This window comes from Bos indicus, chromosome 20 (assembly GCF_029378745.1).
Source record: "Bos indicus isolate NIAB-ARS_2022 breed Sahiwal x Tharparkar chromosome 20, NIAB-ARS_B.indTharparkar_mat_pri_1.0, whole genome shotgun sequence".
Taxonomy (NCBI): domain Eukaryota; kingdom Metazoa; phylum Chordata; class Mammalia; order Artiodactyla; family Bovidae; genus Bos; species Bos indicus.
The window spans coordinates 40,998,257-41,070,345 of record NC_091779.1 but is presented as its reverse complement, the minus strand read 5'-3'; the positions used below and the strand labels follow the sequence as shown (position 1 = coordinate 41,070,345).

Genomic DNA, 72,089 nt, shown 5'->3' with positions numbered 1-72,089 from the left:
GTTCCTCTTTTGGAGTTGGAATTGTTTCATGTCCTACTTCTCACTTTACTATGCCAGTAACTGCAATCTAAATACAGCATGGCCTGGAGTGGAGCAGGGTGGGGCAGACAGGATGTGAAATGAGCCAGGAAATGATAATAGAAAATGATGAGATTTAGACAGATGAGGTTGCTCAGAGCGGGAGTTGATGAGTCCACAGGCTCCACTCACCCAGCCCCAACCCGACCAGGGCAGGGAACACTAGCTCTACATGCTGGGTAACCCATTGCTTATTTACATTTTAAAAAGTCCCAGTGATGCTTCAGAGAGTGGATTGGAGGGTGATTAAACAAGGGTGATGGAATATAGTGTTAGTGTGGGCCAATATGAAGCTATGAAGTAAAGTATTTGATGCAAGTGGGAGAAAAATGGTTTAAAAGAGACAGATTTAGCAGCAGTTAGACATGGGAAGTAACAAAGGAGGAAAGGTCAAAGACAACTAGTTTTCTAGTTCAGGGGACTAGGTAGATGATGGTCCTAGTAACTTTAGGAAGGACCACAACATTTCCTTCTTTTTTCCTTTCTTGGCTTTGAGGTGTGGCTTGCAGGATCTCAGTTCCCTAACCAGGGAATGAATCCGAGTCAGGACGGTGAAAGCTCAGAATCCTAACCATTAGGCTACCAGTGAGCTTTCTAATGGTTTTGTTTCTTTTCTTCTTCTTTTTAATGAAGGGTTTTGCTTTCTTTCTTTTTTAATGTATTCATTTACTATTATTTTTTTGGCTGCACCAGGTCTCAGTTGTGGCCTGTGGGATCTAGTTCTCTGATCAGGGATCAAACCTGGGTCATCTGCATTGGGACCTCAGAGTCTTAGCCACTGGACCACCTGGGAAGTCCCCCTAAGAGTTTTGCTTCTAACCAACCAAGTTTTGGGTGCATGTGTCATGGAAAGATTAGAGGCCAAGAGACAGTGGAAAAACAGTCTGGATATCTGGTGGCAATTCAGATGGCACATAATCACTGCTTTCAATAGTGAAAACAAATTAAATATTGGTAATGGCTGGCCTAGTAGGAATAACATGCTACTCTTTGTAACACATTAGCTAAGACTCTTGACCCAGTGATAAGGAGCATCATGGTGCAAATGATGAATTTGCAGCATTTCACCTACTTATTTGCCTGACGATTCCTTGAAATCAGTGACTTCAACTTGCAAGATAATTGGATAGGTTGGGTTTGGGACCAACATCCAGAATGATGTCACATGTTGATTTCTGGATCCTTCTCCCTAGCTTCAGTTGCAGGAACCTTCCCCTTCTTTGCCTAAATGTCACAAAAATCCCTCTTCCCCAAGTGTGTGCTTGTGTGCTAAGTCGCTTCAGTTGTGTCCGACTCTTTGTAGCCCATAGCCTGCCAGACTCCTCTCTCCAGGGGATTCTCTAGGCAAGAATACTGGAGTGGGTTGCTGTGGCCTCCTCCAGTGGATCTTCCTGACCCAGGGATTGAACCCTAGTCTCTTAGGTCTCCTGCACTGGCAGGCGGGTTCTTTACCACGAGCCACTTGCCCTGAGTTTCACAGGACAATTTGCAACCACGTTCTTTTTCAAAAGTGTTTGTTTATTTTTGGTGGCGCTGTGCTCCTGCTTTTTCTTGTCGTGGCAAGTGGGAGCTCCTCTCTAGTTGTGGAACATGGGCTTAGATGCCCAGTGGCATGTGGGATCTTCCTGGACCAGGGATCAAACCCTTGTCTCCTGCATTGGCAGGCAGATTCTTAACTACTGAGCTATAAGAGAAGTCCTACAACCAGGTCTTAAGTTGTATCTATGTTAAAAGAAGACATGTCATATCCTCCCTGTTGTTTTCTTCTTCCAAACCCATAGCCTCAGTCTAATTCTGAGAAGACATCAGACACATCCAAACTGAGAAGCATTTTATCAAATACCGGGTACTCTTGAACACTGTTGAAGTCAAGAGAAACAAAAAAAGAAAGAAACAAGCAAAAAAGACTGAGGAACTGTTACAGGCTGGAGGAGACTAAGGGGACATGACAAATGATGCAAAGTGGGATCCTGAAATGGATCCTGGAACAGAAGAAATGATTCTGTGGGAAACTGAAACAAATGGTTGTTTAGTTAATAATACTGTTCAGTTCAGTCTCTCAGTGGTGTCTGACTCTTTGTGACCCCATGGACTGCAGCAGATGGATTGTAGTCATGTATGGATGTGAGAGCTGGACCATAAAGAAGGCTGAGTGCTGAAGAACTGATGCTTTCGAATTGTGGTGCTGGAGAAGACTCTTGAGAATCCCTTGGACAGCAAGGAGATCCAACCAGTCAATCCTAAGGGTAATCAACTTTGAATATTCATTGGAAGGACTGATGCTGAAGCTGAAGCTCCAATACTTTGGCCACCTGATTCGAAAAGCCAATTCATTGGAAAAGGCCCTGATACTGGGAAAGATTGAGGACAGGTGGAGAAGGGGACTACGGAGGATGAGATGGTTGGAGGGCATCACTGACTCCATGGACATGAGTTTGAGCAAGCTCGGGGAGATGGTGAAGGACAGGGAAGCCTGGTGTGCCAAGTCCAGGGGGTCGCAAAGAGTTGGACATGACTTAGCAACTGAATACCAACAACAATCATGGTATGTAAGATGTTAACACTGAGAAAGCTAAAAGAAAGCCCAACATTTGATGTAATAAAATAAGTAAGATGCAAGGGTCGCCTAGCTTCTGGCTGGTGAACACTTCCTACCTTATGAATAATGAATACAGCTCAGTCGTGTCTGACTCTTTGCTACCCCATGGACCGTTGCCTACCAGGCTCCTCTGTCTATGGGATTTTCCAGGCAATAGTACTGGATTGGATTGCCATTTCCTTCTCCAGCGGATCTTCCTGACCCAGGGATTGAACCCGGGTCTCCCGCTTTGTAGCCAGACGCTTTACCGTCTGAGCCACCAGGGAAGTCCACTTCCTACCTTAGTTCTTAGTAAATGACAAATCCTGACTTTAGATCCTAAGTTCCACACTACTTCTTTGATCTTATCTTGGGCCATCTTTCCTTGGATCAACTCTTCTCCAGCCACCATGGCCTTCTTCTAGTTCTTGGGACATTTTGAACCTGGTTCCACAGCAGGGTCCTTGTGCTTGCCATTTCCTTTGTCTTTTCCTCCCCTTTTTTGCAGGACTGGGTCCTCTCCTTCAAGTCCCAGCTAATGTCTCCTTCAGCTTAATGTCCTTCAAGGAAGGAGGGGGTCGCTCTTGACTGCCCCTCCCATTAATCTCTGTCTTGGCTTCTTATGTATTTTCTTCATTGCCCTAATCACAGTCTATAAGGGATTGGTTTATTACTGGTTTTCTCTCTTCCAGAATGTTGCCTTCGTGAGGACAGAGACCTTGTCTACCTTGTTCTCTGTTACATGCCTTGCCCCCTTGTGTGGTGCCTTGCCTATAATAATTGTTCAGCAAATACTTGTTAAATGAATGCTGAAGGATGTCCAAGAGTTAAAAGCATGACTGTCATCAAACATATAGTGAACATGTGTGATATATATTTAACTCATTCAGTGAAGGAAACGGCAAAATAGTAAAGCTAGTCCAAGGAAAATTCTAATAACAGTGGGTTATAGAGATCAGGAGCTATGATGAGATAGCTTTTGTGTGTGCTAAGTCACTTCAGTCACGTCCAAAGATTTGTGACCCTATGAACTGTAGCCCTCCAGGCTCCTCTGTCCATGGGATTCTCCAGGCAAAAGTACTGGAGTGGGTTGCCATGCCCTCCTCCAGGGTATCTTCCCAACCCAGGGTCTCCTCCATTGTAGGCAGATTATTTACCATCTCCAGGGGATGCTATCCCTTCTCCAGGGGATCTTCTCCACCCAGGAATTTAACCGGGATCTCCTGCATTGCAGGTGGATTCTTTACCATCTCAGTTACCAGGGAAGCTGGTTTAATGTTAGGACACCCTGTTCCTATTGTAACCCTTGCTTCCCAGCTTATATTTTTGTTTTGTGGATGTACACGAGACATTATCTGGGGATTCCCAGAAATAACTGAAGCGGGGTAAGGATGAGACTTTGAAGTTGAGAGTCTGTCCCTGCAAACAACAGATGAGGGCCGGGCAGAGGTCAGGGCAATGTAAGCAGAAACATAAAGACGTTTGTATCCCACCAGGGAGACCAGCGGCACGCTGGTTGGACAGTATTAGAACTGCTTCCTCTCAGCTCTCTTGGTCCCGTGAGATGCTACTCTGTGAAATGGGTCCAGAGGTTAGCCTCACATGTGTATGTTTCTCTAGTTTTACCGTTAATTTTTTTCTTTTTTCAGCCACACCATTTGATATGCGGATCTTAGTTTCCTGACGAGGGATTGAACCCATGCCCCTTGCAGTGGAAGCACGGAGTCTTAACCATTGGACAGCCAGGGAAGTCCCCCTTCTCTAGTTTTAAAATTGACTTTACTTGGTGTCGGGAGGGGGGTTGGTCTAACAGTTTTAGGAACCAAAGTCCTGAGCATTGAACCAGGGACTATCCTAAGAAGAAATCAGTTCCAAGGCAAATAATGATTCAACCCTAAGCTGAAAACAGACCCCTTAGTACCTCAGAAGGGATCTTTTGACAAGTGGCATCTTGCCAGGGAATTGACTCAAAACAAATCTCTAGCAGCCCGGAGGTGCTGGAGAACAGTTTCAGAAACAGCACAGAGAGGGCTGTGCAACAGCTTACTGGAATTGCCTCACTCACGCTTTGATGTTCATCCTCTGCAGAGCTCTGCTCATCTCTGCAGCTTCGAAACCACACACAGGACGCAGAGCTGCTGACGTCAGGAGACCTCAGAGACCCGCTATCGCATCTGTTTCATTGTACAGGTAAGGAAGCTAAGTTACAGATTAAAGGATTTGCCCAAAGCTACAGAGCAGAGGACTATGAGCAGAACCCAGATCTCTTGTTTCCTAGTTCAAATATCTCCAATCCGTTTATCTTATATATTATTTAGGTAGAAGGTGTGGCAACCACATGGATTTGGTTTGTTGCTCATATATATCTCTATTCTTGGTGCAAAGCTCAAGCATCAAGCAACAGTGGGAAGAGACAGATGTGGCCCCCATGTATGGGAACAGCATGTGACAGTGTCAGCACAGACATGATTTAAAGCAGTGCCATGGCAACCAGCATTCACTCTGGCCCCAGACAGTTCTGCAAGCTATGGAATGTAACTGAAAATGGCTTCTCGCTTGCTGAGCCCAGAGCGCAAGCTTCTGCTTCTCTGGCCGTGAGTGACTCTAAAATAGAGCAAACTCTGAGTGCAGAAGCAGGGCTCGTCCAGTTCCTTTACCAAAGTTTGGGGGTTTCTCACAGGAGAAATAAACTCAGCAGCCTTGGGAATCCCCAAGAATCACTGTTTCTGGTAGTATGGTTTTGCTTCCTTTTAGAGCAAATGCATCATTTCAAAGTGGGTTCTTAGAACACCAACGTTCCAAAGAGATGCCCTAGATGATGAGGGAAAGGTAAGGGGGAGGGGCACCACTGCTGGTATCTTTCTTACACACTGAAAGTTCTGCTGCTACCAAAAAAAAAAAAAAATTCATAAATCAGGGCAGCAGACCAGGAGAGGTCTGGACTGCATTTAACTCTTGATTTTAATTTGAATGTGCCTGTAATCTGTCCACAGAACTCCTGAAACAGACAATTTGGTATCCCATGATATGTGATCCCTTTTCTTTTTCTGAGTTTGTAACTGGGCACCTTGGAATTAAGACGTCCAGCTTCTCCGACACGTAGTAGGTATAGCCCCGTGACCAGTTTTGACTGTTGCTCTGTGAGTGGAAGTTCGACTTTCCAGACGGTGCCCTGATCTTGGGACCTGTCCCTCTTCTCTTTGGCTGGGTACTTATTTACTCATATTTTGGCTGAGCCAGGTCTTTGTTGCTGTGCGCCAGCTTCTCCTTGCGGCCGCTTCTCTTGTTGTGGAGCGTGGGCTCTAGGGCACGTGGGCTTCAGTAGTGATGTCTCATGGGCTTAGTTGCTCCGTGACATATGGGATCTTCCTGGACCAGGAAGCAAACCTGTGTCCTCTGCATTGGCAGGTGGTTTCTTAACCACTGAACCACCAGGGAAGTCCCCACTTTGGCTGATTTTCCACTGCAGTGATGATAAGTCATGTGCGCCATGAGCATGAGAGCAATACCACAAAAATGGCAGATCAATAAGACATGCTTGAATGATAGTCAAAAAACATTGCTACTTATTTGATCAACACTAAAAGTAAACTAAATGTGAGGTACTCAATATGCTAGATACGTGAAGGTGAGTTCTGGGCAAAGCTCTTGAGCATGAACTGTCCTACCAGCTCCCTCTGTATATGTATTTAAATTCTTTCTATGTTACAGTGGAACCAATATCCTATAATATCCCTACCTAAACTGCCATTGCTAATGCTACAAATATTATTTCGGATGCTTTCGGCCATAAGCAACAACCAGCCTTGTTGAAAAATAGCTTAAAAACATCAGAATTTAAAAAACGAGGTCATTTCACAAGAAATCCAGAGGTAGGGAGTTCCCAGGGTGGGCTCAGTGTTAGGTTGTTGCTGACAAGTTGCTGCTCTGACAAATTGTCACAAACCTGATGGCTTAAAACAACCAAATTTATTCTCTTACAGTTCTGGAAACCAGAAGTCTGGAATCAGTTTTACTGGATTCCAGTCAGTTGGCATGGCTGGATTGTTTTCTGAAGGTTTTAGGGGAGAAGCTGTTTCCTTGCTTTCTTTAGCTTCTGGAGGCCTGCTGCTTTCCTTGGCTCATGGTCCCTTCCTTGAATCACTCCAACCTCTTGCTTTCTATTTCTGTACTCAAATCACCCTCTGCCTCCCTCTTTTAAGGACCTTCATGACTGCCTTTAGGCCCTGCCCAGATAATTCAGGATAATCTCTTCATCTTAAAACCTGTAACTTATTCACATCTGCAAAGTTCTTCTCCTTACCTAAGGTAAGATTTGGCTTCCCAGGGGTCTCAGTGGTAAAGAATCTGCCTGCTAATGCAGGAAATGCAGGACTCGTGGGTTCCATCCCTGTGTCGGGAAGACCCCGTGGGAAAGGAAATGGCCACCTACTCCAGTATTCTTGCCTGGAGAATCCCATGGACAGAGGAGCCTGGCTGGGTGCAGTCCCTGGGGTCACAAAGAGTCAGACACAGCTGAGTAACTGAGCACGCATGGATGCACAAGGTAAGATTTTCAGGTTCTAGGTATTAGATTATGGGCATCTTAAGGTCATTTCTCAGTCTATGACAGTTTGTTAAGCAGTCAGGCTCTTTTATTTTCTTGCTCTGCAATTCTCAGGATTTTGGTGATATTTGCCTTCATGGTTTTAAAATCACTTCGGGCTCTGAGCATCATATCCTTACTAGTCCTTTTCTCCAGCAGCAAGGCAGGGGGCTTCCCATCCTCTCTTCCATCATTAAGATGGACCTGCTTTCTCAGAGCATCTCAGCAGGAGCCACAGCAGGTCCCAGGAGCCAAGACAGGGTCACCTGCCTGTGATCTTGCTGCAATCAATCCTGATAATTTGTTGGTCTGGCATTTTTAACATCTACTGCAGGACACAGATGCTGCTGCCAGAGGGAGAATGCCAGCTAGGGAGGCAATGACTCACTCTTGAAGGCCCTGTGTGAGATTCCACCAAAGCACGAGCACCAGCATAGAGCCCTCGTCTCTATTTTTCAAATTAAGTAATTAAATTAAAAAAATTGGCCACACCCTATGGCATATTAGATCTTATTTCCAGACCAGGGATCAAACATATATCCCCTGGATTGGAAGGCAGAGTCTTAACCACTGAGTCACAGGGAAGTCCCATGAGCCCTTGTTTCTAGGCAGCCATAAAAAAACACCTGTGCTAAGAAGATAGCTATGTTTACTGCATTTATAAAAGAGTTTTCTATTTAACTCTAAACTGTGAATGGAAGAAAAGATGTTTAATATTTGTGTGTGCGTGCAAAGCACAAACATAATATCTAACAATTTTGGTCATGAAACACAAGGATAATGTGGGACAATTGAGTTGTCCTTTTATTTATTCAGTTGACATTTGAATCACCTTCTCTGTGCCACACTTCTTCATCCAGGGCTGAAGTTACAAATATGAATAAAAAAAGATCCCTGGTGTCAAGGAGATCCTGGATCCTTGTGAGAGAGACAGATACTTTCACTGAAGGAGTCATGTAGCTCCGATGGAGACAGAAGATGCTGGGATGATGCACAATGATACTTTATTGAACCCAAGGGCTGTCAGACTTCAGGAAGTGTGGAAGCAGGACATGAAGTATCCAGGGCCAGGACTGGGTGGTCATCTCTTATTTTCCCATTTCACAGTTTCTTCCCTCTGTGCCTTATTTCCTTTTCTCTTTCTCTATCCAGCGACCTTTCAACTAATGGGCCCCCTACAGTGGGCTGTCCCACTATAGTGCGTGAGGTCATACTATAATAGAGATGCTGCAGCCGAAACAGGAGGCTTGAAAGGCACCCACAGGTACCTCTGAGAGATGATAAAAGGGAAGAGCAAGTGGGGGGCAGGCAGAGGACAGTGGTTGTAATCTGGGTCACTTAAGTTAGCTGTCTGTACCCAGTTTCAGAGAGCTTGCTTCACTTCTTTGAGACTGGGAAAGAGGGAACAAAGATCTTGCCGGGTTTGGAGGCAGGAGGAGCCACCCACTGCTTTCTCCAGGGAGACACTGGTGCAGGGGCTTCCCAGGTGGCACAGTTAGTAAAGAATCCGCCTGCCAATGCAGGAGGCACAAGAACCACGTATTGGATCCCTGGGTCAGGAAGATCCCCTGGAGTAGGAAATGGCAACTCACTCCAGTATTCCTGGCTGGAAAATTCCATAGACAGAGGAACCTGGAGGGCTACAGTCCATAAGGTTGCAACAAATCAGACACGACTGAGCACACACACACACACACACACACACACACACTGGTGTACGCTGCCAAGTTGAGGCTCAGGGCAAGTGTGGAGGTGCAGGGCTGGCATAAAGGCAGAGCCTGTTGTTTTTTTAGGACTGAGTAGGAGAAGTTCCTGCCCAGAAACCATAGAGACTGGAGAATGTGGAAGGGGGGATTTTCTCTTACCTTCAGGATGTTTCTATCTTCATCCTGGCCTCGCTCAGGAAGGAGGAGGTTGGGTCGCCGTTGCCACTAGCAGTCACTGTTATTCCTGGAACGTGAGCACAAGTTTCACTTCCAGGACTGATTACAGGGCAAGTGCTTTCAGTAGGCATTAGTCTTTTGGGGGGTAGATATTTCAGGTCGCAAAGGCCCAGAATGGTTAGGAATGCTGACCTTTGTCACTGAAGAAGGTGAGAGGGGTAGAAATGGGGACGCATCATCTTTGCTGTGATTAGCTGGCGTTTTTCCCAAAAGATAACACGGATTTCACCTTGACTTCATTAAAAGCAACCTTGGTGAGAATACTTGGGAAGTAGATGGGAAAGCTCAGTTTATTATTTTTTTAATTGGAGGGTAACTGCTTTACAATGTTGTGTTAGTTTCTGCTGTACAACGAAGTGAACCAGCTGGAAGTATACATATGTCCCCTCCTTGAACCTCCCTCGTACCCCCTCCATCTCACCCCTGTAGGTCATCACAGAGCACTGAGCTGAGTTCCCTGTGCTACATAGCAGCTCACCACTGACTATCAGTTTGTTTTAATGAGGAAACATTGCATCCTTTCTCTGCAGGGCCAGGAGCATCTCAGGTCCGCTTCACCAGGGAAGGTGTTCACTCAGACTTCTCTTCTCTCCAGGGAGGGAAGGTCAAGCTGTGTGTTTTGAAAAACTGGCTTCTCCCTTCCCTGGGAGGAAGTGGGTCAAGGGAGAAGTGCTGTTTCTCCCCTGTTGTTTATGATCTTTATTCAAAAGGGTTATGGAGGTTGTTCCTACTGGGCCATTAAAGGCAATTTTGAGGAAACTAAAAGAAAGAAAGAGAGAGGGAGGGAGAAAGAAGGGAAGGAAGAAAAAAAGAAGAAGAAAGAAAGAGAGACTTTCCTGGTGGTCCAATGGTTGAGACTCTGTGCTTTCCCTGCGGAGGGCATGGGTTCGATCCCTGGTCAGGGAACTAAGATCCCGTGCACTACTCAGAATGACCAAAAAAAAAAATGGGGAAAAAAGAAAGAAAATAAGACATTTGGGGAGCAAAACTGGGGATTCTGAAGTGAAAATTTGGAGGTAGTGGGAAGAGGGGTGGCTGCCTCAGAGGTGCCATGTGAGGGGCCCTAGGAAAGGGTCATTTGGAGGCTGTTTTTGAGCTAAAATCCTATCAGCCTTCCATGTGGCTTGCACAGTGTTTGGTGCGCATTCTGGCTTTCTTTATTTTCTATAACAACTTGATTCCAAGTGCCTAATCCCCTGGGGCTTCACCCTTCACACGCCCCTTCTACTGGCATCTGCCATTTGTTTGAGTTGAATCTGCATCTGCAGGACTTGTGAGACCCAAGGCGTGGTGGTGGTGGCAGTGAAGGCCGGGGTGACCCTCCAGGCCTGGGTCTGGTAGGTGTCCACCCGAACTGTGCCTCCTACACACGGGTTCAGGCAGGCTGCCCCGGGACACCCCTTGCTCCTGTCGGCTGGGTTCCTTCACGTCCTGGGGCCATGCTCTTCTAGGAGGGCACAGGAATCGCCCGAGATTGGTGCTTCCTCTCTGCCCTGGTCAGGGCTCACAACCTCAGTCTCTGGGCCTCAGGGACATCTGTCCAGTGGCATCTATCTGTCTCTCCTTTCCCCTGGAATGAAGCAATGTTCTTTTGGTGTGGAGCAGTCTCCTTTTCCCCCAAACCCACTTCTAAGCATTCAGTGCCACCCTGGGCTTTAGGTTTTCAGAAGCTGCTGTCTGGGATCAGTCTGTCTCTCTCATTTTCTTTTTCTTTTTTTTCCACTTTATACTCATGGATCAGCTTTATTGTCTATACAGAGTAAGGCACAGCAACAGACTTGGTGGCTTGGCTGGTAAAGAATCCATCTGCAATGTGGGAGACCTGGGTTTGATCCCTGGGTTGGGAAGATCCCCTGGAGGAGGACATGGCAACCCACTTCAGTATTCTTGCCTGGAGAATCCCCATGGACAGAGAAGCCTGGCAGACTGCAGTCCATGCGGTCACAGTCAGACATGACTGAGAGACTAAACACATTGCACACAGCAACAGATGAAGAACACAGGTTGATAGAAGTCCAGGATCTTAGGCACGGACTCAACTCTTCCACTGCTGTGTTGCCCTCTGCTCTCACACTGCTGCTGGCATGCGTGTGAAATACTTCAGTAACAGAAAGCCCCTAAGACTGCTCCTGATCACATAGGTGCATTCTAACCATGATGTTTGTGGTTGTTTAGTCGCTGAGTCATGTTGGACTTGCTAAGTTGTGTCTAACTCTTATGAACCCATGGACTGCAGCCCACCAAGCTCCTTTGTTTATGGGATTTTCACGCTGGAGTGGGATGCCATTTCCTTCTTTTCCAGGGTGTCTCTCTCATTTTTCTATAGCTGTCCGTTATCTCTCCTATCCCTGCCAAAAGACTACAGGCACAAAATTGATTACTTGCTGGAAATGGGGAATGGGCAAAGAGAAAAACAGGTGGACAAATCAGTTAAGGCTTCAAAATATTATTCTGTACACAAGTAGCGGGGAAGCTCATGTCAACTGCCCAAGACTAAACCAGTTGAACATCTGGAAGCAGCGTCATCTACTCCTGAGTTGTGCTTATTCTCAAGCTGGTTCTGAGCACCATTTAATGTGTGTTCAAATCACACAGGTATCTTGTTCAGTCGGGTGGTGGGACTTAAGATTCTACATTTTTCACGAGATCTGCTGGTGGTTGGAGGACTGCACTTTGAGTGGCCAAGGTCCTCTGCAGACCTGTGAGGCCGCCCTGAGACTGCTGCTCCGGTTTCTGGTGATTGTGGTTCACCGGCGCTGAAACTGGACATTGCTGTACCCTCATAGGGTCTTCCCAGGTGGTGCTAGTGGTAAAGAACCTGCCTGCCAGTGCGGGAGACAGAAGAGATGGTGATTCATTCCCTGGGTCGAGAAGATCCCCTGAAGAAGGAGGTGGCAACCCACCCCAGTATTCTTGCCTGGGAAATCCCATGGACAGAGGAGCCTGGCGGGCTATGGGTCATGGGGTCACAGAGAGTCAGACGCTACTGAAGCGACTTAGCACACACATATGGACACTGTCATGGACACTGTGCTTTGTGACCCAGTGGTCATCTAAACCCACTCTGCCTCCCGGATCCCCCTTCTTCTTCCCTCCCCAGCCGCCTACTCCCACCCTCACTGCTACCTCTTCTCTGCCTTACGGGACAGTTCCACCTGTGCCCTCGTCTTCCTCAGCTGTGGGGCTTCTCTGACAGTAGATCAATAACTGGACAGCTCTAGAGAATCTTTAAATGTGCTAATACGAAAAAAGTCCTTCTTCCTTCAGAGAGAAAAGAGGAAGTGAAACTTGAGCAAACAAGTAAGGGTGAGTCAGGAGTTCTTTTTACTCTCTGGGTACCTTGTCAGTGGAAAAAAACACTGCAACTTTCTATACTAGCCTTGACTTTGAAAGAAGAACCGAGCCTGTGGGAACTCCTGCCCTTTTCTGATAGGCGGAGGGAGGAGGGCGACTGACCCTATACTTGCTTGCATGGCCAGTGTTTGTCCCTCAAGTTGTTGGGAAGTGGTGAGCAGAGAGTTACAGAGTAGAAGTGGTGAGTTTCTTTTCTGCAGCCCTGGGAAGTTTCTGGTGTTCAAACTAGCCTGGCTTTAATCACTGTTACTTAGTAATAAGAAAGCAGGTCTAAAGTAGAGGAATATGGTAAGACTGACCTGGACTGTAATGCCAGTGGATCCAGAAAGCGACCCTTGACCACGTGGTTGCTGACCCGTGACTCTGGACCAGAGTGAGAACCCATAAGGCCTGAGGAGCAGGGGAGCCATAAGAGTCACTAGCTCTGTGGCCAGACAAAGACACCATTTCTCACACCAATGGCACCCAGACTAAGGTCTTCTTTTTTTTTTTTCCAGTAAGTTTATCTTTGCTCTTAGCTTTCCATGTCCCTGGTTTATGCAGTGAATTTTTTTTGGCCTTGTGGCATGTGGCATGTTAGTTCCCCAAACAGAGGTTGAACCTGTGCTCCTTGCATTGGAAACATGGAGTCTTAACTACTGGACCTCCAGGGAAGTCCTCCAGACTAGGATCTTCAGAAAGCTCCATCACCATCATCTGGGGAGATTTGCTAATAATGACCTCAATGCCTATCCTAGAGAGGCTGATTCAGCAGGGCCCAGTGAAGTGTATTTTAAAAAGTACTGTTGGGCAATTTTTGACATATAGTCAGTCAGTGCCTTAGCATATGATTTGCCAAATTTTTGCAGAAAAATTAATTTACTAGACAAATACTTATTGAACAACTACTGTAAGCCACATATTGTTCTAAGTCCTGGGCAAGCTGTGAATAAGACAGATTACTAGAGCTTCAAAATATGAGACAGATAAAAGTGAGGAATGGCTTTTTTGGGAATTGTTTGGCAGAAAAAGCCTTTTTTTTTTTTTTTTGCTGAGCCTCTGGAGCACCATCAGATTCTGTGGCATGGTTCTGAGAACCATTGCCATGGAGACTTGGGAAGCAGATTGGACCAGTAAGACTAGCCTAGGCTTCAGTTTCCAGGCAGTTAGGTGGGGACACCTATGGTCTTACTTTGTGCACATAAAGCATGGGGTACATTAGGCTTCCAGAGGGCCCTCGTGGTGTTTATGTTCTCTTTCCCTTCTCTTTGCTTTGGGGCAGGTTACCTGATCTAGCCGGAAAACAGGAGGAGGAAACAAGAGCCTAGAACCTGGAGGTGTGTTGTAAGAGGGATCTGCAGATCAGGTGGGGTAATGAGGAGCACAAAATGCAGAGGCCAAGAAAGGGCCCAAGCGCTACCATGGCAAGGAGTACCCACAGTGCCGAATGGTGCAGCTGCTGTGGGAGACAGGGAGTTCCTCAGAAAAGTGAAACACGGCATCGCTGTGTGACACATCAGATCCAGTCCTAGTCACAGAGGCAAGAGAAAGGAGGACACATGTCCACCCGAAACCCAGCAGTATTCAATGTAGCCCCAAAGTAGACACAAACTAAATGTCCCTCAAGTGATGGATAGATGATAAATATGACACTTCATATAGTGCAATAGTATTGAGCCATAGAAGGAACAAAGCACTCATTTATGCAACAGCATGGATGAACCTTGAAAACACTGTGGGAAGTGAAAGAAGCCAGTCACTAAAGACTAGATGTTGTATGATTCCATTTAGATGAAATGTTCAGAATAATAAAATTGAGGGAAACAGAAAATGGATGCCTGGTGTTCAGAGGCTGGGGAAGGAAGGGAGGGGGAATGACTACTACTGGGTATAGGCTGCCCTGGGGCTTAGCTGTGCCATGAAGGATCTTCAGTTGTGGCTCCTGGGCTCTTTAGTTGAGGCATGTGGAATCTAGTTCTGCGATCAGGGATTGAACCTGGGCCTCTTGCATTGGGAGCATGGAATCTTAGCCACTGGATCATTAGGGAAGTCCCTGGTCATGGGGTTTTTGGTGGGGGGGGCGGGCGGTGACAAAAACATTCTGAAATTAGTAGTGGTGATGGCTGCACAGTCTTGTGTATATACTCAACCCCCCTGAATTGTATACTTTAAAAGGCTGAGTTTTATGGTATACAAATTATATCTCAATTAAAAAGAAGAAAAGAGCAACTGCAGAGAACAAAGACAACTCACATTCTATGGCTAAAAACTAAAAGGATGGGCAGAACCTTTTGTACTGCTGCGAGAATCCACAAGAGACTGCAGAAAGGGACCCAGGGTTCAGAAGACAAAACTGGTCGGGCCCAAGATTGCCTTTCTTTGCTGGAACTTGAAGAATGTATCCATGTCTCAGAAAAGAGGGATCAGCAATTAACAAAACTATGCCTGTTATAATACTGGGTTGACTGAAAAGTTCTTAAGATCTTATGGGAGAACCCAAATGAACTTAAAAAAAATTATGTATTTATTTTTGGTTGCACCGGGTTTTCATTGCTGCCAGTGGGCTTTCTCTAGTTGTGACGTGTGGGGCCTCCTCTGTTGTGGTGCCCAGGCTTCTCACTGTGGTGAGTTTTCTTCTTGGGGAGCACAGTCTCTATAGTGGGAGGGCTTCAGTAGTTGTGGCACACAGGCTTAGTTGCTCTGTGGCATGTGAAATCTTCCCAGACCAGGGATGGAACCTGTGTCCCCTGCATTGGCCGGAAAATTCCTATCTACTGCGCCACCAAGGAAACCCCCAAATGAATTTTTTGGCCAACCCAGTAATTATCTGGAGTGGGTGCAGCCTACGTTGATCATTTTGGGCTTCCCTGGTGGCTCAGTGGGAAGAAAAAAAAAAACTGCTTGCAATGCAGATGACATAGGAGACTTGGGTTCGATTCCTGGGTCAGGAAGATCCCTTGGAGGAGGAAATGGCAACCTACTCCAGTATTCTTGCCTGGAGAATTCCATGGACAGAGGAGGGTCACAAAGAGTCAGAGATGACTGAAGTGACTGAGCACCCATGCTGAGCACATTGATTGTTTACATATGTTGGCATTCCAGCTATTGGAAAGCACTGTTAATTTTGAAGTTTTAATTTTTCAAAGACAAAGATTTCAAGTACTTAATTTTTCAGAAATTAAGATTGTCAGGAGAAAGATCAACAACCTCAGTTAAGCAGATGATACCGCTCCAATGGCAGAAAGAGAAGAGGAACTAAAGAGCCTCCCGATGAGGGTGAAAAAGGACAGGGAAAATGCCGGCTTAAAACTTAACTTTCAAAAAACTAAGATCATGGCGTCTGGTCCTATTGCTTCATGGCAGATAGGGAAAAAGTGGAAACAGTGGCATATTTTCTCTTCTTGGGTTGCGGATAGTGACTGCAGCCATGAAATTAAAAGATGCTTGCTCCTTGGAAGAAAAGCTATGACAAACCTAGACAGAATATTAAAAAGCAGAGACATCACTTTGTCAACAAAGGTCTGTCTAATCAAAGCTATGGTTTTTCCAGTAGTCATGTGAGAGCTGGACCATAAAGAAGGCTGAGTGCCAAAGAACTGATGCTTTTGAATTGTGGTGCTGGAGAAGACTCTTGAGAGTCCTTGGACTGCAAGGAGATCAAACTGGTCAATCCTAAAGTAAATCAACCCTGAATATTCATTGGGAAAACTGATGCTGAAGCTGAATCTCCAACACTTTGGCCACCTGATGTGAAGCGCCAACTCATTGGAAAAGACCCTGATGCTGGGAAAGATTGAGGGCAGGAGAGAAGAGGGCAGCAGAGCATTAGATGGTTGGATGTCATCATTGACTCAATGGACACGGGTCTGAATAAACTCTGGGAGAGACTGAAGGATAAGGAAGCCTGGCATGCTGCAGTCCATGGGGTTGCAAAGAGTCAGACACGACTTAGTGAACAACTTCAACAACAACTTAATTTTTCAAAGACTAGTTCTAGAAGCCCATTCAGATTGTTAGAGAAATTTAACACTGGGTCTGGTGTAGTGCAGGGTGGCAGTCTTGGGGACTAGACAGAAACTATCTTTTTTTTTTGGCTGCATCAGGTGTAAGTTTCAGCATGAGGTTCTTTAGTTGGGGTGTGAAAACTCTTAGTGGCGGCATGTGGAATCTAGTTTCCTGACCATGGATCAAACCCAGGCCCCCTGCATTCAGAACATGGAGTCTTAGCCACTGGATCACCAGGGACGTCCCTACACATAATCTTTTATGTTAGCTCACCAGATGACAGCACACAGAACTGCTTGAAGAAGTCTCACGGGCTCCTCCTGGGAGTATTATTATTTTTCAGGAGAAGCAACTTGAGATTTACACGCTGTATGAAAATGCATTAGGGGGATGGACGGTATTTTAAGCATGAGGCATTTGGATCACGGATGGGAATAAAGGCCTGTTAGTGAATGGTAATTCCGCTCTCCGGCTCCTGATTGCCTTTGGGTTCTTCCCGGTGAATGGTTCTGGCGATCCATTTTACTGGATGTGTCACTGTCACTTCCGAGCTGCTGCACATGCTCTGCTGCACATCTGGGATGACTGTGTCAGGTTTGCGAAACTGATTAAACAAAGAAATCCTCTCAAGTTTGCCTTTGGTGTTCTGCAAGGAGCGTCCTCACCATCTGTTTGTTTATATGCTCTTGTGATTGTTTTGCACATTATCAATGAGTAGCATGAAATTACATCATCATAACGGCAAGTAGTAAACTGAATTCCCAGCAGGGCATTTCTAGGGGAAGAGATGTACAGTCCTAGTGCCCTGAGGAGACTCCTCCGTTAGACAAGCCAGTGGCTCCAGGGAGATGAGGGCCCTGCGGTCAATCACTGAAGCCTGGGGTATGCTGGCAACCCTCATCAGGTCATTAGGCAGCAAATCTCAAAGGCTGATGGGGCTGCCAGGCTGAGGATTGCCAAGAAGACCTGTCTAAACCTCTCTGCATTTCTTTCTTTTTTTTTTTCTCTCTGCATTTCTGATCCAAATTATTCAGGATAAACCTCCCTTCTGGAACTGATGCTGAAATAAAATGATCCCAACAATCCAGATATAATTAGAATCTCATTTGTTCATTCATTTTAAAAAACAGCTCTATTGAAATATAATTCACATACCAAAAGAGTCGCCTTCTAAAGAGTATACTTCAGTAGTTTTTAGTAGCTGTAGTTTTCAGTTTTAGTAGTTTTCTGAACCTCTGGAAACCACAAATCTACTTTCTGTCTCTATGGATTTGCCTCTTCTGGACATTTTAGATAAACAGAATCATACAATATGCAGGGTTTTCGTTATTGTCTTCTTTCAGTTGGTCTAATGTTTGCAAGGTTCATTCATACTGCAGCATGAATTAAAAATTTTATTCATTAAAAAAATTCATTCATTAAAATTTTTTTACGGTTATGGTAAAATACATTTAACATAAAATGTACCATTGTAACCATTTTTGTGTGTAGTTAAGTATTGTTAAGTGCTTTCACATTGTTGTACAATCAATCTCCAGAAGGCTTTTCACCTTGCAAAGCTGAAAATCAATACCCATTAAAAAACAGTTCTCCATTCTTCCCTCCTCCCAGCTGGCAACCACCAGGAAAAACCAACTACCAGAAATCATTCTGCTGTCTCCATGAAAATGATTATTCTAGGTACCTTAAATGAGTGGAATCATCCAGTATGTATCTTTTTGTGACTAGCTTCTCTAACATAGCATAGTATCCTCCAGTTTCATCCATGCTGTAGCATGCATCAGAATTTCATTCCTTTTTTAGGGCCGAATAATATCCCATTCATTCATTCTCAATGGCCATCTGACATGTCATGCTAGATGAGTTGGGGGGGCGGCACTGTCAGAAAAGAAAACATGTAAGCAAGATAGTAAACATACTCTTTGCTTCAGTCTTTTAATAAAAATTTTTTTTAATTTTAACTACTTGGTTTATCTGGGTCTTGGTTGTGGCACAAGGAATCTTTGATTTTCTTTGAGGCATGTGGGATCTTTAGTTAAGGCATGCATCTTTAGTTAGCTGCCACGTGTGGGATCTAGTTCCCTGACCAGGGTTGGAACCCAGGCCCCCTGCACTAGGAGCACAGAGTCATAGCCACTGGACTACTGTGGAAGTCCTGATCCTTGCTTCAATCTTAGAATCCATTTAGGGAAGTAAGATAGTAATTTCAACTTCAAGATTTTAAATTAATTACTATGTGCCAGACACTGTGCTCAGTTCTTAGTGCGTTTTCTCTCGTTTAGTCCTTCCAACAGTCCTGTGAGGTAGATACAATCGCTGCCACCTGAGAGGGCAGGAAACTGAGACATGCCAGGGATTTACCAAATATGTCCAGGCCAGAGTTCAAAGCCCAGGTGAGCTACCTTTCATTCTGAAGCCTCTTTGTTAATCGGAGGATGAAGTTAACCTGATCTTGCAGGGCTGGAGGGACGGGCTCCACTTTCAGAGGTAAAGGACAGACAATGCCAGGGCCCGCATCTGACACATTAGTTATCTTCTGTGATACACTTTTACTCTGCTATCTAGAACTGGCGCAGGATTTGTAAGTAGGAAGGGACACAGAATTCACCGAGATGCCTTCCATCCTCTCCATTGCTATTTTCACAGAAGAGGGAAAAAGTAACCCAGACCTCTAGCTTGTGTCTTAACAAGCACTGTACAAGGAGACAGGAAGAGGTGGGGGCCAGGATCAGAAAGTTGGCCTATTGACGAGGCTGATTCTTGCTTAATCTAGGACTGTATTGCTGATTCATGCTTCTTAAGCACTGGACCACCAGGAAAGTCCCTGACTTTTTGGTCAGCTAGAGGTACCCAGAGATGGACTGTTATGGAACCCATCTCCCTTCTTCAAGATGAGACTAGGGTTGGGCACATGACCCAATTCCAGGTGAGAAGATATAGGGGAAGTCTTTTGATGGGCACCTGGCAAATTTTTTTCCTTGAGAAAAAAATTGGAGCCTATCTTGCAAAACTCTTTTCTTTCCTTATGCCTTCTACTTTCCTTCTCAGTGTACTAGTGTGAAGATATACAGCTTGGAGTTGTAACAGCCACCATGTGACTGTGAGGTGACAAACTTATGGATAAGAGGCCAAAAGGATGTTAGATAGAGGCTGTGTCCTTGAAAAGAGTGGATATCTCTGAAACCCAGAACTGGCTCCAGGACTGTGGACCCCCAAACTTCTTGAGGTTGCAGATAAACAAAGATCTAGGGGCCTTAAGCCATCATTGATCAGGAATTCTGTTTGCAGGCAAATACATCCTAACCAATTCATTACCCAGCCAGGTTTTAAATGTCCTGAAGTCAGGATACTGTATTTAATATCTTTGTATCTGTCCTAATACCACAGAAGGTTCTCGTCCATAGAGTAGGCACAAATTTATTGAAGTAATACATGAATAGGTAGAATAATAAATAATAGCTGTCCACAATGCTCCCTCTTAAAATATGGGTCAGATTGGCCATGGATTAGGTGGAGCGTCCTGCAATCAGAGACCACATGCCAGTAGGCTCATGAAATCAGAGTCTTAGAGCTGGAAGAGACCATTGCTAGATAACTGGGTGGGCTTCCCTGGTGGTTCAGACAGTAAAGAATCTGCCTGCAATGCAGAAGACCCAGGTTCTGTCCCTGGGTTGGGAAAATCCCCTGGAGAAGGGAATGGCAGCTTTGAACAAGATGGCAGTGGAGAAGGCACGAGGCTTCTTGCACTGGCACTGCAGTAATTTTTGGACTAGACCCAACTTGAAGGCTGAAGCTCACCCTCCTGACTTTGAATGAGTGATGAAGACCAGCAAGCAGTCGGGAGCAGCCTTGAACAAGATGGCAGTGGAGAAGGCATGCGGAAGGCAGAGCCTCTCATTAATCTACAGGTTCCCCATACCCAGACCATTTCAGAGAGACTCCCTAGAAACAGCTTGCCTGTACTTCAGCTCTGATTCAAGTCCCATTGAATCTAGTCCTATTCCACTAGGTAGGAATTTAGGAGTGCCCTGATGTTCAGTCTTATGTGTCAACCTAAATAGGTCATGTCTAGATGAAACACCAGTTTAGATGTTGTTCTAAAGGCATTTTTTAAGATGTGATAAATGTTTAAATTGGTTGACTTTGAGAGCATCAGATTACTCTCCATAATGTGGGTGGGCCTCATCCAATCAGCTGAAGGCCTTAAGGGCAAAGACAGAAATTCCCCAAGAAAGAGGGGATTCTGCCTGCAGTCTGCCTTTGTACTCAAGACCGCAGTATCAGCTCTTCCCTGGGTCTCTAGCTTGCTTTGCAGATTTCAGACTTGCCATCCCCTACAATCATGTGTGCCAATTCCTTAAAATAAATCAATCTCTCTCTCTTGCTCTCACTACACCCTCTCTCCCTCCCTCCTGCTCTCTCTCCACACACACACACACACACACACACACACACACTATTGATTCTGTTTCCTTTGGAGAACCCTAATACAACTACCCTTAAGTCCAAACATACATGGCCTTTCTATAATTTGGTGTCAGCGAGGATATTTATAGCTGGTGGGGGTGGCTTTGCTCTCAGGCCTGATCTCATTGAGGATAAGCCTGCAGGAAAAACCAACAGGAGGCATGGGAGGAAATACAATGCACACTGATAGCCCAGTTTAAACAGTACCAGGAACCTTTATAGCAGCCTGCTTTGAAAGAACCTTTTTTAAAAAAACTGTGTCCTTTCCCCCATTATAGCTTTCTGTCTATTCATCCTTCTGACACTGTTTGTTTCTCCCACTCTTGTGGGGAATCTGCGATATAGCAGCCCACCTCCCAGACTTATTCATGGGGTAGATGGTCAAGGCAACAACAGCCCATGTCTGTTCTATACCAGAGCTCATCACCAGGCCAGCTGTATGGGAGGCAGCAGGGGAAGTGCTATACGGATGCTCAGAGGCTGGCTTAATGCAATTGAAATTGATGCTCCTGAGAGGAGAGAGCCGCAGAGCTGGAGCTGCAGATAGAATCAGTAGGGGAGGGGACTGGGCTAGAACAGGGACAGAGGGAGAAGGTGGGCCTGGTGGGCCAGGGCCTCCTTTTGAGCAATGTGATTACCTTGAAAGCCATGAGACAGGACATAAGGGCTGCAGAGAGGGATAGGCTGACAGGCAGTTTCTCCCCTTGCACATCCTCTCTGGTCACAGAGACAGTTAAGGGACCATTATCCCTAAACCATCATAGATGCCAGATGCACAAGACATGCTACTAATCCCTTTCCTGCACCCAGTGAAATGACTATGTGGAAGCACTTGAAGCTGTACTAACACCATCCATTTTACTATTATCTTTGGTACCTATAGGTGGGTTGCCATAGCAACATACAAGCAATAGCATGCTTAGTTGCTCAGTCCTGTGCGATTCTTTGCGACCCCAAGGATGGTAGCCTGCTAGGCTCCTCTGTTCATGGGATTCTCCAGGCAAGAGTACTGGAGTGGGTAGCCATTCCCTTCTCCACAGGATCTTCCTGACCCAGGGATCGACCAGGTCTCCTGCATTGCAGGCAGATTCTTTACCCTCTGAGCCACCAGGGAAGCCCAATACTATATATATCTCCTTTGCCGAACTATATGTATGTGTATATATATATGTATTATTTTTGCTGAACTTCTTTGCTGAACTATATATATATAATTCAGCACTTTAAAAAATTACCATCTATGGTAATAAAAAATTACCATCTATAAATCATCTATGATGATTTTCATTGAAATTCCCTGAATTATAAATTTTAAAAGATAATTAATTATAGCCCTTGACATCACTTTTCAGACAAGAAGGACAGGATGAGGGGACGTTTGTGGGTGAGGTTTTGTGGACGGAGAGTTATGTGGTGTTTGGAAGTCTTTGTGAAGGGTATAGCAGGGCCTCTCCATCCTTCCTCCTTACTAAGTCAGAGATCTCATATAATATATAAAAATAAACAGTTGTAATATTCTTTTAGATATCATTTTAGGATGACTAGAATGAGTTACTATGCTGTGATATGTCATGGAAAGAATACTTTCTTCTCATTCAGAATTCACAGGAATGTCCTATAATGGGCAAGTTACTCTGCTTAAGTCAACCAAATCCTTGGCAACCCCCCAAAAGTGGAATTCTCAAGCAGAGACTACTTACCCCCCCTCACCGCAGGGGGGTGTTTGGCAATGTTTGGAGACATGTTTTGGTTTTTGTGACTCTCTGTGTGTGTATACTCAGTCCTGTCTGCCTTTTGTGACCCCATGAACTGTAGCTTGAGAGGTTCCTCTGTCCATGGGATTCTTCAGGCAAGAATACTGGAATGGGTTGCCATTTCCTTCTCCAGAGGATCTTCCCCAGCCAGGGATCAAACCCTCATCTCCTGTGTCTCCTTCACCCCCGAGCCACCCGGGAATGCACCACTCAGGACTGGGGGAGGGATGCCACAGTGAGGAGAGACCAGGGTTGCTGCTAAATGGCCAGCAGTGCACAGCCCCCACAGCAAAGAATTATCTGGCCCCATATCAACACTGTCAGGGTTGAGAAAACATTCCCAAGAACAAATTCTTCAGAGGGGCCCCTCTTCCCAGCCTTGTGGAAACATGAACTTAAGGTGTAATTACAAACATCCCTGGCTTCTCTCTTTCTCCTGCATTCTTGGCCCCTCTTCTCCTTTCTCCAGGACAGCCTCCTCAGGAGAAACGGCACGTTTTTAAAAGGAATAAAAACAAATACTCCTATTTAGACTTTGCTACTTTTAACCCTTGTCTTTCCAAGCTTGCTCTGTTTTGCCCCTGAATCAACCAATGAGCTGTGCACAGGCAGTCCAAGGGGTCAAGGTCACACGGGTGTGTGAATGGCCAGGCTTCCTACATGCCTCCTTTGGTCCTCAGAGAGATGTGTGCAAGGCCCCAGTTCGGGGAAGACTCCATCAGGCTGGGGCTTCCTTTTACCTTTTTTTTTTTTTTTTTAAAAAGGCACTTGAAATTTAAAGAATGTGAACTTAAAGCAAATGGCAGGAGACATCCAGCTTTTGTTTGAGGGCTCCCCTGGGTGAGGGGATGCCTTGCCTCATCAAAACTGTCATTCTTGCTGTTCAGTTGCTCAGTCGTGTCTGATCCTTTGCTACTCCATGGACTGCAGCACACCAGGCTTCCCTGTCTATCACCGACTCCCGAAGCCTGCTCAAACTCATGTCGGTGATGCCATCGGGTCGGTGATGCCATCCAACCATTTCATCCTCTGTTGTCCCCTTCTTCTCCTGCCTTCAATCCTTCCCAGTATCAGGGACTTTTCTAATGAATCAGCCCTTCACATCATGTGGCCAAAGTATCAGCTTCAACATCAGTCTTTCCAGTGAATATTCAGGGTTGATTTCCTTTAGGATTGACTGATCTCCTTGTAGTCTAAGTGATTCTCAAGAGTCTTCTTCAGCACCACAGTTCAAAAGCATCAATTCTTCGGTGCTCAGCCTTCTTTATGGTCCAACTCTTCACATTCATACATGACTACTGGAAAAACCATGGCTTTAACTATATGGATCTTTGTTGACAAAGTAATGTCTCTGCTTTTTAATATGCTGTCTAGGTTTGTCATAGCTTTTCTTCCAAGGAGCAAGCCATCTTTTAATTTCATAGCTGCAGTCACCATCTGCAGTGATTTTGGAGCCCAAGAAAATGAAGTCTGTCACTGTTTCCTTTGTTTCCCCATCTATTTACCATGAAGTGGTGGGACCGAATGCCATGATCTTCGTTTTTTGAAAGTTGAGTTTTAAGCCAGCTTTTTCACTCTCCTCTTTCACTTCCATTAAAATTGTCTAGACTCAGAAATAAAGGTGTCTGTCAGGAGTCAAGATGGAGGAAGTTTGATAAAGTACACTGCTTACAATATCTTTCTTGATGTGGCTTAGGCCTTGCTGTACTCCTCAGAGCCTAAGCAAGCCTTGCTTATCTAGAAGCTTCCAGAGCTGAGACTAAAGTAAGAAAGAGTGGTTTGCTCAGGGCACAAAATTCATGGAGACACTCACTCTCAAGGTCCTGAAAGCTCAGGTTCAGGGCAGCACCTGTCTGAGAGTGCCCCAGGCAACTCTTGTTTCATTCTAGTCCTGACCCTGAGATTGCCCAATCCTCACAAGGGCCTGGAGCTGCCTCATGCCATTGGCAGGACATAGGAGGATACAAAACGTGAAATTCCCCAGGATTGTGAGTGACAGCAAACGTCCTTTTGTCCAGCTTTGGAAATAAACCCTAACAAGGTCTCTTAGCCTCGCATTCTTCTTCTCAGCTCTCACCGAGCCTACTCCAGGATTATTTTATGTGGTTCTCTAAGTTGTCTGTACTATCTTTCCATTTCCAAATCATTTATATACTCCTCTTTCTGACTATACAAGCAGTATCTTTCTTTTGACCTTCTGAATCCCTGTAGTGCTCAGTTTGTTCCTTATTTAAGGTACTTGCCAACGTTGTCATCCTCTTTTTCTTGGCACATTATTAATTTCTAACTTACTATTTGTGGTAGGTTAAATAATGGACTGCAAGGAGATCAGACTTGTCAGTCCTAAAGGAAATCAACCTTGAATATTCATTGAAAGGACTGATGGTGAAGTTGAAGCCCTAATACTTTGGCCAACTCATTGGAAAAGACCCTGATGCTGGGAAAAGATTCAGGGCGAGAGTAGAAGGGGGCAACAGAGAACGAGATGGTTGGATAGCACCACCGACTCAATGGACATGAATTTGAGCAAACTCTGGGAGAGAGTGAAGGACAGAGGAGCCTGGTGTACTGCAGTCCATGGGGTCACAAAGATATGGAAATGACTTAGCAACTGAACAAGAACAACAAAATAATGGCCATGTCCTAATCCCTGGAACCTGGGCCTTTTACCTTATGTGGTAAAAGAAGGGATTTACAGATGTGATTAAGGATCTTGAGATGGGAGTTTATCCTGGATTATGCAGATGGGTTCCTAAGATGATCACAGATGTCCTTATAGAAGGGAGGCAGAGGGAAATTTGACTACAGAAGCAGGAGATGATGGAAGCCAGAGGTTGGAGTGATTTGAGCAGGAATTATGAGCCAAGGAATGTGGGCAGCCTCCAGAAGCCAGAAGTGAGGAAAACAAGGAAACAGATTCTCCCCTCAGAGACTGCAGAAGGGAGCTGCCCCGTCAATACTTTGACTTTAGCTCAGTGAGACTGGTTTCAGACTTCTGGACTCCGAAGCTACAAAGGAAGACATCTGTGATTTTGTCTTTAAATTTTTATCTGTTTTTAGCTGCACTGTGTCTCCGTTGCTGTGCGCGGGTTTTCTCTAGTGGTAGTGAGCAGGGGCTACTCTCTGGTTGCAGCCAGTGGCTCAGGCTTCTCATTGCGGTGGCTTTTCTTGTCGCAGAGCGCAGGCTCAGTAGTTGTGGTGCACAGGTTTAGTTGCCCCATGGCGTGTGGAATCTTCTCGGACCGGGGATCAAACCTGTGTCCCCTGCATTGACAGGTGGGTTCTTAACCACTGACCACCAGGGAAGTCCCGATCTGTATTGTTTTAAACCACTAAGTTTATGCCTATTTTTTACAGCAGCACCAGGGAACCAATACACAATCCTTGTAGTTTAGTAAATAGTACACATGGTGTTCTAGACCACATACTCCGTGAATCAGTGTAGCCCAGGGTTAAAAGTACTGGTTTAGAAGCAACCAAACCTGGGTTCAAATTCTGGCTGACCCATGTAATCAGATCAGATCAGATCAGATCAGTCGCTCAGTCATGTCCAACTCTGCGACCCCATGAATCGCAGCACGCCAGGCCTCCCTGTCCATCACCAACTCCCGGAGTTCACTCAGACTCACGTCCATCGAGTCAGTGATGCCATCCAGCCATCTCATCCTCTGTCGTCCCCTTCTCCTCCTGACCCCAATCCCTCCCAGCATCAGAGTCTTTTCCAATGAGTCAACTCTTCGCATGAGGTGGCCAAAGTACTGGAGTTTCAGCTTTAGCATCATTCCTTCCAAAGAAATCCCAGGGCTGATCTCCTTCAGAATGGACTGGTTGGATCTCCTTGCAGTCCAAGGGACTCTCAAGAGTCTTCTCCAACACCACAGTTCAAAAGCATCAATTCTTCGGTGCTCAGCCTTCTTCACAGTCCAACTCTCACATCTATACATGACCACAGGAAAAACCATAGCCTTGACTAGACAGACCTTTGTTGGCAAAGTAATGTCTCTGCTTTTGAATATGCTGTCTAGGTTGGTCAAAACTTTCCTTCCAAGGAGTAAGCGTCTTTTAATTTCATGGCTGCAGTCACCATCTGCAATGATTTTGGAGCCCAGAAAAATAAAGTCTGACACTGTTTCCACTGTTTCCCCATCTATTTCCCATGAAGTGATGGGACTGGATGCCATGATCTTCGTTTTCTGAATGTTGAGCTTTAAGCCAACCTTTTCACTCTCCACTTTCACTTTCATCAAGAGGCTTTTGAGTTCCTCTTCACTTTCTGCCATAACGGTGGTATCATCTGCATATCTGAGGTTATTGATATTTCTCCCTGCAATCTTGATTCCAGCTTGTGTTTCTTCCAGTCCAGCATTTCTCATGATGTACTCTGCATATAAGTTAAATAAGCAGGGTGACAATATACAGCCTTGATGTACTCCTTTTCCTATTTGGAACCAGTCTGTTGTTCCATGTCCAGTTCTAACTGTTGCTTCCTGACCTGCATACAAATTTCTCAAGAGGCAGATCAGGTGGTCTGGTATTCCCATCTCTTTCAGAATTTTCCACAATTTATTGTAATCCACACAGTCAAAGGCTTTGGCATAGTCAATAAAGCAGAAATAGATGTTTTTCTGGAACTCTCTTGCTTTTTCCATGATCCAGTGGATGTTGGCAATTTGATCTCTGTTTCTTCTGCCTTTTCTAAAACCAGCTTGAACATCAGGAAGTTCACGGTTCATATATTTCTGAAGCCTGGCTTGGAGAATTTTAAGCATTACTTTACTACAGTGTGAGATGAGTGCAATTGTGCGGTAGTTTGAGCATTCTTTGGCATTGGCTTTCTTTGGGATTGGAATGAAAACTGACCTTTTCCAGTCCTGTGGCCACTGCTGAGTTTTCCAAATTTGCTGGCATATTGAGTGCAGCACTTTCACAGCATCATCTTTCAGGATTTGGAATAGCTCAACTGGAATTCTATCACCTCCACTAGCTTTGTTCATAGTGATACTTCCTAAGGCCCACTTGACTTCACATTCCAGGATGTCTGGCTCTAGGTCAGTGATCACACCATCGTGATTATCTGGGTTGTGAAGATCTTTTTTGTACAGTTCTTCTGTGTATTCTTGTCATCTCTTCTTAATATCTTCTGCTTCTGTTAGGTCCATACCATTTCTGTCCTTTAGTGAGCCCATCTTTGCATGAAATGTTCCTTTGGTGTCTCTGATTTTCTTGAAGAGATTTCTAGTCTTTCCCATTCTGTTGTTTTCCTCTATTTCTTTGCATTGATCGCTGAAGAAGGCTTTCTTATCTCTTCTTGCTATTCTTTGGAACTCTGCATTCAGATGCTTATATCTTTCCTTTTCTCCTTTGCTTTTCGCTTCTCTTCTTTTTACAGCTATTTGTAAGGCCTCCCCAGACAGCGATTTTGCTTTTTTGCATTTCTTTTCCATGGGGATGGTCTTGATCCCTGTCTCCTGTACAATGTCACGAACCTCATTCCATAGTTCATCAGGCACTCTATCTATCAGATCTAGGCCCTTAAATCTATTTCTCACTTCCACTGTATAATCATAAGGGATTTGACTGAGGTCATACCTGAATGGTCTAGTGGTTTTCCCTACTTTCTTCAATTTCAGTCTGAATTTGGCAATAAGGAGTTCATGGTCTGAGCCACAGTCAGCTCCTGGTCTTGTTTTTGCTGACTGTATAGAGCTTCTCCATCTTTGGCTGCAAAGAATATAATCAATCTGATTTCGGTGTTGACCATCTGGTGATGTCCATGTGTAGAGTCTTCTCTTGTGTTGTTGGAAGAGGGTGTTTGTTATGACCAGTGCATTTTCTTGGCAAAACTCTATTAGTCTTTGCCCTGCTTCATTCTGTATTCCAAGGCCAAATTTGCCTGTTACTCCAGGTGTTTCTTGACTTCCTACTTTTGCATTCCAGTCCCCTATAATGAAAAGGACATCTTTTTTGGGTGTTAGTTCTAAAAGGTCTTGTAGGTCTTCATACAACTGTTCAACTTCAGCTTCTTCAGCACTGAAGCACGTAATAGGCTTTTGCAAATAACTTGCCTATTGGGCTTTTGAACTTTCCTCCTTTATAAATAAGCAGACAATATTAGGTGTGCACTTTCCACTTTCCATTACAAACAGAGCTCTGATTTTGTATATGGTGGTAAATGTGACTATCTTAAAAATCAGCACACTGCACGGTCTCTCTCAAGGCTACAAGCAGCCATGGATACTTCTTGCCAGTGGCCATTTCTGGGAGAGACTTGAGAGAAGGCTCTTTAGAAGAGAAGCTGAGGTTGATTTATCTGGCATGCTCCTTTGTCCTTGGACTTATCTTCTCAGAATGCCACATACTAAGAATGGTGGAGGGGAAAGGTAGACTTACCTTGGGTCCCTAATGGAATCAGAGTGTTCTAGCCCTGATCTGCTTACCTCTAGTCTTCTTGCTTTGTGAGAAGAATAAGCCCCTTCTTTGGTTAAGCCCCTGTTTTTTGTGCTCTGTGTTTTGTTAATCCTATGATTCATTGTTGGCTCCACTCTTGTGGGACTTGTTCTATCTTTGATTCTAGTATTCTAGTACACTGTGCCTGGATCTCTCATTGAGTCCTAAACAACCTGAAGGGGTATATTACGAAGTAACAGCACAGGCTCTGGGGTCCAGTAGACCTGGTGTGTTGGTCAGGATGAGTGGTGCCAGGTACCCCAGCAGATGGAACTCAAAGTCTCTGTGGCCTCACACAATAGAAGCACGCTGTCATTGAGGAAACTAGGTCCTTACCATCTTCTAGCTCTTTACAAATGCCTAATCTCATTAGCCCTGGAGGAGTGCATGGCAATCCACTCTAGTATTCTTGTCTGGAGAATCCCATGGGCAGAGGAGCCTAGTGGGCTACAGTCCATGGGGTTGCAAAGAGTCAGAGATGACTGAAGTGCCTTAGCAGTCTCATTAGAGTAGTTTTCTGGTGTATGTAATTATGAACTTGGACAGATAGAGGTACTTATTAGATTCAGCTCTAAGAAACTGACATTTGAACAGAAAAGTAGTCTACAAAATAGCAGTTTCATGTGATTCTACCTAATTTTGATTTTAAGCAAAAGACTCTACATCCATTTCTTTAGCTATAAAATTGGATACTAATACTCCCTCCTTTTAGGGAGCTTATGAAGATTCAATAAAAGGACTTTGCATAGTATCCAACATACAGTAGGAGGCTCAAAGAGTTAATATTTTTTACCCAGTTCCTAGCACAGTGTCTATGGCACATACTAGCCACTCCTTAATTACCTTTAAAAAAACTGAGATCTGTATAATTCACATACCATAAAATTCACCCTTTTAAAGCATACAGCTCAGTGGTTTTTAGTGTATTCATAAAGTTGTACAGAAATCACCACTAACTCCGGGGCATTTTCATCATCCCACAGAGAAGCCATATACCCAATTAGCAGTCACTTTAATTATCTTTTGAATGAATAACCTTTATCTCAGAATGGCTGAGAATATCTGGCTCATAGGACCCACTCAGTATTTATTGATTTTATTGGCCCTTACTATAGAGAAGCAGTCCTTGTTTATTCAACAATTTGATAACCTAATTTAGTATGAGGGCGTGCGCATGATCACTGGCGTCCCACATTTAAGCTCAGGATGTCAGCTTCCCCCACCTGAGAGTAATAAAAAGGCAGAATAATAACAAGCACCATAATGACATTGGTAGTAATCCTGGCTGTGTATTGAAGACGACACGAGGGAGCTGTTGTGGAGTGGTGAGGCTGTGGGGCTCTTCTCCAAGGCCAGGAGAAGATTCCCTGGGGAGTTTGGGAGGCGGAGCTCCGGTTTCCACATTCCTCTCACCTGCACTGACCTCCTTCTTGTTCTCCTGCTGGCAGTCGCTGCAGCTCTTATGGCTGCAAGAGAAGAAACTGAACCAGTGTTCAGGAGGGTGCCTCGAAAGCTCTTCACTTGTATTAATCGTTTACTTCAGAACATTTTATAAATAGCTCTATTTTGGGCACATACAAAGAAGGGCAAGTCAAAGTGAAAATAGCCTACTTCTTCTTCTTGGCTAAGAATGCCTACCTTCCACACCTGTCCAACCGGATGGGATGTGTCATAGGGGGAGTTGGTCTGATTCTGTTCAGATTGACAGCTGCAGAAGCAGATACATCTTTGCCTACTTTACATTCTTAAAGAAAGGTCATCCTGGAAGACAGCCCAATTTAGTATTTGTGTTACTCTGCTTGGTTCATTGTTTCAAAAGGTTAATCACGGTACTGTATTTATTCTGGAGACGGTTCATTGCTCTTACGCTGAAACAGTCCAGTTCTCTTTTGCACCTGCTGTGGCTACGAGGGCATCCTTCCGGCTTGGGTCCTTCGTTAAGGGTGCGGACTGCTGTCAACTTAGAAGGAACAAGAAAGAGTGTGCACTGCATCAAAATCGAAAGATAGGCCGACCTCAAGAGATATTTCATGTTCAGTTCCAGACCACTGCAATAAATTGCATATCGCAATGAAGCAAGTCATGTGAATGTTTTGGTTTCCCGGTGCATATAAAAGTTATGTTCACACTAAGTGAAAATCACTCAGTCATGTACGACTTGTTGTGACCCCATGGACTATACAGTCTATGGAATTCTCCAGACCAGAATACTAGAGTGGGTAGCCTTTTCCTTCTCCAGGGGATCTTCCCAACCCAAGGATCAAACTCAGGTCTCTAGCATTCAGGCAGAGTGTTTACCAGCTGAGCCACCAGGGAAGCCCAAGAATACTGGAATGGGTAGCCTATCCCTTCTCCATTGGATCTTCCCGACCCAGGAATCGAACTGGGGTCTCCTGCATTGCATGCTCACATTATACATAGTCTATTAAGTGTGCAATAGCATTATATCTAAAAAAGTACATACCTTAATTTAAAATACTTTATTGCTAGAAAAAAATGCTAACTATCTGAACCTTCAATAAGTTGTAACGTTTTTGCTGGTGGAGGGTTTGAAATATTGTGAGAATTACCAAAACATGGCACAGAGACATGAAGTGAGCAAATGTTATTGGAAAAGGGCATCGATAGATTTGCTCAATGCAGGGTTCCCACACTTCAATTTGTAAGGAATGCAATGTCTGCAAAGCACAATAAAGTGAAATGCAACAAAACAGGTTATGTCTGTAGTTCCATTATTTTAACACCTGGTGCCTGAGAATGAATAGATACAGAAAAGAGATGCTTAATTGTGGATGTAAGTAACTCAATGACAAAACGTTAAAAAAAAGAGGAACAATCAAAATAAAACTTGCTGGCAGAATAAAGAAACAAAAATGAAAATAAAAACAGCCCATTGGTTACAATTGGTTACACAGTTGTCTTGAATCACATGGAATATTTAGTCCGACCTTTGACAGAACAGGAAAGTGAGGGTCAAAGAGGTGAAATGACTTGCCCCAGCCCTTTTCTGGTCAAGACCACTTTTGGCCTCTGGTCTCTGCTCTTCAGCATTTTTCTGTCACTCTATATAGTCCCCCACATATCAATTCTGAGTGACAATAATAGAGTTCGGGCACTTCTAATCCTTCTTTCTCTTCACATATAAGTGATATTTAATGGTATTTGTCTTTCTCTTTCTGATTGACTTAGTTCGATAATCTCTCGGTCCATCCACATTGTGCAAATTGCATTATTTCTAAAGTAGCCTTTTAAATAGGGCGAGAAAAAGTATTCATCATGTTTTTCATCAAAAATAAATAAGACAGAAGTGATGGTGTTGATTTCTTCACTTTGCTATGTCCCTTTGTGTGCAGGTCACGTTTTCCTCATTGGTTTTATACCCTAGTCGGACTTATACATGACTTAGACATACTTACACATGACTTTCCAAGTTCAGCATTACTGGGGATATAAAACTAACAATAGCCTGGACCCTACTGTGGAAGAGCAAAACTATTTAGTTCTTACAGTCTAGGCCTGATAGTCTAGCAGAAGTCACTGAGGGACAAGCATGTCACATATAAAAAGTGTTACTAAAAAGTAGGCCTTTTAAAAAACAGAGACACCAGAAGCGATGTACTTGTCTTCCTTGGTTAATCATAGTTGAATTTTTGAAACTGAAAGTAATAAGCTGATTTTTTTGAACAACATGTTTACTAAAGAGACTGTACTTTGAAAAGACCACAGTTCTGAGTGAGGGAAAGTGGCGTTGTCATCTTGACCCTCAGCTGTTGGTTTCTGTGATGGTCCAGAGTCAGACATCCTGAACTCCAGTATTCTAAAGTGTTGCCTGATTGTTCTTTTTTTTTTTTTTTTCTTTTTTGAGTTTTCTCAACACAGGCATCATTTAGGTCTTGGGTTAAGTGTCTTTAACAGGGCTGTTGGTGGGTTGAGTTCTTGTTTCAGCAAAGACCTTGACAGATTGGATTGTCCTTCTAATCACTGTGACTAACGTACTGGTTCCTATATTCGATAGTTCACGTGGTGCTTCTGAACAGTCTCCCTACGGATGTGACGGTTACCCAGCCAGGTAAAGTCTTGCATCAGACCCCAGCTAAAGAGGAGAACGCTTGGATTAGATTTTCATATTGGTTTCATATGCCACAGGCATAGCAACATAGGATGCATGTTAAGTTATGAGCAGTCCAAAAAATTTACCTAAGCAAGATGATACCTTTATGTACTGTCTGCCATAGCAGTCTCCTTGGGAGGTGATGCACTTGTTCAAACAGTAATAACATATTTACACCCACCTCTTTTTTTGAATTGTCACTAAGGCAAATTAGTGATCCATATAAAGACTTCATTTTATAAATGTCTTAATTACTCATCCATCATGAATCTGAGACTTTTTTTGGTTTTCACAAATAGAAATTGACCTCACTTGGACTTCCTTGGTGGTCCAGTGGTTAAAACTCTGCACTTCCAACGCAGGGTTTGTGAGTTTGATCCCTGGTCAGGGAACTAAGATCCCACATGCCCTGTTGCATGATCAAAAAAGAAAAAGGGATCATACTGTCTGGTTTTTGTCCTTCTTACTTCTTCATCTTGGCGTTTGTTGATATGTTCTTTCTTCTGTCCACTCTATTCAGATCAAGGCTGGTGAGATCTCTTTGTCAGGATCTTCTGGCTGTTGGTGCCACATCTTTGCTACTCTTGGCGAGTGAGGAAGATATCCTGCTGAGTGCTACAGCACCCCGAGGGGTTCCAGGATTCAGCGAGGCTGCCTTAGGCCTGCCATCCTTGACGCGTCACATAGACATTTCCACGCACACCCTGGGGGTGCAGAGGACCTCCGAGAGGGTGCCCATCTGGAAAGATAGGCAATGATTTGCTTTGCTCCCAATCCCCAAACTCTCTGGGGATCTTCCCCCAGGGCTGGCCTGGGGACAGAGAACAACTGCTTCTCAAAGGCACTAAAGACATTCCATTTCTCTTCTCTCGCAGACTAGGGAAAATCTGCTAGTGGGAGATTTCCCTAGTGGGAAAATCTCCGGTGGGAGTAGGGGCAGACAGGTTAGAATGTGACTAATTACATGTTATTTTAAATCTATAATTTATGCCTGGAATCCTAAGATTTTGAAAGCTGAAAGCCAAGAATCCGACCCCCTTGCTCTGCTCTGACATTCTTCTCTTTGTGGAATGATGGGAGTGAGAAAGTGGGGGTGGGGGAGAGAGGGTCAGGAGGGAGGAAGTGCTGGGAACTGGAGCCAAAATGGGTCATGTTTCAATATAATATCCTGCTGCTTGTTTAAATCTTTTCCTGAAGTTTTGGGAGGAATGAGTAATAGAAGGTATTAACAGTGCAATGAAGTGTGAGGAACCGTTTGAAAGTTTCCCCAAACTCTCTAGCAGGTCTCTAGGAGTTTCTTGATAGCCGTCTCTTCCTCAAGTTCTGGTCTTCCGTGGTTACTAAGTGCTTTCCCTAGCTCTTTTCCTTCTCCTCTCAGCTCCCCAAACCGCCTCCCTTTCTGGTCTACCTATGGATACTCCAATTTCAATTCATTTCCTTAGCCTTCTTCTCTTTCTTTTGGTGGCACCACCAGGCATGTGGGATCTTAGTTCTCCGACAAGGGCTCGAACCCAAACCCCCTGCACTGGAAGTTAGAGTCTTAACCACTGGACCACCAGAGAAGTCCCTAGCCTCCTTTTTTTGTTTTTTAAAATTTTAATTTATTTACTTAGTTTTGGTTGGGCTGGGTTCTCGCTGCTGTGTGGACTTTTCTCTAGTTGTGGTTAGTAGGGGCTACTCTCTAGCTGTGGTGCGAGCGCTTCTCATTGCAGTGGTTTCTCTTGTTGCTGAGCTCAGGTTTAGGGAGCAAGGGTCAGTACTTGGTGCCATGTGGTCTCAGTAGTTGTGGTTCCCGGGCTTGGTTGATCTGAGGTAAGAGGGATCTTCCCAGATCAGAGATTGAACCTGTGTCTCCTGCATTGGCAGGCAGATTCTTTACCACTGTAGCACAAGGGAAGCCCCCTGGCCTTCTTTTTGCATTATCCACTGTTTCTAGACCCAGACTTGAACCAGGAACTCTAGTCCTTTCATATCCAAAGATTCCCTCTAAGAATTTTTTGTGAAAGGAGCAACTCCCATCACCATCCTGTAGAAATACATGCAGGTTTTGGAAGCAACTGCAATCCTATTTTGCTGTAAATAAAATTTCTCCTTTCTCTTTTACTCAAATGTAAATTTTTTTGACATTATATTTACTTAAAAATAATAGAAATCACTTCTGAACAAAGATTTCCTAATAGTTTTGCCAGGAACCACAACCCAGGAAAATGGAACCAGCTACATTTGCATGCAAAGCATCATATCTCCCTGCTTCTAAAAATTCATACTTCCTTAACAATTCTCCACCTCCTGAGGCTCAGAGAAATGAAACCCAAACCTACCACAGGCACACCACTTGGTCCCCTCAGTGACACAGACTGAATGAAAACTTCTGTTAAAGGGACAAGGGATGGAGGTGCAGAGGATTCTATGTTCATTTATGCCTGCTTGGTTTACCTGGAACATTAAGCATGATTTTGAAGGAAAACAAATATGTCATCCCAAAATATGCCTTAATATTGACATCAACATTATTTTGAGCTAGAGGCACTTAAAAAAAAAAAAAAAAAACAGCAAGTACAAGAAGGATGGATTTCCCTGGTAGTTTGGTGGAAAAGAATCCTCCTGCCAATGCAGGAGACTTGCAGGAGACAAGGGTTCAATCCCTGGATAGGGAAGATTCCCTGGAACAAGAAATGGCAACCCACTCCGGTATTCTTACTTGGAAAATCCCATGGACTGAGGAGCCTGGCAGGCTGTAGTCATGCATGGTTACTTTCAGTTCAGTTCAGCTCAGTTCAGTTGCTCAGTCGTGTCCGACTCTTTTCGACCCCATGAATTGCAGCACGCCAGGCCTCCCTGTCCATCACCAACTCCCAGAGTTCACTCAGACTCATGTCCATCGAGTCCATAATGCCATCCAGCCATCTCATCCTCTGTCGTCCCCTTCTCCTCCTGCCCCCAATCCCTCCCAGCATCAGACTCTTTTCCAATGAGTCAACTCTTCGCATGAGGTGGCCGAAGTACTGGAGTTTCAGCTTTAGCATTATTCCTTCCACAGAACACCCAGGACTGATCTCCTTTAGAATGGACTGGTTGGATCTCCTTGCAGTCCAAGGGACTCTCAAGAGTCTTCTCCAACACCACAGTTCAAAAGCATCAATTCTTCGGCCCTCAGCTTTCTTCACAGTCCAACTCTCACATCCATACATGACCACTGGAAAAACCATAGCCTTGACTAGACGGATCTTTGTTGGCAAAGTAATGTCTCTGCTTTTCAATATGCTATCTAGGTTGGTCATAACTTTCCTTCCAAGGAGTAAGCGTCTTTTAATTTCATGGCTGCAGTCACCATCTGCAGTGATTCTGGAGTTTCATAAAGTATGTTTTTTTAAGGAATTAATTTGTATTTTTGCCTATATTTTTAAAAAAGTCAAATAGCACTAGAAGGGTGAAAAGAGTTTCGGGAGGGATGTTTTCACATTAATGCTCAGACTTTGACTCCATCTTTGGTAGTCTATTTTTTCCTTAACTCTTCACACAGACCCTCTCCTTCTCCCCCAAAAGATTTAACTGCCTTCTCCTCCAAGGGTGGGCTGGATGTGCACCATGGATCTAATTGCTCCATTGTTGTTGTTCAGTCACTAAGCTGTGTCCAACTCTGTGACCCCAAGAACTGCAGCACGACAGGCTTCCCTATCCTTCACTCTCTCCCTATGCTTGCTCATACTCACGTCCACTGAGTCAGTGATGCATCCAACCATCTCGTCCTCTGTCGTCCCCTTCTCCTCTTACTGGAGAAGGGAGCTTCAGCTTCCACATCAGTCCTTTCAATGAATATTCAGGGTTGGTTTCCTTTAAGACTGACTGGTTTGATCTCCTTGCAGTCCAAGGGATTCTCAAGAGTCTTCTCCAACACCACAGTTCAAAATCATCAATTCTTTGGTGTTCAGCCTTCTTTATGGTCCAACTCTCACATCCATACATGACTCCTGGAAAAATTGTTCACCTTTTTTTTCACCCCCCCACCCCGCACCCCAAGACTTCCATGCCATTTCAGGTTTGTATTCTGAACTCTTCAGGATTCTGCTTCTATTTTGCCAAATCTCTGAACATCCCTCCACTTGTCCTCCCTCTTCATATTCTGGACTTCTGCACCCCATACATTCTCTGCCATAGTGGCCCTGAGAGGACTCTTCTTGGACCACTTGCTGCAGGGAGTGAGATGGATCCAGGGCCTGCTGATCACTGTGGAATGCTGTTTTTACCGAGTGTCATCCTGCTGGGCCCATGGCCTCCTTTCTCTCCTAGGTACATGTCCTTTCCTGTTGCACATTGGGACCTAAGAGTTTATTTTTGGTGGCCACCTTGAGACCACACAGTTCCACAACTGTGCAATAATCAGTGGCAAAGAAGGAAGGTTGCCTCTCTCCTCTCTGCATTCAGGCAAATGAATTTCAAAGCAGAATTATCTGGACCCAGCGGTTTAAGTTTAGAAAAACAGACCTTCCTTTCCCTTATTACTCCTAGTGCTCCCTCTGTTGGACCTGGACAGGGGCACAGACAGCTCAGCTGGCATGCATGCGTGCCAAGTTGCTTCAGTCAGACTCTTTGCAATCCTATGGACCATAGCCTGCCAGGCTCCTCTGTCCATGGGATTCTCCAGACAAGAATACTGGAGTGGATTGCCATGCCTTCCTTCAGGGGATCTTCTTGACCCAGGGATCGAACCTGCAACTCTTCCATCTCTTGCATTGGCAGGCAGATTCTTTACCACTAGGGCCATCTGGGAAACCCATCAGCTCGGGCCACGTGCAAATGAAAGTGACTCTGATATTCTAGGAATTCATCACATCTTACCATAACAGAACCACCTCCTCTGTAGAGTGTCTAGTTTCCAGTTCTTTCTTCTTTTTTCAGCCTATCAAGGAGGGGAAATTTCCCCCCTGTTCCTCTTGGTTCTTCTGGCTGGTCTAATAATTAAATTGACACAAGACAGATTAATAGGAGAAAACCAAATTTAATTTGTATGTGCAGGAGCTTATAGAATAGGAGATTTAAAGAAGTGACCAAAGCGGGCAATTTCTTTAATCCTTTTTAGACAAAGGAAAAATAAATTTGTGAAGAACTGACAAGACAAAAAAGTTTGGGCTTGGGAATTAGTAAAGAAGTAACAAGGTTTTTCCTCCAACTTCTTGGCCTTGAAGTCCCTGTCTCTGGTGATAAAGGATGCCTCTCTATCTCTTGCTCCAGGGAGGGTACTTTTCACATGGGAGATTTATTTCCTGCTCACAAGTGGACAAAGGAGGGTCAGAATGTCCTTCATGTATTAGCTGTTTCTTAAGTTATTTTAACTTAAAGTAATCCATGCAACAAAGTGGCACATTTTAGGGCTGCCTGCCCTGAACCCCAAACCGCATCTCAGTCCTTTCTTTTACCATGTGACAAAATCCAAACTCCTTGCACTTCATTAAGGGCCCTCTGCCATCTGGCTTCACTCTGCTTTTCCAGATGAATTTCCTATTGTTCCTCCATGCTCTCTTTCTACACTGATAGAATCCACTGCTCATAGCCTCTCAATGTACCTTACTCATTTCGTGGTCATACCTAGCTCAGAGTCTTCCTCTATTCCCACTTCAAAGGTTCTCTCTCCTCTCCCTTGGTCAAGCTTAAGGCTGTTTTCCTCTTCAAAGCATTCTCAGTCTATTCCAGTTCAGAGGCCCAGGTCTCTGTGAAATTTTATAGTATTTGTGGTTGTAGCTTTCACTTGACAGTTACACGGAGTCTTGTACAGTTTCATGTATGTGAAGCGAAAATTGCTCAGTTGTGTCCGATTCTTTGCAACCCCATGGACTATACAGTCCATAGAATTCTCCAGGCCAGAATACTGGAGTGGGTAGCCGTTCCCTTCTCCAGGGGATCTTCCAAACTGAGGGACTGAACCCAGGTCTCCTGCATTGCAGGTGGATTCTTTATCAGCTGAGCCACCAGGAAAGCCCAAGAATACTGGAGTGGGTAGCCTATCCCTTTGCAGGGGATTTTCCTGACCCAGGAATCGAACTGGGGTCTCCTACATTGCAGGCAGGTTCTTTACCAGCTGAGCTACCAGGGAAGCCCATTTCACATACACTGATACCTCAAAGAACAAACCCTTGGCTAACACAATCTATTCCTCTGGGCACAGAACCCACAGGAGGGAAGCTTCGGGATTCCTTGGTGCTAATTAAGAGGAGTGATGAGTGAGGAGGAAGAGGCAGTGGTGCCGTCTTGGATCTTCGAGAAAGGCTAGAACTGGGCTCTGGTGACTCTGCAGAGCTGGCATTTCCTGGGGCTTGGGCAGTCCTGGCATTGAGCCTGGGGAGCTGCCGTGTGGGCTCCCCCTCTGTACAGCCTATGGTCTCAAGTGGGGTTCTACGTCAGGAGAATATGCTGTTATTTAAACTCGTCTCAACCTTAGGGCCTTAACACATGCTGCTTTCTCTGCTTCGAACCCCTAGCACCTAAATTTTAGCCTGGTTGTCTCTTTTCATTAGGGTCCCTGCCTGAATACTCCCATTTCACCCCTTTCAGGGTCTAAATTAACTTCACCCCAACACTCTTTACTACTTCATCTTGTTTTTCTTTTATTTTTTATAGCACTTATCTGAAATTACCATCTCTATTTAATTCTTTATTTGCTTATTGTCTGCTCCATGAGTTTACAGTGAACCAGTCAGTTTTGTTCATTCCTGAATTCTCAGCACAGAGCAGTTCTGGCATATGGTAGATGCTCAATACACAGTTTATGAAATGAGGGAATAAACTGGGGAAGGACCTTTGGGCAGTTTCCTGAACTTGAGTAAAGAGAGGTGTAGCTCTTTCTATCTTGGAGGAATGTGTGCATGCTAAGTGACTTCAGTCTTGTCCCACTCTTTGTGACCCCATGGACCATAGTCCCCCGGGCTCCTATGTCCATGGGATTCTCCAGGCTAAGACAGTGGAGCAGGGTTGCCATTTCCTCCTCCAGGGTATCTTCCAGACCCAGAGATGGAACCTGCGTCTCTTATGTCTCTTGCATCACCTGGTGGGTTCTCTACCACTAGTGCCACCTGGGAAGCCCGTCTTGGAGGGGAGGGAACAGATACCGTGAGTCAAATGACTCCACCCAGTTTCCTGGACTCTGTCTTTCCATAGCCAGAGAGAACCATATCCATAGCTTTCAGCGCCCAGGCCACCCAATGATCCTCTAGTTACCCCACTACATAAGCTCAGTCCAATCAAACACCTCCTACAAAGCCCCAGGGCACTACTGGCCCCAAGGGAACTCTAGTTGGCTGGTCATAGTCAGTGAGGGTGCTTCCCTAACTACCTTTGGGTGTGTAAACTCCAGGCTTGCAAGCTACCATGCTGGAACAGTGGTTCCTGAGTGAGTTTCATCTTTTTACAGTTTAATTTTCATATTTTTATTTTTGACTTTTTCATTTTTCTCATTGAAGTCTATCTTATATATTGTAAAATACCCAAGTATCAAATGAAATTTTACATCTGAATGGGCTTCCCAGGTGGTGCTAGTGGTAAAGAACCTGCTTGCCAATGCAAGAGACAGAAGAGATGGAGGTTTGACTCCTGGGTTGGGAAGATCCCCTGGAGGAGGGCATGGCAAACCACTCCAGTATTCTTGTTGGAAGAATTGCATGGACAGAGGAGCCTGGTGGGCTTCAGTCCATGGGGTTGCAGAGTGGGACATGACTGAAGCGACTTAGCATGCATGCGTGCATGCATTACATCTATATATGCCTATCTCTTGCTGAGGGTGAAAGAGGAGAGTGAAGAAGCTGGCTTGAAACTCAACATTCATTGTACAAGTTTCCTAGAAGTCTTTGTGCCTTCACAAAATAGAACAGGGCTCATTGGCTTTAAGAGACTGTAAATGAAAGAAATAATTTGAAAAGCAGAATGGAAACAGACTACAGCAAGACTCAGACTCAGCAAGATGCACTGAGAGAAAAATAAGCTACAATAAAACATCGTTAATTAAAAATTCATTATGGCAAGGCAAGTTTGATTAGGTGAAAAATGTTCATAAATTAAAAAAACAATTTAAATCCTCCATTAAATATGTGTGTATATCTATCAGGTATAAAGCGCAAATTCAGTGCATCTAAATAAAGGTGTGGCCACATAAAGATCGTCATGGAAGGTATTTTAATATAATTGACGAGAGTGATTAGAAACTATGCATATCAAGTGGAAAAAGGGTGATTTTTAAAAAGCATTTAAGTAGTTCAGACCCATCAGGCTTCCTTATGTACAATTAATTTGCTTTAGCAAACTCTTCAACTTTAAGTCATTATCTTCAATTCCAGGAGGAATCAGTGAGGTTTTACTGTAAAAGTAGAATAACATTTCAAATGATAAAGAGTCCAGCATCACCCATACCAAAAAATTAGTCACGAATCTTCAGTTTGGAAAGCTATTACTATACAATATAGCAAGAACCAAATATTCACACGGCTGGAAGCAAAACCAGGTAAGTAGCAGGAAATCCTCACAGTGTTGTACCTCTGGTTCCTTTACTCAGTAGAAACACAACTGCAATTTACAATCAAGCAGTAGAACCACTGCTTATTAAGAGGCACTAAATTGTAAGCATCTCAGTGGGGAGACAGAGGAGTATTTTTGAACGCAGTCACAGTAGGGAGCTGTGGAAATGGGGTTAGGTAGGATTCAACACGACACATTAGGAGCAAGATGCGTCTGCACTTTAGGTTTCTGAATGATATGATTACAGGCACAATCGAGCAAATAAAAACCAGAACAACCAACATATGAACCCTGAGCTTCCACATACCCCTTTCAGGTGAGACGCTGACACAGACCATCATTATCTAGGAGAATATGGCTTTCATTAAATCTCAGTGTGTCTCCCAAGTGGAGTGCTTATAAAATAAGTTCTTCTAAACCATGTACACGTAACTTTGAAATGGAGACACACAGATACATGTAAACATCAAAAGAATCACTCTGTTCCACGTCTGGGTCCAAACCAGTCCAGGCTTGGTGGAATATTAAGAGGCTGGGGCCTGATTAAACAATGAGGATGCAGGAGCTCAGACGGTACTAAATAAATCATTAGGAGACAATCAAGAAATGGCTTGTACATTAAACCATTTCAGAAAACCAAGTTTGACTAAATACTTTCAAGTTTGTCTTACTTTAGAAAAGCAGAACATTTAAAATCAAAATTATCTGAGTGTATTTAAAATTGCCACCCTAGTTCATAGTAATTTTCTATTTTATTACTTTTGGGCTAAGGATTAAATATTTTCTTAGGCAAAAATCTTTTCTATGTTCTCAATTATGCTGTGAACAATTTTTGTTTCATGGTTCTTTTGTTTTTTTTATTACTTACAGTTTTGTTCATCTTCATTGAATTTCATATTTGAGAGACTCTTGTCTTGATTGAAACAAATTTGCAGGACCATTGCTTTCCTCTGGTTTGGAGATAAGACTCTTACATGGCCTTGTGGACCTCCTAGAGATCACGGTGCATTGACCTCCACCCTTAGATTGTAGTAAAGGGGAGAATGTGAGCCCTTACTTTCTCAGACTTGGGTCAGGGAGCTCAGCAGGGCCGTGTCTTTTTGACTGACCCCATAGGGACTTCATTGTTTATGACTTCAAGAATAGGGATCCATTTTGTAACTCCTCAGAGGAACTGTTCTTTGGCTCATAACTTGTCCTTTTCTCCATGGATTAATTTTCTTGCCTTAATTTCACAGGAATGTAAGCTTCAGGAGCTCTGTAAGGGCTGAGGTTTTTGTCTGTTTTCTCTTCTGCTGTATTTGTACCACCAGCATCTGAGTCAGTGGCTGGTGTACATAGTAGGTGCTCAATAAAAATGTGTTCAATGAATTTCTAAAAAAAAAAAAAGTCAACATTAAAAAAAACGAACAGCATGGCATTTGGTCCCATCACTTCATGGCAAATAAATGGGAAAAAAGTGGAAACAGAGGCAGACTTTATTTTTTTGGGCTCCAAAATCACTGTGGATGGTGACTGCAGCCATGAAATTAGAAGATGCTTGCTCCTAGGAAGAAAAGGTATGATAAACCTAGACAGCGTATTAAACAGCAGATACATCACTTTGCCAGCAAAGGTCTGTATAATCAAAGCTATGGTTTTTCCAGTGATCACGTACACATGTGAGTTGGACCATATAGAAGGCTGAGAGCTGAAAAATTGATGCTTTTGCACTGTGGTGCTGGAGAAGACTTGAGAGTCCTTTGGACAGCAAGTAGATCAACCCAGTCAATCCTAAAGGAAATCAACCCTGAAAGTTCACTGGAAGCACTGATGCTGAAGTTGAAGTTCCAATACTTTGGCCACCTGATGTGAAGAGCCGACTCATTGGAAAAGACCCTGATGCTGGGAAAGATTGAAGGCAAGAGGAGAAGAGGGCAGCAGAGGATGAACTGGATAGCATCAGCGGCTCAATGGACATGAGTTTGAACAAACTCCAGGAGACAGTGAAAGACAAGGAAGCCCGGAGTGCTGCAGTCCATGGGGTCACAGAGACGGACATGACTTAGCAATTGAACAGTGCTCATCTAATTACTACCCAGACCAAGATATATTCAGCATCCCAGCAGATTCCTTCATACTCACTCCAAGTGATAGTCCCCTGAGGCTAACCTGACCTAGATCGCTATGGATTATTTTTGCTTTTTTTGTGCTTTGCATAAAAGGAACTAGACAGCAAGTATTTCATTTTTAAGAAGTAGTCATGTAGCCTGATGTTGCATGCATAGAAGTGGGCTAGAGTGTTTGAGGTCTCCCTCAGCCTGCAGCATCCACGGTTTGACTCATGACTCATTCTCTGTATCACCTACAGCAGAACTCATTTAACCTTGTAAACCCTTGGTTTCTTTATAAAATGGAGAGAACAATCATTTCTACACTGGAAAGTGCTTATTAGGACGAGTGTTATATGTGAAGTGCCTCACTGCAGTGCCTGGAACATAGTGGATGCTTGATAAATATGTGTTGAATATGTATTCTTGGCTATAATAGGCATTAATTAAATATAGATTCAAAGACTCTATGAGTCATATTCCTGCTTATGGCACGGATATCTCTTGCCTTCTGTGAACTCACATTTGCAGAACTTCAGTTTAGGTACATTTTTTTTTTTTTGCCCCACAACTTGCAGGATCTTAGTTCCCTGACCAGGGATTGAACTTCAGGCATCTGGCAGTGAAAGTGCCAAGTCCTAACCACTGGACTTCCAGGGAGTTCCCAGAACTTCAGTTTAGGAATAAGTGTGTGGGTGTGTGGTAAGGACTTCTGGGAAGACTTTTTTGCACTTTCTGGAATTAAACGTTATGACTGTGGCTTCCTTCCTTTGAATTCTACCAGCCTGGATCAAATACCAGAGTAGGGGGTAGTGGGCAAGGATCATTTCTTGGAAAATGGGCCAGAAGTGTTGTACTTTTTCAGATCTTTTTTTAGACATTTCACTTTAATACAAGAAACATGTACGGAACAAGTGCAAAGCCCGGTGCTCATCAGTTTAGTCGCTCAGTCATGTCGGACTCTTTGCCACCGCATGGACTGCAGCACGCCAGGCCTCCCTGTCCATCATCAACTTCCGGAGTTTACTCAAACTCATGTCCATTGAGTCAGTGATGCCATCCAACCTTCTCATCCTCTATCGTCCCCTTCTTCTCCCGCCGTCAATCTTTCCCAGAATCAGGGTTTTTTCAAATGAGTCAGTTCTTCGCATCAGGTGGCCCAAGTATTGGAGTTTCAGCTTCAGCATCAGTCCTTCCAATGAGTATTCAGGACTGATTTCCTTAAGGATGGACTGGTCGGATCTCCTTGCTGTCCAAGGGACTCTGAAGAGTCTTCTCCAACACCACAGTTCAAAAGCATCGATTCTTCGGTGCTCAGCTTTCTTTATAGTCCAACTCTCACATCTATACATGACTACTGGAAAAACCATCGGTGCTCGTCATTCATGTTTAATTCGTCCCCTCTTTCACTCACAGTCAAATCCAATCTCCGCTGCATCTTTCCCGGTGTCACTTCAGGATGAGGGGTGGGCCCTTTAAGGCCCTGGAAAGGGTTTCGGTGTCGGTTTTTGGCGAGGAAGCCACGCCCCATCGCGTGTGCGTAGTCTCAGCGGGGCGGGGCCGGCGTCTCTCTGCTGTCGTCACTTCCGTTTCTCTGTCAGTCGCTAGTGAGAGAGCAGGAGGCAATTCGGCTACTGGAGCGGAGCGTGAGTGCACGGGACCCCGCCCCCACTCCTACCCGTCGAAGCACCGCTCAGCCGACCCCTACCTTCCCAGCTGGGCCGCTATCCGCCTGACGCCCGGGTTCCTTGTCGGCTACGGCCGCAGGAAATGGCGGCGCTGCCTGATCGCCCCCTTCCCTTCCGCGGCCTTCCCGGACCCTCTCCTCCGTCCCCGACTACGAGCCCCACACATTTCAGGCCCCTTGGCGCCTGAAGCTGGCTCCCGGGAACGGCCCCTGGGTAGCGCGTGAGGCGATCTCGGGCGGCGGGTGCGGCCGGGCGGGGCCGAGGAGCCACGGGAAGGGGCCCGGGGCGCCCCCGGGACAATGCAGCAGCGGCCCGGTCCCGGGCGGGGGCGCGTGCGGGGCCTGCGTCTCTGGGGTCCTCATCCTCTCCCCGGAGCAGGGACGCTCTAGGGGCGGGAGGGAGCGGACCGGGTCGGAGGAGGCCGGGGGTGCGGCGGTGGAGTCCGGGGGTGGAGGAGTGAACGGCTGGTGTGTTGGGGGGCAGTGAGCTCTTCGAGGGAAGAAAATGGCGCTTGGTGCAAGTCCCTCCTCTTCCCACTCCGTCTCCTCTGCATTTCGCCGCCTCCTACGCCCCCTCCGACCAACCTGTCTCCCACCGCCCCAGCCATCGCCAGTCCCGGGGTTCGGGCGGCTTGTTGGCATCCCGGGACCCGCTTCCCCCGTTTGGGTGCTTACCACCCTCGTGTTGTACCGAATTCTAGTGCCCTTTAGTTCTGGTTTATCTTTACCTCTTATTTTCTAATCCTTCTTCCCCCAGGCCTTTATCAAAGATCGATTTCCTTTTTTTTTTTTTTTTTTTAAGCTGTTTTTGTTATTTCTGTATATTCCGCACGAGCGCTTTCGGTGTTACTTTGCCTGAATTACGAGCCACGCCGTCCCCACTCCCCGCTCCCGAACAGTAAAGGCTCATTAAGTAAAAGTGAAAATATATTTTGTTAGTAGTTCAAAGAATAGTTTAGTTACCACTACCTGGTTTTCATGACGGAGGGACTTATTTGGGTTAAACACGAGGTGGTTCTTTGAAATGATCTTAGCCACCCCGGGCACCTTTAATGAGCAGATGGTGTAGTTATGCTTGACCGTTTCAAAGTGAAAAATAGGTTATGTTCAATTTAATTATCTTAAAAAAAAGCTTCTTGGCATTATTAGCAGCTAGCATACAGAAACGACTACATTGATTTTGGAGATGAGGCTGTAAAGTGGAGCAGTAACTGGATTAATGTATAAAATGTGGTCGTAAACGTTGCTGGCTGTCCTCTGAATTTACTCTTCTTGTTGTCAAGAAATTGCCAGTTAAAATCAACATGGCTGGGTGGCATGGTTTGAGCTTTTTGAATTTAGTGGCTAGAGTAGGGATGGCCCATTTCTTTTACCTTGACCTCCTCTTGTGAGACACATTGAATGCCATTGCTATGCAAGTTTAGTCCAAAGTTGAATTATTTATAGTTGTTTGAAGTCTTTTTTTTTCTCATTTATTCAGCAAACATTTACAGTGTCTGTTGTGTATATTGGGCCCTTGAGGGCATATAGAAATTAATAGGGCTCAGTCTCTTCTGAATTGGAGGTGTAGGGAGCAAAAGATACTTGCTATGAAAATATATGGAGTTTTACCACTTGGTATTACAAGTGCTTTGAAAAGAGGTACAGCATGAAATTCCTTGAAATTTGGGAAACATAGAGGCACAAGACTCTGCTTTAGGTTCAAGCACTCTGTAAACTCCACAGGGAAGACACTAGCCTATGTATCTCTGTCTGGGGGGATATCCAAAATCTAGGGAACTAGGGTCATAGAAGGAATTGGAGGAAAGGATTTACCCCTCCCGTAAGCAGGTTCTTCAAATTTTAGTTATATTTCAGAGTAGAAAATCAGTGTGAAATGTAAGTGAACATTAATTATGTATAACTTTGAATCAGAACTTGCTCGTTTGATTGGAATGGTCAAAACGAAAAAATTAACCTATACAGAACATGAAAAGTATGATTATAATGGTAAAACTAATTAGATACAGACAGCTATATAGTACAGTTGTCCACCATGCTATGTGTACATTGGGATTAATTCCTGCAATGAATAATTGTATGTAAGTCTCATTGGTAGGAAATATAAAGCAATACTGAGAATTGTTCATATTTCTTCCTGGTTTGACAATGATTGCTGTCAGCTGTCTCTTTGCAATTTACTCTATCTGTAAACATCTAACTCTTATCCATAAGCGTCTAACCCTGCTAAAATGAAGTATGAAAAGACCCACTGACTTTGAGAAAGAAAGAGATGTAGGAGTATGAGATGTGTATGACATTTAGTTCCTTGCTGGGTTTAGAACTCTTCCCTCTGCATGTTATTTTCAACATGGAAGAGCTTTAGATTAGAGCATAACTTCTATAGCATGTGCTCAGTGTAACAACTCCAGTGCCACACAGTGGTGGAATGAACTGTGGAACTTCTTGACTCTTTGGGGGAGAGTTAAGTTGAAGGTAATGAAAAAGTTTATGAATTATTTACATAATGTATTTTTCTTTCAGAATGCCTAAGTCAAAGGAACTTGTTTCTTCAAGCTCTTCTGGTAGCGATTCTGACAGTGAAGTTGACAAAAAGGTGACTATTACTACACCAGGTTGTTTTTGTGATACTTAATTCAGCAGTATTGGTTCTGAAGGACAGCAAAGTGTATCGGAACCCTAAAATGAGAGCCTGGATGGATGTTTCTGAAAGTGCAGGTGGCCCCTGACCCACTTGACTGAAATGCCTAGATGCTTGTGGTATACATGCAGGCCACGCCCTGAAGTCAGACTTGAGCAAGTTTTCTGACTTCAAAGTTTCCTGTTGAGGCTTTTTAGGAGCCTTACAACCACTACCTTAGACCCCGGGGGAATAGCACTAAGTTTAGGCCAAAGCCACTATTAGCTATTGCTTAGTAGGCTTCTTCAACTGTAGGTGTTCTTTATAGTGCTTGTGCATTCTAAGTCATGTCTGCCTCTCTGCAACCCCATGGACTGTAGCCCACCAGGCTCCTCTGTCCATGGGATTTCTAAGCAAAAATACTGGAGTGGGTTGCCATTTCCTCCTCCAGGGGATCTTCTCTGCCCTGGAATCAAACTTGAGTCTCCTGCATTCGCAGGCAGATTTTCTACCTGCATTAGCAGACAGATTTTCTACCTGGGAAGCCCATTCTGTATAGTAGTTGAGCCATATTATATGAACTTTTTGAAAACAGGTATCGGTTTGATAGTCTTCTTAGCCTTGTTTATCCAGCCTCTGAAGATTACATAAAATTTGGCTTGGTACATTTTAAATTAGAATGTTATTTACTCTGATCCTCTCCTTTTAGTTAAATCAGCACTCAGCAAAGCTAGCATGAAATTACCCATTTTGATAGAAAAGAGTTTTTCTGCATTAGATGATAATTGTGCTGTAAGCTTAACTGTGCATTCTGCTTAACTGAGCATCTCACACTGTAGTGAGGGCTTCTTCCACACAGAACTGTCCTTTATCTTCTAGTAGCTTACATAGTTGTGTTCTGAGCTCAGTTAATAGTATTAGTTAAAAGAGAGCTTCTATGAGAATCTTGAAATACATATCATAATTTCGCTTGGAAGATTGAAAAAAGCTTCAAAGAGCATGCATAGCTATATTTGAGAAGGAAATGTCTTTTAGTTTTTAATTTGCACACAGTATATCATTTGAACACATTGATTTAACAGATTCTTTACTGAGCTTTTACGTGCAGGGAATGCACCAGTCTACAGGGACTATACAGAACTGATAAAAAGAGTAATTGCTTAGTGAGCTAATTTTTGCTATTTATCCCAAGTAGTACCATTAATCATGCAAGTACTTCCATTAGATGAATCCACTCTTTAAGTTTGTGTACATAAATATATACATTTTATTTTGCCTAGTATCATATAATTTGGTAAAACAGTAATAATTTATACCTTCCACTAAGGAACTAAGGAGCTTCCCTGATAGCTCAGTTGGTAAAGAACCTGCCTGCAGTGCAGGAGACCCCTGCATTCCCTGGGTCAGGAAAATCCACCTGAGTCTGGAAGCTCCACCAGCCTGCAAAGGGATAGGCTACCCACTCCAGTGTTGGGTTTAGGGAACGAGGGGGTGGCTCAGCTGGTAAAGAATCTTCCGCAATGCGGGAGACCTGGGTTCAATCCCTGGGTTGGGAAGATCCCCTGGAGAAGGGAACAGCTACCCACTCCAGTATTCTGGCCTGGAGAATTCCGCAAACTGTATAGTCCATGGGATCCCAAAGAGTTGGCCACTTTCACTTCACTTCACTTCAAGGAACATGACTGCCCTCTACTGTTTGAATTGGGAACTCTATCGATTTTCATGGACTGTTGGCTCTTTTTGAGAATGCTGCTGCTGCTAAGGCGCTTCAGTCGTGTCCGACTTTGTGCGACCCCATAGATGGCAGCCCACCAGGCTCCCCTGTCCCTGGGATTCTCCAGGCAAGAATACTGGAGTGGGTTGCCATTTCCTTCTCCAATGCATCAAAATGAAAAGTGAAAGTTAAGTCGCTCAGTCGTGTCTGACTCTTCGTGACCCCATGGACAGCAGCCTACCAGGCTCCTCCGTCCATGGGATTTTCCAGGCAAGATAATGAGTCTATCAGATCAGATCAGATCAGATCAGTTGCTCAGTCGTGTCCGACTCTTTGCGACCCCATAAAGCGCAGCACGCCAGGCCTTCCTGTCCTTCACCAACTCCCGGAGTTCACTGAGACATCCATCAAGTTAGTGATGCCATCCAGCCATCTCATCCTCTGTCGTCCCCTTCTCCTCCTGCCCCCAATCCCTCCCAGCATCAGAGTCTTTTCCAATGAGTCAACTCTTGCATGAGGTGGCCAAAGTACTGGAGTTTCAGCTTTAGCATCATTCCTTCCAAAGAAATCTCAGGGCTGATCTCCTTCAGAATGGACTGGTTGCATCTCCTTGCAGTCCAAGGGACTCTCAGGAGTCTTCTCCAACACCACAGTTCAAAAGCATCGATTCTTCGGCTCTCAGCCTTCTTCACAGTCCAACTCTCACATCCATACATGACCACAGGAAAAACCATAGCCTTGACTAGACGAACCTTTGTTGGCAAAGTAATGTCTCTGCTTTTGAACATGAAAAGCTTTTTATATAGACTCATTTTTTTTTAAATAATGAGTCTATATAAAAAGCTTTTACAGTAATGCTGCTTTTAAATGTTTTGATTTTGAATGCTGGTCTAACACATTGCTGTCTAAAGTGATTTTTTTGTGATGAGGAAGTTTTGTGATGAGTTGTTGACCTCTGGTCTCCAGTACAAAATAGCTTTCTTAGCTTTCCCTACTCAAACTCCCTGAACCAATTTAAGTCCCTTTTGGTTTTCTCATCCTTTTTTTTTTTTTAAAGTATTTTATATATTTGGCTGCAGTGGGTCTTAGTTGTGGCACTTGGGATTTTCTGTCTTCCTGTGACATGCAGAATTTTTTCTTCTTCTTTTTTTTAGTTATGGCATGTGGGATGGATCTAGTTCCCTGACCAGGGATTGAACCCTGGCCCCCTGCAGTGGGATCACAGAGTCTTAACCACTAAACCGTCAGGGAAGTCCCAGTCCCTTTTGGAATAGGCAGGCATAAATAATCATAAATTGGTTGTTGTCTTTCTAATTAGTATGTTTTTCTTTGTAAAAAATAACTAGTAGACTTGTGGTTTCCAAAAGTTTTAAGTGCATTTAAAAGCAACAGTAGCCCCCCTCAGTCTTTTTTTCCTCACAGAGAAATATTATGTGGGATCCCAATCTATAATATAACTGTTGGTCTGGTGAATACCACTCTAATGCCTGAAGTATCTTGGTTTTCCAAGAAGCCCAAAAGTTTGAAAACATTGTACTAGATAACAGTGGTATGTTAGTTGCATAGTTCTGTTGTCAGGGAAAACTTAAAACTTGCCTGTGTATATATTTATGATTTTTTATTAAGGTAATCTTTTGATCCTCTAAGTCTTAAAAAGTAATGCAATCTTCTGAAGCTGAGATACGTTTTGTTCTTATGCAAATTTTAACCATATTTTTGTTTTTCTTTCAAGCTAAAGAGGAAAAAGCAAGTTGCTCCAGAAAAACCTGTAAAGAAGCAAAAAACTGGTGAAACTTCCAGAGCGCTGTCATCCTCCAAGCAGAGCAGCAGCAGCAGAGATGATAACATGTTTCAGGTAAAACTGGTATTTCCTTAATCCAGAAGAAGTGTTACCCAACTTGATCTGAAGAATATGAAAAATACCTCATCTAATAATGCCTACTAATCTCTTCTGTATATTATTCTCTCGACTAAGGATAGTCCTTGAAATATAAGAAGAAGTTGGTAGAAATGAAAACAATTTATATGATGCTAGATTTTTGTTACGATCTAGAGTTCTGTGGTTTTTCTGTATTTAAAACACAGGGAGTTTAAAAGTTAGAGGAATCAAAAAAATAAAGATTGAAAACTGCACATTTATAGAGCACATTGGAGGAGGTAGGTCTAGCATTGGGCTGTGCAGTGTGGATAGGACATTACTAGAGGGGAGACTGCAATATGACCTGCCTAATTTTGGCTTGATAACAGAAAAGGTAAATGAGAAAATGAGCCTTCTGTTTATATATTGGGTGGGGTGGGGGGTTAGAAATAAGGTTGAGTAGTGAGGGAAATGCATTAGAGGGCTTTGATGAAATTACTGATACAGCTTTTTCCCTTGGGTTTCTTATCTTGTTTTAGGGAGACTTGTTATTGGCATCGTGATACAAGAAGGATTTATGGGAGAGGCAGTGATGATAAATTGATGTGAGGTGATAAGGGCTTAGATGGTTTTCCTGGCAGATGGAATAGTGATGATTAAGAGAGCTAGTGAGGAAGAGTGGACTGGAGGAATGAAGCAATCAGTGAAGACTGGTTTCAAATTTGAGATAGTAGAGATGGTTTCACTGACAAATGGCAAAGGTGGTTAAGTTTGGCCTTTGGGACCTGATTATAAGTGTGGTAAAGTGTCTTTCCTTCACCACCTGGAGCATTTAGTTGGGAAATGTTCATGTGGGAAACATTAGTATGGTTGACTGAAGCCTTCCACTGAAGTAAGCATAAACCAGAGGGGGAAGAGGAGGGGATTGAGTACGTGTCTTGTGATAACTTAGGATGGAAGGAAAAAGAGGATATAGGTAAGAGAAGGTGAAGGAAAGTAAGAAGAGTGTGGTAATGGGAGCAAGAAAAAAGTAAGTGCTTTGTGGGAACATAAAAAAGATAAGAAGATGTTAGTATTAGTTGAAGCCAGAAGGTTGGACAAGATGAGAATGCAAACATGTTTTTATTAGAAAGCGAGGCTTGTGTGTGTGTGTGCACTCTTTTGAAAAGTTAGTGATGTCCTTGAAAGACAGAGTACCATGTTTTAGGTGAGAATGGGAAACTAGAAATTGGATGTTTTTATTCAGTTTTGCCTTATTATATGTCTGGATTAAGAAATAAGGCACATGATAACTGTACTTAACACTGTATTGAATATTTGAACTGTACTAAGTGGATTTTCACTCCAGTACTCTTGCCTGGAAAATCCCATGCACGGAGGAGCCTGGTGGGCTGCAGTCCATGGGGTCGCTAAGAGTCGGACACGACTGAGCATCTTCACTTTCACTTTTTACTTTCATGCATCGGAGAAGGAAATGGCAACCCACTCCAGCGTTCTTGCCTGCAGAATCCCAGGGACGGGGGAGCCTGGTGGGCTGCCGTCTATGGGGTTGCACAGAGTCAGACACGACTGAAGCTGACTTAGCAGCAGCAGCAAGTGGATTTTCAGATGTACCAGTCATGCAAAAAATGGTAGTGTGTTAGCCTGAATATACTAGTAGTTTTTTCACTCTGAGTGTCTGAATATTGAATCAAATTGTACATTTTAAATACATACATTTTAAAATTAAAAATTATGTAAAAAAATGACAAAGTGCAGATTATTTACTTATGGGCTTTAGTCTTCTGACTTTTGTATATTTTAGAGGTACTAGGAGTAGACTAATTTGATAGAGAACATAAATTGCTGTTTGTAAGGAAGAATTACGAAAGGGCCCTCATTTATTTGAGTAGATAATATGATTAAAACTATGATAAGGGCTAAGAAGTTAAAAGTGCAGATGATTATGAGTGAGAAAATGCTCAGAATCTTTCCTGAGGAAGTGACATTTGAAGCTTACGACATAAAGGAGCAGCCAGCTGTGCCAAGTGTGGGGGAGAGGAAAGCATTTTCAAAGTAGAGGGCATTGTGCAGATGCCTTGAAGTGGGAAGGAGCTTGGATTGTGCAGGAAGGTTGGTTGAGAGTGTAGGTAGGAGGTCTAGTTGGTAAAGAAGGTGAAGGGTCAGCTCTTGCAGGGCTTTCCAACTGGGAGGCCGTTTTTAGGAGTTGAACTTTCTCCTAAGTGCACTGGAAAGCTATTTTAAGGGGCAGAATGAAATGTAAAATCTGCAAGAGAGTATCACTTCCTTTCATAGCCTTTCCTCCTGTGTGGAATGAAGGACTACTTTGGAATATTTCAACTTAATGTTTATACTAAAGATACAGACTTCTTTCAAGTATTTACTTGGCAACTATCTTGGGCTTTTCTCTGATCAGTTCTGTTAGCTATATGCCTACTTGTACTTGGATAATAATAGAGCCTCTGTAGCCTCTTAGTGGATTTTATCTTGTCTACCTTACCCTTGTTTGTACAGATAAACTAGTACCCACGTTTAGAGATTTTATTCTATTAGAGCAGGCTGGGGAAACTAGTTCTTTTATTATGGGGAGGTTATCTCACCAAAAAAAAGTGAGTTCACTTCTTAAACCTTCATTTGAAAGGGCCTGGTGGCTCAGAGGTTAAAGCGTCTGCCTGCAATGCAGGAGACCTGGGTTCGATCCCTGGGTCGGGAAGATCCCCTGGAGAAGGAAATGGCAACCCTCTCCAGTATTCTTGCCTGGAGAATCCCATGGATGGAGGAGCCTGGTAGGCTACAGTCCACGGGGTCGCAAAGAGTCAGACACGACTGAGCTACTTCACTTCACTTCAAGCCTGAAAGGCTATTTATAGACTCCTCATTCTTTTGAAAGTGCCTCTGGGAGGGACATAGGCCTTACTTTCAGAGTGACTTTTCAAGATCTAGTCTGTGAAAGTAGTCTGTGTAGGCATTCTAAGAATTGTTATTGTTCAGTTGCTAGGTCGAGTCTGATTCTTTGTGACCCCGTGGAATGCATCACACCAGGTTTCCCTGTCCTCTCATCTGTCTCCTGGAGCTTGTTCAGACTCCATGTCCATTGAGTTGATGCCATCTAACCATCTCATCCTCTGTTGTCCCCTTCTCCTCCTGCCCTCAAGTTTTCCCAGCATCAGGGTCCTTTCCAATGAGTTGACTCTTTCATCAGATGGCAAAGTATTAGAGTTTCAGCTTCAGTCCTTCCAGTGAATATTCAGGGTTGATTTCCTTTAGGATTGATTGATTGAAGAGATAATACATTTAATTTCATTGCCATTAGAGCTTTTTCCTTGAAGTGGTATGTTTGGTGGTTAATACTGACTTTTAATTTGAATCCAAAGCACGTTAGAGTGAGTACATTGGTTATATAAAATGAGGACTTTATTAGTAATAATGGTTTGATAATTTATTAGAAAGGTGCAGGATGGGGTTTTTAAAAGGAAAATCAGTTACTCTCGTATTTTGTAAATTCGTAATAAGTTTTATTTAATTTTAAAAATAGTACTGTATGTTTTCTATATTTTTCATTTACCAAGAAAATGCCTAGAAAATAGCTTCCAAAGTGGAACTTTGTTAGAGATTGCTAGAATCTTCAAGGATCTGGGTTATCAGGTACACTTTACCAAAGACAAATCTAAAATCTAAATTAAAATTGTTTGGAGTAGCCATCAGGTCAGATCAGATCAGATCAGTTGCTCAGTTGTGTCCGACTCTTTGCGACCCCATGAATTGCAGCACGCCAGGCCTCCCTGTCCATCACCAACTCCCGGAGTTCACTGAGACTCACGTCCATCGAGTCAGTGATGCCATCCAGCCATCTCATCCTCTGTCATCCCCTTCTCCTCTTGCCCCCAATCCCTCCCAGCATCAGTCTTTTCCAATGAGTCAACTCTTTGCATGAGGTGGCCAAAGTACTGGAGTTTCAGCTTTAGCATCATTCCTTCCAAAGAAAGGAATGATCTCCTTTAGAATGGACTAGTTGGATCTCCTTGCAGTCCAAGGGACTCTCAAGAGTCTTCTCCAACACCACAGTTTAAAAGCATCAATTCTTCGGTGCTCAGCCTTCTTGACAGTCCAACTCTCACATCCATACATGACCATAGGAAAAACCATAGCCTTGACTAGACGAACCTTTGTTGGCAAAGTAATGTCTCTGCTTTTGAATATGCTATCTAGGTTGGTCATAACTTTCCTTCCAAGGAGTAAGTGTCTTTTAATTTCATGGCTGCAGTCACCATTTGCAATGATTTTGGAGCCCAGAAAAATAAAGTCTGACACTGTTTCCACTGTTTCCCCATCTATTTCCCATGAAGTGATGAGACCAGATGCCATGATCTTCGTTTTCTGAATGTTGAGCTTTAAGCCAACTTTTTCACTCTCCACTTTCACCTTCATCCAGAGGCTTTTTAGTTCCTCTTCACTTTCTGCCATAAGGGTGGTGTCATCTGCATATATGAGGTTATTGGTATTTCTCCCTGCAATCTTGATTCCAGCTTGGGTTTCTTCCAGTCCAGCGTTTCTCATGATGTACTCTGCATATAAGTTAAATAAGCAGGGTGACAATATACAGCCTTGACAAACTCCTTTTCCTATTTGGAACCCGTCGGTTGTTCAATGTCCAGTTCTAACTGTTGCTTCCTGACCTGCATACATATTTCTCAAGAGGCAGATCAGGTGGTCTGGTATTCCCATCTCTTTCAGAATTTTCCACAGTTTATTGTGATCCACACAGTCAAAGGCTTTGGCATAGTCAATAAAGCAGAAATAGATGTTTTTCTGGAACTCCCTTGATTTTTCCATGATCCAGCAGATGTTGGCAATTTGATCTCTGGTTCCTCTGCCTTTTCTAAAACCAGCTTGAACATCAGGAAGTTCACGGTTCACATATTGCTGAAGCCTGGCCTGGAGAATTTTAAGCATTAGCCATAAGACGAGATTAAAAAAAAAATACTAAATACTCATTTTTTGAGAATAGGTCACTAATTAGAAATAGGTCACTAATAGAATAGGTCTGCTCATTAGAAAACTAGTAGAATTAGTTTTCTCTGTGTGTAGTGTGAGGTAGTTGTTGAGACTCATTTTTCACCCCTGTACAGATAATCTAGTTGTTCTATTACCGTTTGTTGAAAAGACTGTTCTTTTCCTGTTGACTCACCTTGGATATTTATAAAGAAAATCAGTAAATATATAAAATACCTATTTCTAAACTCTGTTGTATTCCATTGATCTATATGCCTGTCTTCAGTACCACACTGTCTTAATTACTGTACTTTTATGGTGAATTTTGCAGTCAGGTAGTGTAAGTCCTTTAACATTGTTCTTGTTTTTCACCTTCAGAATTATTATTAGCAAACAATAATAGCAAAATTATTATTTTTGCTATTCTGTGTATTTTGTATTTACATACACATTTTATAATCAGTTTGTCAGTTTTTATCAAAAAGTCTACTGGGATTTTGATTAGAATCGGGGAAGCTGAAGAACAGTTTGGAAAAAATCTACAACTTGATCATATTGGTATCTTTCTCCATTAATTTAGATCTTTTTGAATTTCTGTTTTGTAATTTTTCTGGTATATCTTCTGTCAAATTTATTCCAAAGCATTTTGTGTGTTTTGATTCTATCTCACATGTATTGTTTCCTAACATTTTCTAGTCATTCGTTGCTAAAAATATATGTATTACATAATATATGTAAATTATAACATTCTATATTTTATAAATTTAAGTATATATTTTTTAATGATGTGTTAGAATTTTCTCTGTTGATGATTTTGTTTGCTTTTATATCATCCATTTCTTTTTCTTACTTTATTGCTATTACTTCAGTATTGAAATAATATTCAGTATTTCAGAACAGTATTGAAAAGAAATGGTAAGAGCAGACACCTTTGTTTATTCCTGATGTCAGGGGCAAGGTGTTCTCTCTTTTCCTGTAATGTCTATCACTTAAGCTCTGGAATGAATGTGTGCACTGTGGATTTGCTGCTTTGGACTGGGAGAATGAAAAGTTACAGAATAAACACAGTGCAGATTTCTGTAGGGTCCATCTTTATTTGGAGATTTGTGTTAAAGTAGACGCTGGATTTATTAAGGGAGAGTATACAAAATGCACAGTAAGTTTTGGTTACAGTAAGTTTCAGATTTTGGTGGAGCAGTGTCATTCTGTGTCATCAGGCTTTCTTTTCCTTTTCACCCGCACAGTTCTTTGGTGCTGGTGTTCTCTGAAGCATTTTTGCCAAATTTTAGTATCAGTTTATTAATCTATACTTTTTCCCTACTTTAAATAATTTATTTATTACAATCACAAGTTATTTGAAAAATATTTAGGGACTTCAAATTGTAAAATCATAAAGGTTTAAATATGTGATGGTCAGCCATGTTTGGGAGGAAGAAAATACCTCTTTAAGTTCATCTTTGGGCTTCCCTGGTGGCTCAGAGGTTAAAGCATCTGCCTCCAATGCGGGAGACCTGGGATTCCTGGGTCGGGAAGATCCCCTGGAGAAGGAAATGGCAACCCACTCCAGTATTCTTGCCTGGAGAATCCCATGGACCGAGAAGCCTGGTAGGCTACGTCCATGGGGTCACAAAGAGTCGGACAGGACTGAGCGACTTCACTTTCACTTTCACTTTGGCAAACAAAAAACGATTATGCACATCATTGAAATTGTGGATGAGGAAGCTTATGAGAAGTTTCCAGGGATCGAGGTAGAAGTTAGCGTAGCTAGCCAACAGTGTGTAGTGTGAACTGTATTGTACCATGCTGTTTACATAAAATAACGGAGTATTATTATTATTAATTTGACTGTAAAATGCCATTCATATACTTATATTGTCTCTTTTTAAAAGTAGATTGCTTTTGGTCTTGATCTTTAACTTTTTTTCCTAGTGAGATTTTAAAGTTGTAACCGTTTTCTACATCAGATTTCTCAGTAATATAAGGAAGATTTGCAGAAAAGGTGATGTTATTCTCCTTTGTTTTTCTTTCTTTTTTGGTTCTTATTCCAAAGACCTATATAAAGGCTTCAGAACTATCTTACTGGCATTTCAAGTCCTTTTCAGTATTCGCTCCATCTATTCAGCCTATCCTTGAATCTCATCAGTATTGTATTTTCTCCTTTCCTTTGTCTATTTCATCACTTTTTCCCTAATTAATGGCTTGTAGTTTTTCAAGGTCAGATTCCACCACTTGCAGTCTCTTCTACTGCTCAAGCCCACACTGAATGCAGAGTTGACTTACCCAATCAGTATTAATTTTGGAGGTTTTTAGTGTATTTTAATTATATCTATTCATCTGTCACATGGGTTTACCACAAAACCAGAATGAAATGATGTTCACTTCAGTGCTATAGGTGCCTAAGATGACTTTACATTTAAGTCAATTCGTTGAAGTCAATATTATAAATCACTATTGAGAGTTTCACTGTGATAATTATTTTGGTCTTATTTCATTCATCCATTAAAACAGTTTGTTGGGAACCCAATATGACAGGCAGTAGGGATACAAAGAGGACTAAAAAATAAGCCATTAATACTGACAATAAGATCACTGGTAACTTTAGAAAGGGAAGACAGAACATGTTTGGAAATGGTAGATATGAAACCAATGGAAAGGGAAAGAATGTACAATACAGTGCAGATTTGAACTGCCTGGGTCCAGTTATACATGGATAGTTTTCAATACTAAATACTTCATGGTTTGTGGTTGGTTTAATCCTCAGATATGGAGGGCCTGACTATAATTTATGCTTGGATTAACCCCCCTGCGTTGTTTCAAGAGTCAACTATATATGCAAGAAATGGGATACAAAAGGTATAGAACTTATGAATTCATGATGATGTGGGTAAGAGATTTAAGGCATTTAACCATACTCAATGGATTGTATTTTCTCCACAAATCATGAGACATACCCTGAAAGTAGGGGTCACACCAACAGGACAAGAAACTTATTTGAGAATGAAAAACTAAAGCAAAATGAATAAGATCTGAGATAAGAAAAAGCAGCTTGAGAGGATCATAGGCAAGATGAAAGCCATAAGTGTGTACTTGTGTTAGCACAATCCCAATAAAAGGGATTAATAATGAAGGGAGCCAGGTTTGTAAGGAAAGGAACTTTTTGATGTATCTTAGGCACAAAATCATTGCTAGTATTTTATTTAAGTTAGTAAGATTGAAGAGTAGGTTTAAAATGGGTAAGAGGTAGGTAGAGATAGTAGAAGTTTTGATTAGAAAGTGTAATTTCTTAGCTTAAGTGCTAGACAGTACATTACAGCAGCATAAGATACGTTGGAAGGTGCTTGTAAACGCTGTGGAGTAAAAGCTTTTCCTTCCCTGTGCCATTTGTAGTTAAGCAGCAATAGAAGATTTTTGAAAAATAGTTTTCTATGAAAAGTTCTAAGTTCTCAGTTTGAGACTGTAAGCAGAGTGTATTAAAATGTCATTTGAAATGAATGTCTAAAAGAAAAAGCTCTCTTGTTCCCATTGACTGGAACTCTGGATTCTTACATTTAGAATGGTTGCTAAACCAGTGTAGCTGGCTGAGTCTGTGGATTCCTACGGTTGTAGTTTGTACTAGATTCTGCTTTCTCATGATTTTTATTGTAAAAAAAATACTTAACATAAAACTTAACCATCTTCCCCATTTTTAAGCATACAGTAATGTTAAATATTTTCACATTTGTTGTGAAACAGATTTCCAGAGCTTTTCATCTTGTAAAACTATTACATAACAACTCCCCCTTTCTCCCTATCCCTGCTGCTAAGTCACTTCAGTTGTGTCTGACTCTGTGCGACCCCATAGACGGCAGCCCACCAGGCTCCCCTGTCTATGGGATTCTCCAGGCAAGAACACTGGAGTGGGTTGCTGCCGGGGTCCTGCCCCGGTGGATTCAGGGAATTCGAAGGGGAGACGGCATCAGCAAAACAATAGCTTAATTGAGTATTAATTAGAAATATAAAGTGTGGTTAAATAGGGATAGCTCAGTGAGAAAATTCAGTGGAGCAAAGAGGCTGAATAACTTGGTTTATGCGGAAAACCAATAAAACTTCAAGACAAGAAGTTTGCACCACCCACGTAGGCCACAGGCGTCTTCCCGTTCTCCCGAGGGAGAGGAGACACTAAGGCCTCCCAGGTCAGATCTTAGACGCCCAGGCAAAATTAGTAGGCTTGGCGGGCCTCCGCGCTCCAGATGGAAATTCAGCCAGAAGGTGAAAGAAAGAATTACATGGGGAGACCAAGCTTCAGTGAGCAAGGCCCATAGCTTTATTTTCAACAGGGGCTTTTATACCATAAGTTGCACATAGAGGATAATAGGGGGTGTGAAATCATGCAACGTCATCAGTCTTTGATCCTTATCGAAACCAGGGTTTCTTTTCTGCAAACTTATCGTGTACAAATGGTTTAGGTGATTTACATCATCTTCTGGCCAGAAGGCCTGTTAACATTTTATGACTCTGACAAAGGTTTGTCAACCATAAGACTTATTTTCTCTAAGAGTAATTATTTTAAAGTTTGGCGCCGTCCTCCAAAGGTGTTAGATAAAGTTGCATTCCTATAGGGCAGAGGTGCAGTGGGTTTACAACAAAGGAAAGAATTTATTACCTTAAGGGTCTAAAGTTGCTAACACCAGGGCCACTACTTATTTTTTCTACATACCAACTATATTAATTAATACACATTCAAGGATACAAAACGGGATGTGGAAACTTGGCAGCGAGCACTGGCTCATCGATGAAATCTTCTACTAGTTTTATTCTGACAGCTTCTAACTCTCTGAGAGGCTCTAAGCTATTTGAATATCTTAAGCTTCCCGTGCCTCTCGCGGTTGGGAGACTGTAAACAATCCTATGCATAGCTGTAGGAGTCCGGGTAAACTTGTCAGGCAAGTTAGAGAGTCATCTGAGGGGTTTGGATTTAAACACTCCTATTATGCCCAGGAACGTTATTAACTGGAGCTGTAAGTTAACTCTTTTTCAGAGACAGCGAGATGGTGGTGGGGGACAGCCCCCCGTAAAGTCAGAGGTGAGAGCACAAAGCAGTAAAGTAGGCAGACTCTGGTTTTGGGGGTAGATGCTCGAGAATATCCAGGGGGACTCCTGAGGCTCTATCCTGCCTTTGTGTATGCCGAGCCTCCTTCCTCATGACCTTTGCCATGGGCGGAGTTCCTCACGCTGGCTCCCGGCCGGTTGCCATTTCCTTCTCCAATGCATGAAAGTGAAAAGTGAAAGTGAAGTCCCTCAGTCTTGTCCGACTCTCAGCGACCCCATGGACTGCAGCCTACCAGGCTCCTCCCTTCATGGGATTTTCCAGACAAGAGTACTGGAGTGGGTTGCCATTGCCTTCTCCCCTCCCAATCCCTAGCCCCTGGTAACCACCATTCTACTTTCTATATGACCTGACTGCTCCAGGTAGCTCATATTAAGTGGAATCATCCAGTATGAAGCTTTTTGTGATGGGCTTATTTCACTTAGCATAAGATCTCAAGGTTCATGCATGTTATACCATGTGGCAGTATTTCCTTCTCTTTTGAAGCCAAGTAACTTGATTAATGTATGTCCCACATTTAATGTAAAAATGATTGGAAATGTGAGATGTACTTTGTTTCATCTTCTTAGAAAGATTTCTTTTTGAACAGTGATAGCTCCTTTGATGTAGTGTTGATATTGAGAACTGTAATTATTTTTGTGATTAAAAGTAGAGTGAGTGTGCAGCAAGTGAGAATATAAATATGGATATCATTGTTGAACAGCTGTTATATGGTTTGTTTTTTTTTTCTATTGTAGATTGGGAAAATGAGGTATGTTAGTGTTCGGGACTTCAAAGGGAAAGTCTTAATTGATATCAGAGAATATTGGATGGATGCCGAAGGTGAAATGAAACCAGGAAGAAAAGGTAAGGTTTAATTTCCTAAATTTGGTCCTAATATTGGAATTATGTAAGCTTGAAATTGTTTGGACTTTATTTGAAGTTGAAATAATGTTGGCAGTGAATAGGTTGGCACTGAAAGATTCTCAAGTTGATTCTCTTTGTCTTCTGTAGCCTTTTTGGACGTGACATTTAACTTACTTTATGAGATGTCTTAAATATAGCTGTTGAAATACCTCCTCCTCCCCCAGTAATACCCCTAATATCACTTCAGTTGGTTGCCACTTTACTGTTAATTTGAATGTATCTTTAAGAAGATTATCTCAGTTCCTAACTAGAGTGGGAACATTGGGAAAGTTTAGCATCAGGAATGGAAAATCCTAATTTACAGTGTTGACTTCTGATTCATCTCCAAAGGATATTCTAGGGTGATATCCTTTAACCACTTTGTCCTCCATTTGTGCTTCATCCAGTCCCAAGCATGACATCATCACAAAAGCACACTTTCTTTCACGAAATAGCAAGAGAACATTTGTGTACCAATAGAAATCCTTATATTTGGCTAGTTAGCTGCTTTAGATTGATCCTTAGCTAATGAAAAATGCCTCCTTATTTTTTTCTATTTTGCCTGCATGCCATTTTGAAAAGCACCATGTTTGCCTCATTGAATTTTGACTTTATTAAACTTAAAACCTTAGTGTTTTCACACCCTTTTCTTCTTCAGGCCACTTTTGGATTGATCATTCAAGTTGCCCCAATGTAGCCAATGGCAAATTTCTTGTTACTGTAAACATTTACTAAAGTGATTGATTAATCCTCAGTGTCGTCCCAACACATTCTCCTCCCTCTTCTTAATTCCACAGCCTCCTAGCAGTTTTCTGAGAAATTTATTAATTCTTCCACTTCTAGTTTCTCTCTTTATATGTGTCAAAGAATAGAACACTAGAAGTTTAAAGTACAAAGTACTTTCTGTTCATACTTTTTATCTTAAATAGGAACAACATGTCATAAGCTAATTTTTAAAATGTTTGTCAGGTGATACGCTGAGATTTTATTCACATTGGCGAGTTTTTCACAACACCTATTTGCGTTATAAGCATCTTTTTACAGGTGAGGAAACTGAGGTTTAATGGAGTTAGTGTCAGTGAGGCTGGTATTTGAACCTTGGCAGCATGACTCCAGAGTGCACTCTTAACCTAGTATGCGTGGTCTAAGAAGTTGTGTTTGGCCCATGTCTCAGGGACTTTTCCAGAGTGAAATGAGTGCTTCTGGAAGAAAGCACAAAGTCATTCATGCTGAATTCCTGTGGAAATTTTGAGCAAATGTTGGAAACAGCTGGTTGTAGAAATGGGGTGTCACAAACCAAATATAATCTTGGCCATGTATGGCTAGCTTACAAACTAGCCAAAAAATGCTAGTTTGTAAGTGTTTGTGAGCCAAATCTTCAGATCATTATTTATTCTCACTGGGTGTAATAGGCATTATGTAGGATGTGGTGTTGAAAGTAAAACTGGATAGAAGGATGACCTACAAAGGTAATTGTGATGAATATGACAAATAAATGTAAGAGATTTGATTCTTGGTGTGCCATTGTGCCATTTGAAATGGCAGTTTTGATAAAACAGTATTTTAGTTGGAAGTAGAAAATCCTCAAGAAAGCTTAAGTAGATTTTTCAACTTTTGATTTTTAAACATTTTTTTAGGTATATCTTTAAATCCTGAACAATGGAGCCAGCTGAAGGAACAGATTTCTGACATTGATGATGCAGTAAGAAAACTGTAAAATCAGAGCCATATAAAACCTGTACTGTTCTAGTTGTTTTACTCTGTCTTTTTACATTGGCTTTTGTTTTCTAAACATTGTTTTCCAAGCTGTTGTATATTTGGATTGCAGAACAATTTGTAAGATGAATACTTTTTTTTAAATGTGCATTATTAAAAATGTTCTGAGTGAAGCTAATTGTCAGTTTTATTAAGGAGGATTGCTTTTGTGTCCACCACCTAGTGTAAAATAAAATCAAGTAATACAATCTTAACTGTTGTGGCCTTCTTTGATCAGAAGAGTTGGTACTGTTTAAGGCCAAAAATAACAGTTTATCTACCTTTTAGTTTTAGCTCAGCCTTTCCATTCAAAAGGGTTTGCTTTGCATTGAATATATCAACTTTTGACTTGTGAAATTCATAGTTGATCTGTTCTAATCAGATGTCTGGACTTGTTTAATTTTTTTTTTCCCCCGACCTCAGTGATATTTCACTTTCCCCCTTTTTCTTCACTTCTGTTTCTTTCTAATAACTATCTTGTCATGTTCAATTTTCATTTTGCCTTTGCTCTTTCTCTTGAATATGTTGTGCTAATTTGGAAAGTCTGAAGCTGTCAAAATGTTAGTTATCTCAATAAGGTACTTGTAAGTAAAATATATGAGAACTACAACCACTAATTCTACTGTATTAAGTATTAGGAGATATAGTTTGATAAACAACATGGCTTGTTTGAAAACTCTGAGCAAGTAAATGTATGTCATAACCTGTAGTATTCTGTGTAGTTATCTTATTGCTTAGTCTGCAGAAAATAATAACTTAGGTGTCTGATTTGCTTTCACTTATTATACATACTCACCATGGGATGATGTCTATAAAATCAGATATTGTTACATTAGACTAGGATTTAATAGAAATTATGAAAGCTTACTGGCCTAACATTTTATAACATTGAGTATGGATTATGGACAGCCAGAGATACCACTGAGCTTAACTGTCATAGTAAATGTCAGTTTTTAGGGGAAAGAGCATATTGAGCACATATTTGTGATTTTTGGCCTTTGCTTCAGTAGACTTGGTTATTTTGCAGTTCATCTACTGGACAATGGCATTCTAGACTTAATGTTAACTAAGTTTTAGCAGGTACTCTGAATTGATTTTCATTGAGCCATAATGATGAAGCAGAAATAGGCTGAGGCACAGATTTCAGGGGTTTTGTAGCAATAAGTAGGGCATGGTGTGCCTTAGAATGTAAAGGAACTGTAACAGATTAAGGGGGCAGTGAAGAGGAAGGAATTCTCTTCAGCCTAGACGATGACATACTGATATTTTAATCTCATTGACAGGACATAGTTCTAGATAGAACAGTTAAAAAGAAAGGTTTAAAGACGTGAAAAATTGTTTCTGACATTTGGTAGCAAATTGCAAAAGGTTACTGCCATATCAGTGAGTTGCACTATAATACCAAGTTTGATTACTACGTCTAAAACATTTTATAGTAGAATTGTCAAGGACTTATTTCAAAAACCATCTGCCAGGCCACATGGAGTTACTAGTTTTTTTTATGGCAGCTATGTTTCTTTGACATTTTAAAGATATTTTTAGAAATGTTTTAAAGCAGTAACCCTAATATGTGCATTAATTGAGGAAATAAATCCTCCTTTCTGATATTTTAGCCTATATCACATAATAGGTACCAAAGTGTTCAGAATACGTATTTTAGACAAATCATACTTGTTTGAAAACTTCCCCGTCATTTGGGAACAGAGTAACTGAATTGGGTAGATTTGTAAATTCTTTATTATATATACAGAAAGGGTAGTTAGAACATATAACTCTGATTTTGGTATAAATGAAAAGGGAATAATGAGTAACTTTCCTAGGTTTATGTGAAATTAGGAGGTATGTGCATTTTGAAACAATCTGCTAGTACAGAGATGGTGCTGAAATCTGTTACCTAGGCATTTTCTAGCTGTTTAACATTGTCATTAACACTTTCACCTAAGGAGTGTTTCTCTGGCAGATTTTTGGTAAGGTTCTTGGTAAATTCATTTTGATATATTACTGAATATATAATATACAGAAATTATCAATCTTGTGTGTGTTTAGAAAGGGATGAGAACTGGGTTAAAAGAAGAGAAAATAACTTGTGCTGGAAAGAAAAGATAGGCTAATGTTTTCTGTTTCAACTTTACCTTCTTGGTAAAATTTCTTCCAGGAAGAAAGGATGGCATTTTGAGGCAATGGTTTCTTACCTAGTGATGCCAAAATTAATTGAATTCACGCCAGCCCTTGAATGTGTGCAGTGGTAGGGCCTCTCTAATGAATTTTTCTTCTATGTCTTTTTAAACTACAAGTAGCATCTGACCAATTTCCAGGGCTCTTGGCATTTTATTTAAAGAACAACCACTAGAAAAAAACTCTTATAATTTTGTTCTTGTTTTGCTTCATAAATGCCTAAGAACTTCTTTTGAAAAAAGAATGCTCCTACCTCATTAGCCAGTCAAAATGCTGTGATGATCAGCCTATTCTGCATAACGTGTTTAGGAAGAAAGACAGGAAAAAAGGGTACATCCTGGCTTGGCTATTGAGGGGAAAAGTGAAAGAACTGAGTATTAACTATTATGTGTTCCTGATGGGGGTATATTAGAAGAGTACTATGAAATTCTGAAATTTAAAAGTGCTAATACTTGGGATGTCTCCTGAAATTATTTGCAGCTCACTTTTTATGGAAATTCAGAGAAACACTCAAAACACTTTTTGCTTTTTTTTCTTTTTTAAAGTGGTGTTTTTCTAGATAAACTCTAGTGGTAAACGTTCACATGGTTAACAAATATGTAATCCTGTACTTGTGGAATACCTGTCTGCTTTGTTTGGTACATCTTCCATGGAGATGTCAATGAATATAATACTGCATCTGTGAATATTTTAAATGTTGAAATAAAAACAAGAAATGTGCCCTCTGTGTCATCCCAGTTTCACAGACCCGAAGGTGAATGGCTAAGTTATCTGTTGAATAGGTTTTGTTAACTAGGACACCTTTTCTGTGTGAATGCTTTGGAATGTGAATTAGCCTTTGAGTGTTAAATCTTCTAAGGACCTCTGGGACTGGGTGGTAAGGTCCTTTCTGTTTTCATTTACTTGACCCAAATGGAAAAATGAAAAATATTAAGGTGTACATGGCTTCTTTTACCTGTGTGAGTGCTTTGTGGTCTGATTATTCCTTATTATAATTAATTTATAAAGACTGTTTTTCCCTTCTTGATTAGTAGTTTTGCTTAGTTAAGATCTCTCATTGTTTAAATTTCCATTTAGAGAAACTTACACTGGGATAGAGAGATCCATGGAAGATTACTTATAACTCTTGAAGGTTCCACTTGATCAACTGTAAATTTTAATAAAACATTGACTCAAAAATCCAGTCAGGAAGAAAATAGTACTTGGAATCTACACAGTTAATCACTGACCTTGCAGTTTTGTGGTATGGCTCAAAGCAGTTATGGTATAGACAAGGAGTTTGAGAAACATGAAATGTTAAAATATCATGCAGAATTATTTACAATATAGCAGTTTATTCAAGACTTGCGGCCCTCTGTGTCAAAGATCTTGCTACACAGGACTCCCCCTGACCTCATGTCAGTTCATCACAGAGTTCATATCTTCCCAGACCTCCCGTTATAGCCATTTAGTCCTGGACTAACAAGGACTACTGTTTTTGCCTCAAATGAAGCATTCCTTTCTCTCCTTATTTCACTGTCTGGCTCTTGATAGTTTGAATACTTTTTTTGTCTGGCAACTTATTTTAGCTTGGAAATGATTTAGGCCACTTACTTTTAAAAACTCTGGTAGAAAATAAGTACTTTCCCTGAGTCGCAGCGGTTGGATACTATATCCTACCTTGATAACAGAATGCTGTATGCGAGGGGCTTCTACCCTCCAACCCAGAACTTAGCTAAAATACTGTGTATTGTAGCTCCTGTGTCTCATAAGTGATGTGAAGTTCCAGTTTGGCCCCCTTCTAATTCCCAAATAAGTTATTGCAAGAACAATACAGAGAATTCTCATATATCCCTTCACCTAGAGATTGCATTCAAATTTTGCCAGTTGTTCCAATAATGTCTTTATAGGAAAAGCTTACAACCCATTTGGTTGTTAGTCTCCACTTTGACACAGTTCTTCACTTCCTTCACTTTTACAACATTGACATCTCTGGTGATTTGGTAGTTTGTAGGTCCTGAGTGATGTTCTCAAGGGTGCACAAGGCCTAGAAACCGGTTGACTGAGGCGTTGGAGACAGCTTGGTTGTGAATGAAAGATGGAATGGGCGGCTGTGGAAGCATGTGAATCAGGGGCAGATGTGTGACTGAAAGTGTGTGCAGCATCTGATGTGCAGAGTTGGCTGGTTTCAGTGCATGTTTGAATTGACCTCAGCTGCAATTTCAGTTACTTTCCACTTTTGTTTTCTGGTGACTTACTCCTCAGTGCAACCTTAACTGTGAGTACTTTTAATAATTTTAAAGAAAAAATTTGTTATGTACTTCACCCTGTTTTGACATCAGAAATCTGATCATTTTGGCTGTCAAACCACTCCCTGCTACTCCCCAACACACACACACCACACACACTTGAGCTTCTCAAGTTTAGACCGTGGACTTGTCCAACACTGTTTGGGCAGTATGGTCAAACTTGATGCATGAGCCAGTCACGAACCTTCGAGGTCTGCTGCCTCTGTTCACAGTTGGCCTTGGAATATAGAAAGCATTTTCATTTATTCACACTTTGAGTGATCCAAAAAGATGAAACGGTAGTGAGAAGACATATATAGCAGAAATCTGAGGATTTTGAGGAATTTAAGAATTTCAGCCCTTGATCTAGGCTCGAAAGTACCTTTTGGTGGTGAGGTTTGAAGACTATTAACTGAAAAATAATTTTAGAAGCCATATGGTTTTCCTTAAAACTTGGTTCAGAAACAAAGGTCTTTTGGTATCTAAGCACTAATAAGTAGATTCTTTTTTGATCTATGACACTTTTTTCCCCCTGAATATGGAGAAATGCTTCTTGCTCACTATAGAGTCATTAACTGGTAGGCAGAGAAAGCTCTTAGAAACAGTTGAGAATATTTTCAATACATTGGAGTCCCATAACAATGGCTCTTGAATTTCTAAGTAGAAAGAAAGCTATTACTTGCTGTAAAAGAAGTATTCAAAGTAGTGTTGTCAGCAAGCCACTTCCACTAGAAAACTGCCTCCAGAAGGTTAATGGGTGTGATAACTTTAAAAGAAATTAAAAAATACATTATAGTCTGTATTTTTGAAACCTTTTTAACTCTAGCAATCTCTAGGCAGCAAAAAAACCTATGGAGTGCTTACATCTTTCCTGTAAGTATTGGAAATTTATCCCCCTTAAAACGTCTCTTATTGTAAACTATCAGTGGCATAACTTCCATTTGTTGAGTGCCAAGATGGAGAAGTATGGACAATGTCAGATACTGAGAATCTAATTTTTCTATTTAATAGTCATCATTCCATGAGGAGTTACTTTTGTTACTCATATTTTATAGGTAGAAATTGAGGTTTCCAGAAAACAGTTGATTTGGTCACAGCAACACAGTAAGTGGAAGAAGCAGAATTGCAATCCACATCTGGCTCATTCCGAAACCTGAGGTTGTGTTTACCTGTGTTCCTGTAGTATAGACCTTGAACGATGGCAGAATTGACTTGTGGGTCATTGATTTAGCAATGGCCCCTCTCAAAGTAACCCTCATCTTGATTTTCACTGTCTTTATAAGGTAGAATTAGCGCCTAACCCAGCACATCTTGTTCAGAGTTTCTTAAAATCATTCCCGACTTCTCTGGTAGGTCAGTGGTTAAGAATCCGCCTGCCATTGCACAGGACATGGGTTCCACCCCTGGTCTGGGAGGATTCCACACGCCTCAGAGCAGCTAAGCCTGTGTGCCCTAGAGCCTGAGCTCTGCAACCAGAGAAGCCTCCTCTTGCCGCAACTGGAGAAAAGCCTGAGCACAGTAATGAAGACCCAGTGCAGACAAAAAAATAATTTCCCCACATTGCCAGCCGCAGTAGAAGGGGCTGTTGTCCACACTTGTGTCCTTAGCACCTGGTAGCGTGTCAGGGTGGATGACTTTGCTGAACCCTTTAGTCAAGATTAAACTCTGAGAAAGTTGGTATTGGTTTGCTCCAGTTAGATGTTGCGCCTAGCCACAGCTCCCCAAACAGGTAGGTTGAATTATTCTTGTGCATGGTGACTAGGATTTCCTATTGGCCACCAACTTGAGGTACCATAGGCCTTGTGATCATGTAGGAAAAACTTACAATTTGTCATGAAGATAGTGGGAAACTCTACTCAATACTCTGTAGACCTTTATGGGGAAATAATCTAAAAAAGTGGATATACGTATAACTTTGCTGTACACCTGGAACTAACACAACATTGTAAACTAATTAAAGATACTGGGAAAGAGGAGAATTATGTAAAATCAGACTTGATTTTCTTCCTCCCACCTTTTTAATGAGCATGAAATTGGAACCTAGAGGCTCTTTACACTGCATGCACTGTCTTCTGGGCACCTTCAGATCCACTCTCCACTCTGGCCCTGGTTGGCTAGCCTGAACGGACATGGCATCAGGCTCCCCTGCTTTCTGGCTCCTGGCTGACTTTGGCCAGTGCAGAACCCCACCAGGAAATTGCAGCCTCATGGACTGTAGCCCTCTAGGCTCCTCTGTCCTCCACTACTTCCCAGGGTTTGCTCAAATTCATTTCCATTGAGTTGGTGATGCCATCTGACCATCTCATTCTCTGCTGCCCCCTTATCCTTTTGCCTTCAATCTTTGCCAGCATACTCTTTGCATTAGGTGACCAAGGTATTGGAGCTTCAGCATCAGCCCGTCCAATGAATATTTCAGGGTTGATTTCCTTCAGGATTGACTGATTTAATCTCCTTGCAGTCCAAGGGACTCAAGAGTCTTTTCCAGCACTACAATTCAAAAGCTTCAATTCTTCAGTGCTCAGTCTTGTTTATGATCCAGCTCTCACATTTGTGCATGACTACTAGAAAAATCGTGGGTTGGTGGTTTAGTCACAAAGTCGTGTCTGACTTTTTGTGACCCCATGAACTGTAGCATGCCAGGCTCCTCTATCCATGGGATTTTCCAAGCAAAAAGACCAGAGTGGGTTGTCATTTCCTTCTCCAGGGGTCTTCCTGACCCAGGGATAGAACCTGCGTCTCCTGAATCTCCTATTTGGCAGGTGGATTCTTTCCCACTGTGCCACCTGGGAGTGAAAGTGAAAGTTGCTCAGTCGTGTCCGACTTTTTCTGATCCCATGTAGCATCCAGTCCATGGAATTCTCCAGGCCAGAATACTGGAGTGGGTAGCCTTTCCCTTCTCCAGGGTATCTTCCCAACCCAGGGATCGAACCCAGGTCGCCTGCAATGCAGGCAGATTCTTTACCAACTGAGCTATCAGGAAAGCCCCTGGGAGGGCCTGAAAAAACATAGCTTTGACTATACGGATTTGTTGGCAAAGTTGTATCTCTGCTTTTTTAATACGCTGTCTAGGTTTGTTATAGCTTTACTTGCAGGGAGCAAGTGTCTTAATTTCATGGCTATGGTCCCTGTCTACAGTGATTTTGGAGCCCAAGGAAAT

The 72,089-nt window shown here is 42.7% G+C and overlaps 1 protein-coding gene across 1 annotated transcript; it reads left to right on the top strand.

Annotated features, from left to right (window-relative positions):
- The first annotated feature begins 45,449 nt into the window (after positions 1–45,449).
- SUB1 (SUB1 regulator of transcription) lies at positions 45,450–64,705 on the top strand. The gene is made up of 5 exons (XM_019982917.2): positions 45,450–45,539; positions 48,104–48,176; positions 51,647–51,769; positions 62,588–62,696; positions 64,373–64,705. The coding sequence occupies exons 2-5, from the start codon at positions 48,105–48,107 to the stop codon at positions 64,450–64,452; spliced, it is 384 nt and encodes a 127-aa protein (XP_019838476.1). The 5' UTR covers positions 45,450–45,539; position 48,104; the 3' UTR covers positions 64,453–64,705.
- The last annotated feature ends 7,384 nt before the right edge of the window (positions 64,706–72,089 follow it).

Excerpts from the sequence above, each read along its gene's own strand:
- SUB1 (XM_019982917.2), top strand. The coding sequence starts at position 48,105 with ATGCCTAAGTCAAAGGAACTTGTTTCTTCAAGCTCTTCTGGTAGCGAT. Across the intron at positions 48,177-51,646 it reads ACAGTGAAGTTGACAAAAAG|CTAAAGAGGAAAAAGCAAGT; the intron begins GTGACTATTACT and ends TTTTCTTTCAAG. Across the intron at positions 62,697-64,372 it reads AATGAAACCAGGAAGAAAAG|GTATATCTTTAAATCCTGAA; the intron begins GTAAGGTTTAAT and ends ACATTTTTTTAG.